Source organism: Canis lupus, chromosome 25, assembly GCF_011100685.1.
Source record: "Canis lupus familiaris isolate Mischka breed German Shepherd chromosome 25, alternate assembly UU_Cfam_GSD_1.0, whole genome shotgun sequence".
Taxonomy (NCBI): Eukaryota; Metazoa; Chordata; class Mammalia; order Carnivora; family Canidae; genus Canis; species Canis lupus.
In genome coordinates, this window is record NC_049246.1 from 46,009,258 (window position 1) to 46,081,346 (window position 72,089).

General features: G+C 48.5%; 4 long non-coding RNA genes across 7 annotated transcripts; 2 read left to right on the forward strand and 2 right to left on the reverse strand.

The window, feature by feature from the left end:
- Positions 1-946: 946 nt before the first annotated feature.
- LOC111092330 lies at positions 947-13,622 on the reverse strand. 4 transcript variants are annotated; one of them, XR_005378856.1, is made up of 3 exons: positions 13,560-13,622; positions 1,666-4,464; positions 947-1,233 (listed from the first exon to the last, which is right to left on the reverse strand). It is a non-coding gene; the product is annotated as an uncharacterized LOC111092330 (long non-coding RNA). The 4 variants fall into 4 exon arrangements; XR_005378858.1 differs by having other exon boundaries at positions 1,666-4,176; positions 13,560-13,620; XR_005378857.1 differs by lacking the exon at positions 13,560-13,622 and having other exon boundaries at positions 1,666-1,853; positions 2,606-7,077.
- Positions 13,623-13,753: 131 nt separating this feature from the next.
- On the forward strand, positions 13,754-16,514 carry LOC111092331. Its single transcript, XR_005378859.1, has 3 exons — positions 13,754-14,058; positions 15,344-15,797; positions 16,250-16,514. It is a non-coding gene; the product is annotated as an uncharacterized LOC111092331 (long non-coding RNA).
- On the reverse strand, positions 15,079-19,232 carry LOC111092332. The gene is made up of 3 exons (XR_005378860.1): positions 18,969-19,232; positions 16,148-16,489; positions 15,079-15,664 (listed from the first exon to the last, which is right to left on the reverse strand). It is a non-coding gene; the product is annotated as an uncharacterized LOC111092332 (long non-coding RNA).
- Positions 19,233-19,625: 393 nt separating this feature from the next.
- Positions 19,626-24,652, forward strand: LOC119865862. Its single transcript, XR_005378285.1, has 3 exons — positions 19,626-19,756; positions 21,093-21,518; positions 22,573-24,652. It is a non-coding gene; the product is annotated as an uncharacterized LOC119865862 (long non-coding RNA).
- Positions 24,653-72,089: the final 47,437 nt, after the last annotated feature.

Below are 72,089 nucleotides of genomic sequence, written 5' to 3' on the forward strand. Positions count from 1 at the left end.
CGAACCCTGCATCAGGTTCTAAGCTCAGTGCAGATCTGCTTCTCTCTCCCTCTCCTTCTCCCTCTGCCCCTCCCCTCCTCATTCGGCTCTATCTCTAAAAATAAATAAATCTTAAAAAAAAGCACAAAACCCATGATTGTTCTGTATGCAAAATTTTTAAGATTTTTATCACCAAGGGGTAATGAACTTGATTTCCTACAATCTTTTGCCCTTTTAACACGTTCTTGCCTCTGTTTACACGTGTGGAGATGAAAATGAAAAATGTATTAAATCCACACAAATCCATGTTATTATGATGAATGCCACACCGTACTTCTATTATCAGCTTGATTTCTGTGTTCTGCTTGGGAATAAACTCACATTCTAAATGCTTTAGTAAATGTAGTTGCAATTTGCCTCAGGTAAAGAAGTGCTATGGCTTTTTTTATTTTTAAACCCAAGGGGGAAATTCTGATTAGCTTCTATTGATTCTATCAATTAAACAAACATATGTGAGCAAATCTTGTGTTATCTTTACCTCGGGACTTGAAAACACGGATAAGCAGTAAACGGGCAAGCAATACACAATATAAAGAGGCACAAAGTCCATTCTCAATCTGCATTTTGTCCCTTAAATATTTATAAACTTTATGAAAATTTGTTGGCCATAATAGGGTGAATTCTGAGTTTTTAAATTTTAGTATAATTTTGAGTATGGGGGGGCACCTGGGTGACTCAGTGGTTGAGCATCTGCCTTTGGCTCAGGGCGTGATCCTGGGGTCCTGGGATCGAGTCCCACACCGGGCTCCCTGCCGGGAGCCTGCTTCTCCCTCTGTCCATGTCTTTGCCTCTTTCTGTGTGTCTCTCATGAATAAATAAAATCTTTAAAAATAACAATAATTTTGAGTATAAGGCAGGTCCAGCTAGCTACTGTTTACTGAGAAGTTACTCTAAGCCAGGCATTATGCCAAGAGCTATAGATGTATTTATTCATTAGTCCTGACCACAATTTGTGGCCACTTTCCAGATGAAGAAACTCCTATCGAGTCATTAACTCATGTGCCCACAGCACTCAGCCCCTAAGTGGCAGCGTGGGGAATGGGAACAGCTCAACCTAATCCCTGAGTCTATGAACCCATCACAGACAGACCACACTGGGTGTCCACTGGGTGTCCTCTGGGTGTCCTCTGGGTGTCTGCTGCCTGCAGGGAGGAAACAGCTTCATCCGCTCCGTCCCACCGTGCACACAATGACCTGCAAGCACAGCGTCGTTCTAGGTGCCCGACCCCCGAGGGACATCCCTCGGCCCGCTGGAGTGTTTTTGCTCCACCAGATAATGTGCTTTGCTGAACCAGGAGCATCAGGCCATGCTGATTCCGTAGAATGTCCCAACCACAACCTTGCCTCCCCGACCCCAACCCCCTTCCTCCCTCAGCTCTTAGCTTAGAGGCTGACTCTCCCTCCGTAGCACTTCTCGTGGACACCTCACTGCTCATCATTTGTTTAGTGAATGGCTTCCCTGCTAGTGTGTGTTTTCAGTGGGGACAGGGATTGTGGCTATTTTATCCCCTCTGTGTCTTTGGGACCCAGGCCAAAGCTTGACCACAGCCGGCGTTAGCTGATGCCTGGAATGGGAGTCAGAGGGGCTGTTACAACCCTGGCATGGAGAGGACACGGTGAACGTACCTGTGGACCCACCAACCCGAGGTTCCTTGGCTCTTCTTTAACTTCCACAGAGTGATCACAGACTGAAAATTCAGGCAGCCCTGCCTCCAGACCCTTTAGTTCATCTTTATTTGGGACTTCTCTCTTTCCCTATCTCCTCTGCCTCTTCTTCTTGGAGGCATTCCAGGGAAGAGTCTGGAGTCAAAGATCTGAAAATGTCAGGAGAGATACCCTGGGGTCTGTGTTGGGCTGGACAGCATCTCCCCAAAACCTGTAGATGTGACATGTCTTGGAAATAGGGTTTTTGCAGACTAATCTATTTAGGGTGAGGTCGTCCTGGATTAGGGTGTATGGGTCGCCATCCAGTGACATCCACTGTCTATTCAGTGTCCTTTTAAGGACAGGGAAATGTGAACACAGAGATGCACCTGGCAGTTGGCCGTGTGAAAATGAAAGCAGAGATTGGAGGGATCTGTCTATAAGCCAAGGAGCCCTGAGGGTTGCCAGGGAGGAAAAGACAAGGAAAGATTCTTCCCAGAGGGAGCATGGCCCAACAAACACCTTGTTTTCAGATTTCTGGTCTCCAGAATTATGAGACAATAGATTTCTACTGTTTGAAGCCACCTACTTTGTGAGCCTTTGTTATGGCTGGACTAACTGTAATAAAATAATACGAAGTCCTGTACGGGCCAAGCCAGCGAGGACTGGAGGTGCAATGGGGATGGAAAAGCTATTAGACTATAAATACATACCGTCCTTCCCGGGGGAACAGACTGCCACAGAAGTGATCGGATTGGGGAGCCAGGAAAATAAAAACTTGAATGATGGCTGGACCCAAACACCTCTTGGTTTATGTTCCAGGCCCATGGAAATATAAGGGACATTCATACATACAGGATATTTTGAAATTGTTGAAAATGTGTTTCCTACCTTTAGTACAAAAAGCAAGTCAAGGACTCACCTTCTGATTTGTGTTTTGTTCGTGCTAAGTGGGGTCTTCTCCAAAGACCCCATCCACGCCCTTGGCTTTGATGATGTGTGCGCTGATGACCAGTGCACGCTGAGCTCAGACTTCTTCCCTGTGTAGGCAACTTCTTATTCCACATTCCAGCCAGGATGTCCACAAGGATCTCTAACTCAACCCCTGCGGGATGGATACCCCCCTTCACCGGTTGGATGCCAAAGCCAGAAACCATAAGAGCGTTGTTGGGTGGTTCCTTTGCCGTATCTTCCACAGCCTACCAACTCCTAAGCAATGCTGCACGTGCCTCTAAATATTTCTGTAATTCTGGTTCCTGCCATTGCTTCTTCCTGAGACTACAGGAACAGCAACAGTCTCCCACCTAGTGTCCCTGTCCACATCCTGCCCTCTGGGACCCTTGACGCAGTCGTCCTGCTGCCCCAAGATACCTGTCTAGACCGCCAGTCGGACTCTCACATGGCCTTGCACAAGCCCTCCACGGGAGGACTGAGCCAGTTTCTCAGTGCAAGCTGGGCGAATCCAGGCTTCTCTGCCCCAGGGCATGGCCACCTGGCATTCGAGCAAAGTCTGCACCTGTACCTCTCCTACCAGCCTTCACTCAGCAGCCCCTTTCACACTTGTTACCAGGGAAGAGTGGGGCCCGGCCTCCTGTTGTCACTCTGTGGCTCCGTCAGAACCAGGCTGACTTTGGTTGGCCAAAGCTGATGAGGATCCGGGCCCCCATCCCCCTGCCTCAGAGGCCATGTCTGCACTTTCCTTTCATGGTGGTAACAGAAGGGACCACCGGCGAGATTGGCTCGGACAGGCTGCCAAGGCCTGATACAGCAGGTGCTTCCCGAAGGCTCTCCTGGGCCCGCTCCCCATGGCCAGGTCTCATTCTGGCGCCCATGTCACCTTTGGGCTGTGCGTCCCCAGAGCCCTCTACATTTCCCTAATTTCTATGAACCACAAAACCCACAGCTCGGCGAGACTTCACTCTGCCACTGGGGCAGCAGGACGTAACTGGGCAGCGTCGCATAGTGACTGTCATCAATTTCTTTATCTGAATAAACGATTAATATTTACATCATCATGCTTTCCAGTTCAGATAGAGAATTTCATTTTACCCCCATAACGAGTCGGTGAGGTATGTAAGAGGGAATTTGTTTTTCAGTTTTGTAGCAAAGTAGAGACAGTGGGTAAAAGAAGTCATACGTTGCTGACACCACACAGCCAGTGAGAAGGAGAGGAGGCCATGAAATCCATTCAAATGCCATGAAACCCCAGCCGCGTCACCCCGCCTTGTCACAGGCCCACAGCAGGGGAGTGGAAAAACCACAGTTAGCTTCTCATCCTTATGGGACTCACCATCTCGTGGCATCATCATTCTGGAATGCAGCTAAAACCAGGAAGCAAAAGACTGTCCGCTGAGGGGGCCACCTCTGGGCACCTGCACGCCTGTCCTGGTGACTCTGGACACCTACCTGGTCTGGCTTCACCGGCGACCAAGGACCAGGGTTGGCCTTCAGGTCTGGGAGGACAGTGCAGGTGGAAGCTCAACGGGAGACCAGCTGTAGGCCAAGGCCACGAGGTGAGCCAACCACAGGAGGAAGAAGGTCAGGAAGTGAGGTAAGAAGGTCTCTGCAGCTTGGAAATGAGTAGAAACCGCCAGAAGTGTACACCCAGGTGATGTGCTGGAGAGACGGATATTGTGCCCAACGGGGTCTCTGGGGTGTATGGGCCTGGGGCACCCGGTGGGGTGTGGTAGGCTGGCTAACAGGGCCCAGGGAGCCTGACCAGAAAGGCAAAAGGGCTGATGAGGCCTAAGGGCCTCTGCTCAGGGAGCAGGAAGCAAAAACCTGGGAAACAACCGAGGTAGAAAGTCAGCTGAGGAATTGTGAAAATGTAGTGGGTGCTCAAGGGAAGTCTCTCGTGTCCCCCGGATGCATCTGGCTCCAAGCAGAGACTCTACAGGGAAGGCTGTTTAGCCTCTGGGTTCTAAGTCTGCTGCATGGAGGCCCGCTGTGGCCAGGACTAGACCTGGGGCCTGGGAGCTGAGCTGGAAGCTCGCCCCCAGCAGTGCCCACAGCCGAGATTCTGGAAGGTTCCGTCCTGGTCATTCACCCCAGCCTCTTCCTACAGCCACCTTCCTCTGTTTAAGCAATTCTTACAGAACCTTCTTCCTAACTTTTGGTTCCCCATCATAAACCTTCATCCAGGGGAGCCTGATTGAGTGTCTGCTTTTGGCTCAGGTCATGATCCTGGAGTCCTGGGATGGAGTCCTGCATTGGTCCTCACCACGGGGAGCCTGTTTCTCCATCTGCCTATGTCTCTGCCTCTCTCTCTCTCTCTGTGTGTCTTTCATGAATAAATAAATTAATTAATTAATTAATTAATAAATTAATAAACCTTCATCTTAGAACAAGCCCCGCTCCTTGGCTCTGCAAATACAAGCAGGAAAATTTGTGAATAATCACATGAGGTCATGGCCCCTGGTGGGCCTGGGCTAATTCAGCAGAGGGTTCCCACAACATCGGTTACCGACCCATGGTGCCTGGCAGGCCGCCGGTGGCCAGGGTACAGGTGCCACAACCTTGCTCTGAAGCTGGATGCTCTGAAGGTGCCTACGGGAGATCCCCCCACCCCTCAGAAATACCCACGGCGTTCCACCGGCCTCAGCTACCTCCCCTCATCCAGACAGCAGAGGTGCTGGAGGTCGGGGGTGGGGTCAGCCTGGGCCTTGGCCTCCCTCTGCAGTCGAGGCACATGTGTCTCACACGCTCTCAGCACTTTGAAACCCCAGGCACAGAGGCGCTGCAGGGCCCTGGGTTACCAGATGTCTCCGCACCACTGGCATCTCTGGGGCCCTCTCGAGTTCAATATCAGTAGAAGAAACAAATACTCAAATTCTGTGGCTTCTGCTTAACAGCTGAGGTGAAATGAAAGCTCAGCATCCAAAGACATGGAGTATTTCAGACAAGCTCTGAGCCTTCAACAGAACAGATGAGAAAATAAAGGGTGACAGAGCCTGAAAGTCCAGGCAGACGACTGGGACATTGCCTAATGTGGAGAGAGCTGCCCAGAAGGACTGTCTCGGGTTGGATGGGAGCCAACTGCAGCAAGATGTCTTGCCAATTTTGTTTTACACCCCAGAAGCCGCGTGACCTTCCCATGAGACTAACCCAGATGTCCATCGATCATTTGTATCCCCCAAACGGTGTCAGGCCTCCTCGCACGTGACCTCACGTGTGACAGCCAGGAATATTTTCAGGGCCATGAGTTAGGGCCATAGATAATTGACAAGAGATGCAAATTAGGCACCAATTTGTAGCATTTAGAAAATTTCCATTTAAATTGCTAATCAAGCCGAATCCGCTTGCAAATGTAGAAATCAACATGTACATAAATTATTTGGGAAACTGCAAAGCTCGATGGAAGGCATGGCATCCACTAATCTGTGTAAATAGAACAGAGAAACAGCGATGTCTTGATCCAGAGAACGCCCCCCAAATCATCCAGCCATGTTATTGTTGAGCTTTATAGGAAGCCTCTGGGCCAGCTCTTCTAAAACGTGTTTCTCAGCCCAAAAATATTCCATGAGATGGTTAATAAGTGCTTTACACACACACAGAGAATGAAATAAATTTGAGAAAAACAGCATCTTGTATCCCCTCCAGAAGAAAAATCAAAATATATATTGGTACATCCCAGATTCTGAGAAGCCCTAGGAACAGAAAGAAGCCTGCTCTCCTTTGGTTGATTTAACACAGCATTTCCAGGAGGCGGATCGGGGAAGGCTCATGTCTGGTCGTACACCTATTCATATCTCGGGATGTACACATTCGGAAGCGCCGCTCTAGCCAACTGTGAGTTTCTGCTGCTGACAACTTAATCGCTTACACTTTTGTGGGGAGGCAACTCCCACACCAGTAAGTAGGGAAACAACTCACAGCTGCCCCCTTTAAGCCAACACCCCATTCCAAATAAGCAACTGTTTTGCCAGCTTCCCATCTGTTCTGTGTGTTTATGTCTAAATGAACCCCCCATCAGATTGAGAAACAGATGATCTGTGTTAAACCCCTCTAATAATTGCAGTGAGGCGACAGCAATTATCATCTTTCTCCTGCTCCACAGTCCACGATGGCTCCCTATTGCCTCCTAAACTACCTCATCCTCCTGGACCTCAAAGCCTCCTGGACCCTGAGCCCGTTGCACCTGTCCTGCCTTTTCTCTCGTACCACCTCTCAGCCCCTGTCTGTGCCTTTGTCTGATGGCTTCTCTCAATACCGTCCCCTTCTTCCCTGCTCCTAGTCCCTGCTCCACCTCCATTTATCTAGAGTAGAGGTCAGCAGGCTTTTCCCAAAAAGGCCAGACAGTAAATGATTTAGCCTTGGAGGACCATATGGTCTTAGTTGCATCTATTCAACTCGACCACTGTAGCATGAAAGCAGCCAGTAACAATATATAACTAGGAGAGCATGGCTGAGTTCCAATAAAACTTTATTTATAACAGACAGGGATCCCTGGGTGGCGCAGCGGTTTGGCGCCTGCCTTTGGCCCAGGGTGTGATCCTGGAGACCCGGGATCGAATCCCACATCAGGCTCCCGGTGCATGGAGCCTGCTTCTCCCTGTGCCTATGTCTCTGCCTCTGTCTCTCTCTGTGACTATCATAAATAAATAAAAATTAAATAAATAAATAAATAAATAAATAAATAAATAAATAAATAAATAAATAAATAAAAGACAGTGGGCCAGATTTAGTCCGTGGGCTGTTGTTTGCCAACCCTTGTCTATATGATTGTGCATTTTTAAAGAGCAATTTCTAGTCTTATTCTGTGACTCTTTCACTCTTCACTTCAGCAAACATCCTTCATTTTAGTTCCTCATTGGTCATAAAGAAGTGTCAGAGATTTAACCTGAAGCACCGACTTGTGTTCCGGGTTTTACATACAACGTGTGATGAAATTCAACAATTCAACCAATATTCCCGCTTCATAGAAGAGCAGCTGGGGCTCTGAGTACCATGTCTCCAGCAAAGCAGTTGGTGGGAAAGACTTAGTTTGGTCTAGACCCCAGTTCTCCAGGACTCTACCATGACCATCTTCGATGCACTGCACTGCACTGGGCTTCCTGCAGGTGCATTCAGAAATACCATCTTGTTGAAACTTGCAACATCCCAGGGATGTAGGGCTTACCCTTACCCTGGTTTTCAGATTGTAAACTGAGGCCCTGAAATAATCAGCGATATATTCTGGTCTCATGGTTGGTCACCTATGAGGCTGGGATCCAAACTCCTATCTTCAGCTGCCAAAGGCTATTTCACTATGTCGCACTATTTTGTTAGTAAATGAGGTCTTTTGTGGTGAAACTCAGAGGTCAGCAGAGCTTACTGAAGCTTGTCAAGACGTTCTGGGAAAGTCAATGTGCAGCCTGACTCCAGATGTAAGGAGAGGTTAGGGGCATTCAGAAGAGATTCATTTACATCCTGACCCCTAATTTAGCAAGACTAAAAGGTAATTTTTGAAAAAACCCAATCTGGGCTTTTGTTCTTTGGGAAACTCTTGAAGAATGCTAATTAATGAACACACCTCCTTCTTTCCAGTTTCTGTATTGATTGAGAACAGACATGAGGAATCAGAATAGGGCATTGATATTATTGGTAAGGTTGCGTCAGAGAACTCTAACATCGCTTTTGTAATCTGGGGTTTGAGACCTCATTTAAGCAAACCAGTTTTTCAGGCACAGGCAGAAAGCTAGAACAAAAGTGAGCAGAGAGCCGATTGAGCCGGACAGAAGCAGGCCCTGTTTGGCCTGTTTACTGCATAGAAACTAAAGCCCACGATGCTCTTGGTTGCATGGGGTGGCTCCGTCCCACGGCTGACATTCCTGAGGGATGTCCAGCTTTCCCCAGAATCATCACTCAGACTAGACAGTGAGCCTTCCTGGGGAAAGAGTGATGGGGGTAGATTGTGTGTGTTCTCCTTCTGACGTAGTAGAGGGAAGGTTTTATCATAGAAATAGAAAGCTAGAGGAATTAGTTTTCCCTTATATTCCTTAGCTTTCACTAGTCATGCTGTGTAACAAACAACCCCTTGCATTGTAGGATTTGTAACTACAAAGATTTTTTTTCCTCATTTATTTACATGCTACATCCATTCCACATATCTTCCTTCTCCTGAAATGCCTAAGGAAGAAGCTTCATGTTGATTTCTTGGCAGAAGGGGGGAAAAAAAAAACAAAGAAAACCAAGAGATCTGGCAAGAAGCATGCATATGTCATGTCCCATTTGCCATTGATCAAGTCACATAACCAAGCCCAACAGCCCTGGGTGGGAATATATAGTATTCCCACAAGAACATAAACACTTGGGAATTGTCCAATCTACCCAACTCTCTCATAGGAACAAAGCTACAACAAAGTGGGAAAAGAGAATGCCTTTCCTCTAAAGAAAGGCAAACTGTGTTGTTCAACTTCACTTAACCAGATCAATGGATCAGTGACCAATTCCCTATATGCCGGGAACAGGCTAGATATAGGCTAAATATTTTTTTGAAGATTTTATTTTTTTTTATTTATTCATGAGAGACACAGAGAGAGGGAGGCAGAGACACAGGCAGAGGGAGAAACAGGCTCCATGCAGGGAGCCCGATGTGGGACTCGATCCCAGGACCCCAGGATCACACTCTGGGCCAAAGGCAGATAGATGCTCAACTGCTGAGCCACCCAGGCATCCCGATATAGGCTAAATTTAAGATGACCTCTAAAATGCCCTTAAATCTGTTTACTTCCAACCATTTAATTTATTTTTAAAAATTTTACCACCACTTTTATTTATTGTTTTATTTAAATTCAATTAATTAACATACAGTGTATTATTAGTTTCAGAGGTAGAGTTAAGTGATTCATCAGTTGCATATAACACAGTACTCACTACATCTCATGCCCTCCTTAATGCCCATCCCCTCATTACCCCGTCACCCCACTCCCCTCCCCTCCAGCATTCCTGTTTGTTTCCTAGACTTAAAAGTCTCTTATGGTTTGTCTCCCTCTATAATTTTGTCTTATTTTATTTTTTCCTCCCCTCTGCTATGATCCTCTATTTTGTTTCTTGAATTCCACATATGAATGAAATCATATAGTTGTCTTTCTCTGATTAACTTATTTCATTTAGCATAACATCTGATTCCATCCATGTCTTTGCAAATGGTAAGATTTCATTGTTTTGATGGTTGAGTAATAATTCCATTTATTTGAATGTCCCCATCATGGTCCATATTACCATAACCTCTCCCTAGTTCCCTACTTTTAAGTCAGCCCCTCTAACCCATTCTCTCTATTTTTTTAAAAGATTTTTAATTTATTTATTCATGACAGACACAGAGAGAGAGAGAGAGAGGCAGAGACACAGGTAGAGGGAGAAGCAGGCTCCATGCAGAGAGCCTGATGTGGGACTTGATCCTGGGTCTCCAAGATCATACTCCAGGCTGAAGGCGGTGCCGAACCACTGGGCCATCAGGGCTACCTATCCCATTCTCAATATTGCAGCCCGAGTAAGTTTTCTAGAGAAGAATCTAATTTTGTCATTCTCTGTGTAAAATACTTTTCTGCCTGCAATGTATACTAAAAAAGTATAGCTAAGTTTTTTGCTCACTTACTAAGTTCCAGACTTCATGTTTCTGAAGTAATATATGTTATTTTATCTAATCTTCCCAGAAATACTATCAAAGACTGCTATTAGTACTAGTGTTTAATGGATGAAGGCCAGAGATGTAATAATAGAGATAGATAATAGAAAGATCAAGTAACTTTCCCCTGCTGAGGCTGAGTTTTGAATCCAACAAGAGCAACCCTGTGGAAGCCAACTTCCAAGATGGCCTGCAATTATCCCCGCCGTATAATAGCCACATCGCTGTGTAGACCCCTCCTACACTCTGTCAGGATTGGTCTGTATCAACCAACAGAATACGGCAGAGGCGATGGCATGTGACTTGCAAGGCTGGGTCATAAAAGACATTGTAGCTTCTGCCTTGGTGTGTCTCTGGGATCACTCTTTCTGTAGATGGGCAGCCGCCATGTCAGGAGGAAACCCAAGTAGCTCTACAGAGAGGACTGCGTGATGAGGAACTGAGGTCTCTTACTAGTGGCCAACAAAGAACTGAGGCCACTGGTGAACCATCTTAGTAGCAAGTCCTTGAGATGGACACAGGCCTGGTCAGCCCTTGACTGAAGCCTCAGGAGAGACTCTGAGCCCAGAACCATCTAGCTAAGCAGCCTCCAGAGTCTTGAGCCATGGGAGCTATGAGATGATAAACATATTTTGACTTAAGCTACAAGATGTTGGGACCATTTGTTACACAGCACTAGACAACTAACGCACTCTGCAAACCTTACACTAAACTTGGCTCTCAAGACCACTAGCCAGCACTCCATGGTCTCCCACTACTGTGGAATATAGCAGGTGGTGATACTTCCTGTGGGAAAAATTCAAGCGAGGAGAGACAAAATGATAAAAATGTTATAACTTTAAATAGAATTATCAGTCAAGAGAAGACTCACAGAAAAGATGACATTTGAGGAAAGACTTGGAGGTGGTGAGGAAGTGAGCCCACTGGCAATCTGGGGGAAGAACGTTCTAGAAAGAAGGAGCAGTGGGTGCAAAGGCCCTGAGGTGAGTTCACACCTGACATGTCCAAGGACACTAGGGAGGGTCATGGAGCAGGGAAGGTGAATGCCGGCATGCGTAGTAGGATGTGCAATCGGACAGGCACCAGATCACGCAGCAGACTTATGCGCGACTTCCAAGGACTCTGGCTTTCTCAGTCTGAGTGAGCTGGAAAGCCATTAGAGACCCTTGATCAGACACCATTCAACTCATACTTGGTGCCTTCCTGCATCCCTAAGAAGAATTGTTTAATGGAACGAAGTAACAGTAGCTAATACTAGTTCACCGATGGCTACGTGCCAGACATTATCTAACAAGCTTTACTTGAATTAAAGGTGTTCACAGGACATCTGTGAGCATTCCTGTTTTACAGGTGGGAAAGCAGAGTCTTAGGGAGGTACAGTGGCCCGCAGGCCATCCACAGCCAGGGAGCAGTGGGGTTGGGGTCTAAACCTAGGAAGTCTGGGTTTTCTGATTAAGCAGATATCATTAATACGTAACTAAAGTCAAACGTGGCTGGTGATCCAGAAGACTGAAGTACTCCTCTTTAAAATAATAGTCTTGCGAGACCAACCCCCGCCGTGAGCTCCTTGACCAGGCCTGCTGTTGGTTCTCTGTGCAGGGTCCCCAGGAGGGGTGGTGCAAGCCCACGGAGAGAGCACAGGCCCGGCCCATGCGGACTTGCATTGACCACCAGCTTCAACACACCCTCGTGGGCCCCCAGTGAGAGAGCCCTGTCCTCAGTTTCCGTGACAGTCAGGCCTGTTGTATGAATCCCGAGGCACACGGTAAATACTAAACTAGTAAGAAGAGCCAGGATTTTCTTTCGGTCATTATTCGGCAGTCAGGGGTAATCTAAAGTCTGCACCCATACGTATCGCCTTTTACATGATTTATTCTGGTATTCTGCAGGGTGAAATATATCCTAAGTGTCCTACGGTTTCTGAGTAAGAGAAACCAGGCTATTGTTTTCTTCTAATAACATCTCAAACATCGTTTGGTTTTTGCTCCGGTCAAGTGACTGCTCTAAACCACGACGACCATCAGAGCAGCTTTTTATAAAGCTAGATCCTTTCTGTCGCAACCATTAGCACTTAATATACTCCCCCCTCAGTGGCCAGAGAGAGATGCAATAACAGAGATTTAAAAAGTGGTTTTGTCACAAAGTAGACCAGCGATATTCACCTCATGGGGTTTTCTCTTGTTCGAATGGACTTAACCGTCACATGTGAGTGTCCGTGACGAATGTCGTCCCATCAGGGCCTGATCCGGTTTTCTATGAACACCCCCACTCTGGTGCTAGGGTCCACCAAGCACCGTGCACCACTACTTTCAAATATCCACCAGCGGTTTCCCAGGTCATAATACGTAGCCTTCAAGTGATGATGTTCATGAATCCAAGACATGTAAGGATTCCCAGGCAGGAAATCCGTGACGGAGGGAAGCAGATGTCAGGGACTATTTAGGGATTCAGTCATGGCATAATATTTTGTGGATTTTTTTCTTCTTAGCAAGAATGGAAGATGTCTCTTTGTTACCTCCTAGTGGAGAAGAATTTCTCACAGAAGCCTAGCTCAAGAAGAGCCTTTGAGGGTCAACCTTCTAAAATAAAATAAGAACACTTGGGTTCTCATGGTGCCCACCTGCAGAATCCTAACACCGCCCTCCCCTGGGACTCCTACAGCTCTATCTAAGCGAGTAAAGGAGAGCGAGAGGGGCAGGGGGATGCTTCCACAGTCAAAGTCTTCCTATCCTTCCTGACTTTGTGCCCTCTTCGTGGGGTCTCTGAGGTAATGATCTGGGCATGATGTCTGACGAAGAAGGATGAGGATGAAGAAAGGAGATTCAGGTACCAGGGCTGAGGATGGACGCTGTGGGTGGGGGTAGTCAGGAGAAACCAGGGCTGGCATAACCATTCATGCTGTGGGACTGCACATCCTCTCAAGTCAACTCAAGGAGGAAATAGTAGATGGGCAAGGTCGACAAGATGCCAACAAGTCAGTTGGCAGGACTTGACAAGTAGGGCCAGGGGGCTCTGGAAATTGGTTTCTACACCCTGAGGAGGAGGACACTGCTTGTGTGGGTGACGTGGAGGTTCTGACAAAGGTATCTCACAGACTCAGTCCTCCCTGGGCCTCTGCTCCCCCTCCCTCCCTCCCTGTTCCCAATGGGTCACCCATGCCACACCTGTGTACTTCCCAGGCTGTAACATACCCCTCTGCCTTTACTTACTGATCCATCTTCAGCCCCGTACAACAATCTGAGTCAAGAGGTCCTTAGTGAGCACTTACCATGTGCCAGGGAATGTTCTAGATGCTGGAGACCCATGGTGAAGTTTCACCTTTAGGGGAGTGCGTGACATGATAAATAAAGGGGCCTGCAGATAATTACATCCTTGCCAGCTGTATTACATCACACATGAGGACCAGGTAGGTCACAGAGAAGAGTGAGGGGGAGGGGCTTGCAGGGGGTGGAAGGAGGGACCACGCCAATGATCGGTGACCAGAGTGTCCCCGACACAGAAGCCCCCCGGGCAGGAAGGCAGCAGAGTGGATAGTGCCCTGAAAGGCGTGTGGCTGAGGGGGGACCATCTCCAGATGAAGGAGGCTGGTGGGGAGGGTCCTGGTGGCCAGGAGGAGGAAGCGTGTGGAACCGGTTTGAGATGTAGGGGAAATCCCTTTCCTCTGCTTTCTGGTCGTCACCTTCCTGGAAGGGGCCGTGTCACTCTTCAAGGCTCCCTTGAGACCCGGCCCGCCTCCTGTGACACCTTACCTGGGGCTCACTCAGGAGGTGAGCTCCCTGACTGGAGGGTTCCATCCTGCTCACTGCCTCCTGCACGGGGTCCCACGGGGTGAGCCGTCCGAGGCACCCACTATCGTGGAGTGGGGTGCTGAATGAGTGAGGGTGTGACAGATGAACGAAGTCTCCATGACACCCAATGATTCAGAAGAATAGGGGTCTCTCCATGTGGCTTTTTGCCAAGGTGATCACAAAGTCCCTGCTGCACGGGGAGGCTCCCCAGCAAGCCCGGCAGCCTCAGATGTGAGGGACTGTCACCCGGCTGGCTGGCGGGCTGCCCTGGTGGGGAACGGGGTCAGCCCCGGGGAGGCCGTGCGTGCACCCGGGCTGCTCTGTCCTCACTGGGCAGGGCCTGCGCTCTGGGCTGCTTTGCCGCCCTGTTTCTGTGTGTGTGTGTGTGTGTGTGTGTGTGTGTGTGTGTGTGTGCAGACTGTAAACTCATTTCAGCTAACAGGTAAGCAGGAATCTACGTGAGAACGGAAATGGACTTGCAATGCATACATATTTTAGAGCTAAATTGATGGATTTTGGGCTAAGAGCTATTGTGCTATCAGTCTCGCACACTATTTATCAGACACACACACGCACACAGAATGATGTGATAATTAGAACTAGGATCAGAACCTGCGCTGTTAAAACCCACTGAATAGGTCTGGGTTTACTGACGTGCGAGATCGTCACGGTTTACTGTTAGGCCAGAAAACTGGTTATAGAAGCAGCTCTTCTAGGCTCTCTAGTGAACCCAAGTGTCTGAGTCTCTGCACAGAAGACATTCTGAAGGGTGATGATTAATTGTATTTTTAAATCATAATAGTTGAATAATAATTTGGGGGTTCTTTTCTGTTTATCTGTGTTTTCTGATTTCTCTACCGTGTATTTCTGCTTTTCTGACCCCCTTCCCTTTAGAGAAGCACAGACGTGGACTCCAGTGAGTTTTTTTTTTTTTTTTTTGGTAAAGATTTTATTTATTTGTTCATGAGAGACACACACACACAGAGGCAGAGACACAGGCAGAGGGAGAAGCCAACTCCACGCAGGGAGCCCGATACGGGACTCGATCCCGAGACCCTAGGATCACGCCCCGGGCCAAAGGCAGATGCTCAACCCCTGAGCCACCCAGGCGTCCTTGGGTGAAGGTTTATGACGGGGAAACAAGAGTTAGGAAGAGGGTTCTACAGTCCACCAGTGTGATTACAGCTGAGGTTTGCAGATTAGGAAAAATGGTCAGCCCCACAGTGACCTGTGCGGTGGCGCATTTTCCCTCCCTTATTGCCAGAGCAAATGACAAATGGCAAAGCAGTAAGCATTCGAGAGACCCTCTGCCTCCCCCCATGTGGCTGCAGTAAGAGGCGCCCGCGTGTGCTCCGCCAACCTCCAGCCATCGGCTCACCCGCTCCGTCCTGGCCTCCTTGCCCGTGGCCCTAACTTCCCAGACCAGGGGGGAAGACGCGTTCCCGGCATTTCTCGGGCCACAACTCGCGCATCAGGGCTGCCTCGTTCCTTTGCTCTGCGAACGCCGAGGGATGGTCCTATGGGCCCGCTGCTCTCCTGGACAGCGAGCAGGCTGGTGAGGAGGACGGTTCCAGATGTCCACGCCCTGTGGGGAGAGAGACCCACACACGCGGCTGTCAGTGGGTTCTCGGTCTTGCAGCGCCCACAAGGAGGGAGCACTGGGGGCACCCCTCACTCCTCCAGAGGGTCCCCGCCTTCCTGGAGGAGGTGTGATCTGGGTAGGTGTCAGGGTGGGAGGTTGGGGGGAGTGGCTGGCTGTGGGGGTCAGACCTGGGGCGGGGACCATCGTGGGCAGGGCTGAGGGGGCCAGGAGGGGAGGCTGGCGTGTAGGGCGTGTGGGGCCTGCAGTGGTGGGGGACGCGGCGGGGAGAGGGGTGCCCACAAGGTGGAAGGTGGAGGAGCAGTGTAAAGGGGGGCTGACGAGATCTCTAGAAAGGTTGGAGAAGAGGCGAAGCTAGCCTGGGGGTCGTGAGCGCAGGTTGCAAAGTGAAGTAAGCATTTGGAGGGGAGTCGTGCACAGTAGGGCCGGGAGGAGAGAGGGGAGGCCGAGCCTGTACAGTGATGTGACCTTGTGGCCTTAGCCTTGGCAAGCCCGTGCGCCTGTCCGGTGATTCGGAGCACACTTCTGATCTTGATCTGCTCCGTTTCTCCTGGATCGTGCAATCCCTAGGATCCCAGAAAAATGCTTTCGGTGGTCCCGTGGCCTCCGCTTGTGGACGAGAAGAACCTGGGGAGATGGGAGAGCTGCCTTCCAGTTGATCACTTAAACGGACTAAAGCCTGGGACGTGGGACGTCCGGGTGGCTCCGTGTCTGCCTTCGGCTCAGGGTGCGATCCTGAGGTCCCGGGTTCGAATCCCACATCGGGCTCCCTGCTTGGAGCTCCCTCTGCCTGTGTCTCTGCCTCTCTCTCTGTGATTAAATAAAATCTCATGATTAAATAAAATCATGATTAAATAAAATCTTTTAAATAAATAAATAAATAAATAAATAAAGCCTGGGACGGCACTTCTGTCTCCCGGCCACGCAGCGGTTTCACCTGTTCCTAATCGAATCTGCTGCTCTCCTACTCGGGGCTTTCTACCAACCCTGCGGCATGTCCGCCTAATGTCCTGTTTTATTCCCCAGTCTCTACACCATAACCTTTGAGGGGTGATCACCGTCTGCTCGACGAGGGTATCCATACACGGCGCTCAGGTTCTCTGGTGCCCTGACGGCGGCAGCCCGGCTTGCGTTGGTGCAGGGTGCAGCTGAGGCTGGGTCGGACGCGGTGTCCACACACGCCAGGGCATGTTTAGAAACCCCTGACCTGCAAGCTGGACCTGGGCCATCGGAGGTTCCCGGGACCACCCCCTCACCGGCCCCCAGTCCCTGCGCTGTGTATTCCACTTGCCTTCCCCACTCCAGAGCTTCTCCAAGGATACAGCCGTCAGACAGTGATGTGCTGTTGGGACCATCTGGATGGTGTACGTGACTGAACCCGGTTAAGGCCTTTAGGTAAAATGTTAAGATCCCGGTGGGCAGGTGCAAGGTCATGCCCAGCGGCCCTGAGTTCGGTCCGCTGGCTGCCGTGGTTTACTTTTGCCTGAAAGGGTCCACCTGGAGGAGGGTTGTGGCTCTGTGGGGGGGACCTGGTTTCTACCCCTCTGGAGCTGAAAATCTGAAGGCCCCGTCCCCTTCTGTAGTCTGTGCCACGGCGTCCGACCCATACCTTTCAGAGCGACGGACACGCATCTGACTCCGTGGTAGCACTGCCTGGGAGATGCCGCGGGCTTTAGCCTGCGTGGCTAGTATGTTTTGCCTCCTCAAAGGAGGTGTGCTGCTCTGACCCCCACTCCCACACGTGGCCTTTCTTTATCAGGTGATAGAAGGGATGGAGGCGGTGTGCCAGGTGGGGGATAAAAGCCCTCCAGACCCCAAAATCCCTACAAAGGCTTGCACCACTTTCGCACGTCGGGGGTTGGATAAACTTGCCCCTTACCAGGTCACAGCTTCTGGGGTCACACGAGTCATGTCCAAACAGACGACTTCCAAAAACTTCACAGCAGTGCCTGGCCCTTGAATTTTCTGTGCGTTCAGACCCATCCTCTCCCGCACAGAGGTTCCCGGGAAGCCTGCAGGGTGTCTTCCAGCAAAGGCAGACCTCAACATGCTGGCCTTCTATCACCCAAGTCACGGGCCCATTTCACTGATGTGGGGAAGAACAGGGACCTAGGCTACCATTCCCACGACACCCGGTGGGGCTGTGCAGGTGACCTTGGGGAGGCACCTGCGAGGTCCGTCGTTGTGCTTCCCACATGCAGGCAAATTGGTCCCCGGACTCAGTAACCAGTATACACTGCCCAGGAGCTCAGTATGCGCTGAACAAGGCACTTGCAGAGTCCAGCCCGGCACGGTGCACTCCTAGGACCATCATGGTCAAGGTATCTAGGATGGTGGCCACGTCGGACACAGCCACGTGGGAGGGGCACCACCTTGCTCAGTTTCTGGGGGCCCACTGTCACCCACCATGAGCCCTCTGGCGTTTTCTTCCCAGCCGTACCAGGCTGTTAAAGCACCATGGGCGGGGTGTACGATGCCCGCTCAGTGCAGTTCCTGGGTAGTCTCTCCTGTCTCCTGCCCCCCGATGGGTTACATTGTGTGATGGTCACCCAGTCTTTGCAGGGACTGCAGCCTTCCTGGCTCCCGGCTGGCATGCCCCCTTTCGGCCCTGGTTTGGTTGTCCCAACCCAGAGGCAGATTGCACCCACACAGGTTTGCAGAGTTTGACTTTGTAGGATGCCCATGTCCTGTATGTCCCTGGTGTTACAGAGATCGGAGACCTCAAGGGACAGAAAAAGAACTCGAGTTTTCTCCTAGGAGTTTTGGGGGTTAATTGCTATTTAAAATTTCCCTTTGTCTTAGGGGTCGTGCAGTGCGGGGCACTTTGTCCGTTTTACCATCTATCCCACAACACCCTCTGCTTCACTCGACTTGTTTGCCACCTCCCAGTGTCCCCACCTCCCAGTGTCCCCAGCAGACTTTCTCACAGGTGCTGGGACCTTAAGCCGAGGCAGCCTGCATGCTCCTAGCTTCACCCAAGGCACAGCCAGTTGTCCGATTCACTCTCCTGCTCTCTCTCCCAGCGGGCCAGCCCCAGAGCCAGCAGAGCAGTGGGCACCGCACATCCTCTCCGACCTCAGCCCTCCCCCCAGTGTCCTGACTCAAGCTTCAGCCTCTAGCTGAGCTGCGGGGCCTGCCGACCTGCCCACCGCAGCAGCCAGCCCAGTGCACAGCCCTCCGTTCCCCAATCTGCCACAGGGCGCTCTGCGCACCGCCTGGAACACATGCACCGAACCAGCCCCAACACTGGGCATCCCCGTGCTCACACGGCAGGTCACCAGCATCTGACCTCCAGGCCCCCGTGTTCCCACACGCAGGGCACGGCCAACTCCAGATTTCCCTGGAAGACATCTCTTTCCCAAGACCCATGTCATCAGTGTCCCGGCTGGTTCATCAATTGTCAGGTCGCATCCTCGGGAACTCCCAAGTGAAATCTGGAACTGCTTCCCCCCCAATAAGGAGGGCAGGGAGAGGCAAGAGAAGCGGGCCACCCCAGTTTGGTGGGTGGCAGGTGTAATAAGTGAGGAGGCTTACACACGGGGCCTGTCTTGGGCTGCTGCAAGGGGAGGTCTCTGCGCCTCCCCTCCAGAATCATAAGTTTGCATAAAGACCTCATAAAGACCTTAGTGGGGTTTGGTCACAAACACCATCCAGGTGGTCCCAACAACCCATCACTGTCTAAAGGCTGCATCCTTGGAGAAGCTTCCGGGAGCAGGGAAAGCAAGTGGGATGCACATCCCAGGGACTGGGGAGCCAGGAGCCTCTGACTGCCTGGGTCCAGCTTGCAGGCCAACTGATGGTCATGTCCTTTATTTTTTTACTATTATTTTATTACTTTTATTTAAAAATTTTTTGAAGATTTTATTTATTTATTTGAGGTGAGGGGAGAGAAAGAAAGAGCACAAGCACAAGGAGGGGCGGAGAGAAGCAGGCTCCCCGTTGAGCAGGGAGCCCTACAGACACCAGGCTCGATCCCAGGACCCTGGGATCACGACCTGAGCCGAAGGCAGATGCTTAACGGACTGAGCCCCCCAGGCGCCCCTGGTTGCGTCCTTCTGTCGACCTCCCCCGGCACAGGTTCGTTACTCTGTTATCTCGTTTAAATCGCACAGTGATGCTATGAGGTAGAGGCCGTTACTACGCCCATTCTCCTAAGAGGACAACTGAGGCCAGAGCAGGTCAGAAGGGTCCCCAGCATCTTGAGCTGCCGAGTGGTAGAACAGGAAGCCCGGTTCCCAGGCCTGTGCCAAGGAGAGCCAACCCACCATGGGGCAGGCCCTCAGGCAGCGGGGTCTCCATCTTTGGGAATTTTCTAGGAGGGGGAGGTCGAGGAGGCATTTGCGGATGCCACCCCAGCACGTACATCCCCGCGCACCCCCAACAAACTCCAGTTCCCACTTGGGCATCCGAATGGTGCTGGGGAAGATGAGCGACGCTGCCATCAGCAGGAACCTGCGCCGCCGGCGCGCAAGACCAGAGCTTGCTGGAAACACCTTCCGTGGGCCTTTCCGCTGCTGCTGCTGCTGCAGGGGGCACTGGTCAGAAGGAAGAGTGGACGGCCCCGGGGAATTCCGTTAAGTGTGGCAGGAAATCTGCAGGTTGCACATAACTTGAGAAGGGACAGCTCAACCTTTTGGAGCAGGAGAGAGAAAGCAATAAAAAAAAAAAAAAACAGACAGATCTGAACTCCTTCAACTGCTAGAGCAAGCAGGGGTGGGGGTGCAGAGGCATGCCTGCTTGCTTGCTCCCCCAGCCCCCGTCTGGCAGCAGACCCCACCCCCTGCTCTATGATAACAGCATCAGGACCCAGAAAAGCCACCTGCCCGTGAACGATCATTAATAGGGAAGCAGCCGCCAGGTTAGCTGGGTCGAGGAGAACCTGGGCCGGGGTTCAGGAGACATGGCTTCGCAGGAAAGGGTCCTGTGAGACCCCGGGCCCCACGGTGCCCCAGGCCTGGGCGTCTCCTGCTGCCTCTAGTGAAGGCTGGGTCGGTCACAGGAGAAAGTGAACAGCGTCTCGTCTGTGTGGTGTCACCTGTTCTAGTTGCTGGGAGACAGCAACCCCATGCAGGGCGTGCTCCTGGGGCCCACAGAGGGCCGCCCTGGGTCCCTAACACCCCAAACAGCTGGCTGCCATCCACCTTCCCACCCCTCCTCAGGCACCCCAGTGTGGACGTGCGACTGGGGGTCTGTGGGTCCCCTCACAGTAAGCCAGACAGTTCTCTCTTGTTCCTTGTAAACCTGACTGATTTGATTGAGATCTGTCTGCCACCTGCTGGGGATGCCATCAGAGGAATCCCTCCATTAGAAGGTGGATCTTGGGGCCTTGATTTCCATTCTAGGACGCTGTTATTTCCTTAGTATGATTCGACGTCATGTGGTTTGTTTTTTTTTTTTTTTTTCCAAAATGCAGGTTTCTGACACCTTGAAAGACATGGTCTTAATGATTCATCCTCACAAACGTGTGTGAGACAAACAGCGACAGAGCGTCTTAACCTACACTTCTGTGCCTTGACATCACTGGTGGGATTGCTATCAAGGGTGCGAGAGGCTGAAATCAGAAACACACCCGCCCGCCCCGGCCTCAGACAGCAGCTCTTAGATGGCCAGTTCAAGGGAAGGTCTTGAAATTGTATATGGGATACAGAGAACTTGCCCTCAGTCTTGGGTTTAAAATGCAGTGAGTGAATCAGAAAAATCCTAATATAGTCCTTGACTGTTATGTTTGAACAAATGATGTAAATTATGGTTCTTCCTTAACAAGATTATGAAGATGAACTGAATCACTTGACAGCTTAAGATGCCCGAGTTCAAAGGCACGTATCATACGCTTGCAAAGGTATGTATAATTGGGAAAGGCAACGAAAAATTTAAATAGGGTTTTAAGGTCTCAGATACATGGCACACTTGCAGTATAACCCACAACTCATTCCTTGTGAAACTCTGTCCTAAAAACCTTCTTGATCTTGACGTTCTCCAGCGTGTTTTCCATTCTTGAGAATCGGCAAGAGTGGAGGGTGCGGACAGTGTCCCTATGCGGGGCAATAGACCGTAGGAGGAGACCCATCTGTTGGGAGTCAGCCCTGAGCGAGACTCTGCGCTCACGGTGAAGGTGCTCAGTTACACCACGAGAGGGAGCACGTGACACGCAACAGAAGCCATCGAGGCTGGGAGGGAAGGGGGAGAGATGGAGACAGAGACAGAGGCAGGACAGAGAGACACAGAGGGACAGAGAGAGACAGGGAGAGAGAGAGAGAGAGCCACACAGAGGGATAGAGCCCTAGAAAGAGAGAAAGAGAGACAGAGGGAGAGATAGAGAGACACAGAGACTCAAGGCGGAGGGGACATTCGCAAGAGCCCCAAAACAAGGTGACAGAAGGACCCCCCTACACACAGACAGGAAAGAGCATCCACTGTGCTCTTCATGGAGACAGATGGGGGCCCAAGCAACTATTGTAAATTCTATTGCCAATCGTCAGGTGGAGGATCTAATCAATTTTTGCAAAAGGTTTCTCTGGAACATAAGCAAAACTATTATTACCATAATACTGTGGCTTCCTAACCTTGGGTTATGTTAACAGAGATCAAGGTATGAAAGCAGGGAAGGGCCACTGTTTCCCTGGGTAGTTTGTCAGGAGTCACTGTTAGGTTTGTTCTTTACTCTGATAATTAAAGAAAGATGGGTATAAACACAAGCCTATCAACCTACGCGTGAAGGCCAATTGGGTTAAGAACAGAATGTCTCCTCTTTTGAATACAAAAGAAAGAAAAAAAATACATTTTTTAAATATGCATGTCTCTCTCTCTCCCTGTCTGGTATGTCTATCATCTATCCATCATCTATCTATGAATCCACCTGTTATCTATCATCTATCTATAAATCTATCTAAAAGATAAAAGCTGCAGAGAACTACAATAAATTCTCAAGGAGAGACGGCAAGGATGAGTGAAAAAGAATTGTTTGAATACCACCATTTAAAAAAATAAGACTTAGCTTGGATTTTTGAGAGAAAAAAAAAAAAAGCAGCAGTTTCTGGCATATCAGAGCTGTGCTTGAAGCAAAAGGTGGGTGGAAGACTGCCAATGCAAGAACGGAAGGAGGGCAAAGACGCATCCGGTAAGAAGGCCAGACCGGAAGTTAGGAAAATCGATGTCAGGCACATCGGCTTCCGTCTGTCCTCCGATGCTAGTCAAGCTCATCCATTCTCAGGGGTTCAGAACCATCACAGGCCAGTGACTCGCACAACTGTGCCCGCCTCGACCTGTGCGGCTCATGGACTTCTTGGCGTCTGCTCAAACTGTCTCATGGAGACCGCAAACTCAGCCCAGCGAAGCAGCACGCTCGATCCCGTCCACTAAACCTCCCTCCCTGAAGTCTTTCCCACTTATTCACTCAACACACACACACACACACACACTCTTTCCCTCACACACACACACACACACACACACACACACACACACACACACAGTTTATCTTTTCCAGACAGAGACTGGGAACCAACCATGTGACGCTCATAGACATTCATACCACCCACATTTTCTTGGGAAAGAGAGATATAAAGAGTGAACAAATTAACAAGATAAGTTCAGGTAGTGATAAAACAAGAGTGTACGGAGGCCCAGGACCAAACCACAAGACTGTGTGTTGCTTCTCTTTTCTGAAATTTCTGATGATTCTGTTGGAATGGGCTCCCCTAAGTGTCACTGGTAGGACGAAGGGTGTGTGAGTTCGGCTGCCGAGGAAGGCTTGTCTGATGAAGCTGTGTTTGGGCTGCTGATGGAGGAGCTGCTCCTTCAAATAGGGAAGACATGAGCTTGCAAAGGAAGGGCACTGACAAGCACAGGCCAGCGTGTGGGAGAGAGCGGGGCATGGACCCAGAGCGGAGGGAGGGCGGTTGGAGATGAGGTCAGAGGGAAAGGTGAGGTCTTGTTGGCCTAAGATCGATGTGTATCAGTCAGCAAAGTCTAGATTAGGCTGCTGTGATAAACAGCCCCCAAATCTCAGTAGTTTACAATAAAGTTTAATTTCTCGTTCACGTCTTCTGTTCACTGAGGACTACTAGGCATTCCACACTTCTGTCCTTGAGGTAGAATCCATGGTGACTGGATTCTGGCCTTGGAAGGAAGCAAAATAATGCATTGTCACTGAAATCTTCAACCCCATAGTGACACGGATCACCTCCCCCACATTTCATTGACAAGTCCTGCGCCTAGCCAGTGTCAGGGGAGGTGATGTGCTTGGCGCAGGCAGGAGCAGACTGCTTGTGAAGAGCCCTAGGAACAGCCGCATGCAGCTAAAGATTCATTCTCAAGCAATAGGAAACTATTGGAGTATCTTAGGCAGTGATAGGCATGATTTGGTTCAGGTTTTTACAAGATACTCAGCATGCGGAGTGGTGGCTACGGGGAAAATATGAGGGCGGTGGAGGCCAGGAGGCAGGGAGGCTGCTGGAAGGTAGAGATGAGTGGAGGCTTAGCCTGGGGTGGGGGTGGCCAGGATGGGCAGCACATGGTATGAAAATGGAACTGGAGATCAGGAACCTGGAACCCACCCTGACCCCCAGCTCTCACCTCCTTCTCTCGCTGATCCACTGACAAAACAGAGTCCGGGTCCATCTGATTTAGCCCCAACCAAGGTAGCTTCAGCCTCTCACCTGCTCTCTCCCCAAGACCCCCATGTGGCCCCCTAAGCCATTCCCCATGGTGTGCCTGAGGTGTCTTAGGATGGACGTGGGGTCCCCTGACCCCCTCTTGCTCACAGCTGCTCCTCGTGCCTCCTGGGACACTCTCCTCTGTGGCCCCTGCTCCTGGGCCCTCCACCTGCAGGTGTTTCCCCTCAGCTATTCACTCAGTTCTCAGCTCTCCCTCACTTGCACAGCTCCTCACCCCTCCCTGCTGAGACGTTCATGCACACACTCCCATGCACACCCATGCACACAGTCACACACATGCACTACCTTCGTACACATGCATACACGCCTGCGACACAGTCACATACACATATTGCACATACACACACGGAACATACTCATACACATGCACATACACACACAACACAGCCACACACTCACACATGCACATACTCTCACATTCACATACAGGTGCACACATTCACACATGCACACACAATCGCACACTCCCACAATGCATACACATGTGCACACATATGTCTATACACATGCATTCACAGCCACACACTCAAACACACATTCAGATACACCTACACATGTATACACAGTCACACACATACACACACACACTTACATTCAACACATTTGCACACATGCATACACAGCCACGTACTCAAACACACATCCACATGTGTACACAGTTGCACACATGCACACAGTCACACACTAACATTCAACACACTCACACATTCACGTACATGCATACGTAGCCGTACGAGCACACACATTTGCGCAGTTCACACACATGCACATACTCTAGCATAAACACACTCACATGCACACACACATGCACACACATACACAGTCTCACACATAAACATGCACACACAGACACACACAACTCACACTCACAGACACACACCTGCCCACCTCTAACTCTTCCTCACCATCTCAGGTTACATGTCTTTGTTTTAGAGAAGGCTTCTCTAACCACCTCTTTGCCACAGTTTTTTTTTAAGATTTTATTTATTTATTCATGAGACACACAGAGAGAGGCAGAGACACAGGCAGAGGGAGAAGAAGGCTCCCCAAGGAGCAGGGAGCCCAATGCCGAACTCGATCCCAGGACCCTGGGGGTCACAACCTGAGCTGAAGGCAGATGCACAACCACTGAGCCACCCAGTCATCCCATCTTTGCCACAGTTTAAATCAGACCTCCAACCATGTGCTGTTGGAGCAACCTAGACTTTTCCTTCAAGGAGTTATTGTAATTTATGACTCTGTATTCAGTTTGCTGAGCTGACTGAGTGGCTGACGTGTCAGCTCTGGGAGAGGACAGCATGTGTGTGTTTTGCTCGCAACCGAATCGTCAGGGCTGAGCAAGGCGCCAGGTGCAGAGCTGGCCTTCGGTATTTGTGGAGTAAATGAGTGAAATGAGTATCCAGAGCAACGGTGATTGTCCCAGTGCCTCCAAAAGAAGAAGGGAAGTAATCCTAGGACCATCAGGAAATGGAAAAAAAAATGAAACCATTTAGACAGCTCTCGTGAAAAGTTTTTACTGACAGGAAAATGCCAATAAGAAGATGTGAAGAAAAATGGGATCCCTGGGTGGCGCAGCGCTTTGGCGCCTGCCTTTGGCCCAGGGCGCGATCCTGGAGACTCGGGATCGAATCCCACGTCGGGCTCCCGGTGCATGGAGCCTGCTTCTCCCTCTGCCTATGTCTCTGCCTCTCTCCCTCTCTCTCTCTCTCTCTCTCTCTCTCTGTGATGACTATCATAAATAAATAAAATTTAAAAAAAAGATGTGAAGAAAAATAAAATAAAATTCAAACGTGTCTATGCATACCTGAGATATTTGTTAAACCAGGAACCCCATGACATCTGAGTTCACAGGACAAATGGCATTCTTTTTTCTTTTTAAGATTTTTTTAAACTTTCTTTTTCTAAAAGATTTTATTTATTTATTCATGAGAGACAGAGAGAGAGAGAGAGAGGCAGAGACACAGGCAGAGGGAGAAGCAGGCTCCATGCAGGGAGCCTGACGTGGGACTCGATCCTCGAACTCCAGGATCACGCCCCAGGCCAAAGGCAGGCGCTCAACCCCTGAGCCACCCAGGGATCCCTGGCATTCTATTTTTAAACAAACTATACAGAGTGTACCTAATAGGTGACATAAACACAATTTTATGTAAAATAAATTATAAGCAAATAGGATCCTGATATTATATTCTATCCTCCCCTTTAGTCGAAGCAGTAGGAAACAGTCTATTGGATGCTAAAAATCCTTACCAACCAATTCTACCCCTTTCTGCTGTGTTTACTTTGTGTCTCAGCCTCAGATGAAGCAGAAAACGTAAAGCGGCTCAGATCAGACTCATGCAGTGGCCAGGCCTGAGGGAAAATTGGCGTCATCCTCAGTCAGCAGTTATGGCTCATCACCCTAACAGGGCAGAGGGTGGCCTCAGGCACCCAGCTCTGCAGCTCAGCCAGACACGGGGGGCAGGCGGCCTTCACCCGGGCCCCACCCTGAGTTCACACGAACGAGAAGGGGGCCTGGGGAGGACGCAGAGCTGCTGTGGGCGTGTGCGCACTGTCACGTATATTAATAGAGTTGATGTGAAACTGCACTGAAAAAGGAACAACAAAGTGACTCAGTTGCAAAATTCTTGCATCAGCTGGTGAGGAGTTGGCCTCGGTCAGCATCGGATGTCACTGGAAATGTCTCAGATTGATCACGGGCCCCAGCGAAAATGTATACACTCGCCCACCATGGTGGGTAGGCCTAGAGGCCACCGAGAGTGGAACCCCAGCTCCGACTGCAGTGAGGGCGCCCGACACCAACACATGGAGGGATGAGTCCTTGGGGAGTTCGGCCTGCAGGATGCCTGGAGGTTGGGACAGAAAGTGAATTCCTACCAACAACCTCAGTGAGCTTTCTGGGGGTCTCTAGACCCCACCTCCCTTTGCTAAGACTCTCCATCTGAACACACATCTCTCAACAGAACTTTCAGAAGCAGAGGGGACTTCTCTCTGCAGTGCCCCCAACCTGGAGCATGGCCAGCCCTGGTAGGAAGGCTTCTGGAGGCCTCTGAGCCAGGCGGAATATTCTGCTGACGCCTGTGAGTGGAGCAGTTCTTCCCCACACCGAGGAAAATCCTTTTACTGGAATGAATTCTATTCTTTGGACTACCCAGAATGTTCAAACCTCTCTTTTCAAAGAAAAGTGTGCTAATTGGAATGCCTGGGTGGCTCAGTGGTTGAGCGCCTGCCTTCCACTCAGGTTGTGATCTCGGGATCTGGGATCAAGTCCCACATAGGGCTCCCTGCGAGAAGCCTGCATCTCCCTTCCTCTGCTTATGTCTCTGCCTCTCGCTCTGTGTCTCTCGTGAATAGATAAATAAGTCTTAAAAAAAAAAAAAAAAACTGTCCTAATATTTGGGCAGCCCCAGAGCCCACAGGCATTAGTTAGAGCATACGGTGTCCCCAGCCCCAGAGTTCTGATTTCCAGATGCATCAGGGAGTCTCTGGCTGAACCCAGAATTCACCCACCTGCACCACCCTGGTCCAGTCACCAGCATGACCAAAGTTTAAAGATTTCCCCCCTTTAAGATTAGAATGAGAGTTCCTACCTCCTACAGTTGGTTTAAAGCTCCACAGGGAGTGGCAATCAATGGGTAGGACAGTACCTGGCACCTGGTGAAGGCCCCACGTGTGTATTACTCGGGACGTTCACGGCCCACTTTGTGTAACACTCCTCATGTGCATCGGTGTCAAATAGTGGCTGTGTGCTCTGATCTGACTCACAGTGGAGGCCAGACATTCCCTTCACGTTCTAAGTTGTGATTCAGGGAATGAAGGGAATGGCCCCCCAGGCTGGACTGGAGCCTTCAGGGGCCACGGTCACATGGGCAGTTACCTCAGCTTGGGAGCTGGCATCAAGTGGAATTGGCAGGCGCTTTGGCCACAGGTGCTACCTGTTACCTGAACCCCGGAAGCTCCTCCCATTTCTCCCAGCCCCAGGGTGCACAGGCCTCATTATAGAGTGTGTAAGGCGTCACCTAGAATTGGATGGACTTGCATTCTAATCCTCCTCCCTCCTGATGCCCAGTCTAAGTTGCCGAGAGACCTTGATGTGAGCACCCGACCCAATCCCCTGGCTGCTTAGCCCTCAAACACCCTTCTCTGGATGCATTAATCAGGTGCATTATGGGTGCACCCAGAAGACTGTGCTGCTGGGCCACAGATTTCTAGAAGGACTGCAGTGCCACTAGGGATTTTGTCCGGAGCCTTACTGCACCCGGATAGCAGTCTCCAGCACTCCCGTGGGCCAGCCAGATTAAGGCCAATTAAATGAGATAAACAGAAAGCTAGGAGGAAAAAAAAAAAAAAACTTGGTGAATGAATTAGAGATCTGTAAGATAGAATTTAGAAAATCAGTGGAACCAGTGGAAAGTAGCCCAGAGAGAGGAGATAGAGACATGAGAGACACAAAGAAGCTATTGAGAAGTTCCTTATGTATCATACAGAAGGGGGAAGAGGCAAAGTCGAATCGGACCATGGCTAGTTATTTCCAGACCAGAAGGAAATTATGAGCTCCCCAGACCCAAAGAACAACACACTGAGGACCAAGTGAGATAAAGATACGAACAAAAGTCCATGTTTTAGGTGCATCACAGCAAAACTATAGATCAGAGATGACACATTTTTCCAAAGCACTACAGAGAAAAGACACGTTATTTTATTTTATTTTTTAAATTTTAGTTTGAGTAGGCTCCATGCCCAACGTAGCGCTTGAACTCAGGGCCCCAAGACCAAGAGTTGCATGCTCCACTGACTGAGCCAGCCAGGCACCCCAAGGAAAGATGTTGTATACTAAGGAATGGCCGTCAGAGAGACTCGAAGATAACTCCCAGAAGACAAGGGAGCTGAGTGTTGAGGGAAAATCATTAGCAACCTAGGCTTCCATGCCCAACTGAAGCACCTTTTAAGAGTTATGATTATAGATAAATATTCCTGGACAAGCACGTTATCTGGTCAAGATGGCACCATGAGCAAGCAGATAGCAAGTGACAGTCACGTGATACATGAGAGCAGAATTTGAAAGGAAGTTAAAAAGTTATTGTTCTTGATATTTATGGTGGCGTTGAATTCAACAGTACGTCACAGTCCCTTGCCCTGTTTGGGAAAGTTTGACTCTATTTAGCCTTTGAATTTAGGGAAATAATGGCACTGGGGCATTTTTTTCCCCAATGTGATTCTTCTAATGACACGAACCTCTCAATGGCAAATCCAAACTGCCTTTTCTCTGTGTTGTCTCCTCCTGGAAATGCTTTGCATGGATGTGGCTTTTTTCTTTTTCCTTTCAGCCGTGCCAAGATCTACCCTATAATCACTTTCATTTTGCATATGGCAATAAACATTCAATTAAAGACCCCGGCTCCCAAGATCAGAATCTACTAGCTAACTCACAAAGCTGACATAATTGCCAACCCTGAAAGCTGGTTTAGAAGACCGGCAGATTACAGTTGTTAAATTATCCACAGGAGGGCTCTCCTGATGTTCCAAACACACAAAAAAAGAGAAGCTTGGCTAAAAATATGCGGAAATAATTTGAGGAAAAACGGACTGAACCTTGACAATTTAAACAACATTTCCATCACTTATAAGCCCCATTTCCATCAATTATAAGATTCAGAGGGTACCTTATAGGATACAAATCCAATGCCACACACATTTATAACTATCCCATGAAAGACACGTTGGTATCAAAGAACAAGTGTTTTTCAATAAACCAGTAGTCTGAAAGCAATTGGAATAATTTCAATAATAATTTCAATACAAAGATCAGGACCAACAACCTGGTTTTCTGAATATTTCATTGTCTAGTCCTGCTTTTCCTTAAACAGTCCGATAACTGAAGAAATGACACCTGGGAAGATAATTGGTCAAGTGCCTTTCATTTCTTTTTCTCTCTCCCTTTCCTGCTTCCCCACTTCTGCTAACAAGGCTATTAGTAACAAAAACTGCAATTGAATTACAAGAGGCTGATCAAGCACAGCCTCACCTATCTTGAGTTCTGAAGCTTCAGAAAAATAAACACCAGAAAGATAAGGATTCAATACAACATCCTATTTATGATCTGGAAGCTGGGCTGGAGAGTGCAATTTGGATTCAATGTGTGGCGATGGTATTTTATCCCTGTGCCCCAGATGGAACTTTCCTACTCAGCTGATTGTGGAGCACTTGGGGTCTGCAGACATCTGCCCCATATTTATAGTGAAGGATGGAGGACTTTCCTCCACGAGTGAGTGCAAACCAGTGCCCAGAGTAGGCAGAATGAACTTTCCTCACTCCAGTTCCAACACCTGCAGGCAGAAGGCTGGAGAGGGGGCATCCGGTTGGCTCACTGTGTCTCTGCCTCTTTCTCTGTGTCTCTCATGAATAAATAAATAAAATATTTTTTAAAAAGGAAGCTGGAGAGAGGAGGCCACCTGTCTAGTGCTTCCTAGGTTGAGGAGTGTTATTAAAAGTCGCCATTTTTAAGTCAAACAAGAAATAAGAGTGTTCTGTCTTTATTGTCTATAGATTGGCCAGATAGCTCTACCTATATTATCTTGATGCTTTAGGTCTGGCAAATAATTTTTATTTGAATCAAATTATTTTTCCTTGTCCTAACTTATTGGACCTCTGCCCAATAACTGAACACTGTCGACAACAAAACACATGTCCTCACTTTCTCCCGAACACCTAGCACAGTAGACTAGTTATTATTTTTCCTTTGTTTTCCTTTCTATTTCTCTGTCCTCACATTTCAATTTTGTTATGTATAGTGAAAGGACTCAAGATGGTGAGCACAGAAGTCAGAGGATATGGTCAATCTACTCAACCAGAGAACAGAACAATGACAGTGCTGGAGGGAAATGCATACTGGGGAAAGGCGACCTAAATAATTTTGACAGCTGGTTGAAAATGTGGAGATCCAGAATATCCAAGGTCGAGATGAGTTGGGTGTTTTGGTATTCAGGCATGGCTAAAACCAGATATATTTGATTCAGACTTATTTTCCCCTACCCCAGCTCTTACCCATACCCTTCTGTCCTTCCTTATAGTAGGGGAAAAGTATGGGAGTAGGGGCACCATGATCCCATAAAGTGGGCAAAGAGAGACTGCCTTTTGACAGCAAAGAGAAGTAGAGCACCTACAATCCCATGATATCACTCCCATAGATAACTCACTAATTTCAGAGGAAAATGTGCCTGCACAAGGGAAAGACCACACAAACACCATCTTTATCAAATGATCAAACTCGGCCACCAGATTCATATGCCTCTAGATGACTCACTGGGAAGGGGTCAACATCACCCATGGAACATTGCCAGCAATGGGTATCCCAAATCTGATCATGATAAAACAGTCAAACAAATCCAGATGTGGAGTAGTCCACACACAGGCTGACTTGGACTCTTCCAATGAGTCAATAGTATGAAAAGCAAAAGATGGGTGGCTGTTCTAGATTTAAAGAATAGACAAGAATAACAGCCAAATGCAACAGTTGACTTTTTAAAGATTTTATTTATTTATTCACGAGAGACACAGAGAGAAGCAGAGACATAGGCAGAGGGAGAAGCAGGCTCCCTGTGGGAATCCCTGTGGGGATTCGATCCTAGGACCTCAGGATCACAACCTGAGTTGATGCCAGATGCTCAACCACTGAGCCACCCAGGTGCCCCACAACAGTTAATTTTTTAAAAATGTTATAAAGTACATTGGGGGAATTGAGTATGGACTGGCTCTTAGATGCTTTTCTGGAATTATTGTTGGAATTCTTAGGGGTGGTCATTGAATTAGATCAAGTAGATTGCCCTTATTCTCAAAAGATGCAGGCTGAAGTATTTAGGGATGAGGGACATGATGTCTACAACTTGCTTTTAAATGACTCATCAATAAATATATTTGTGTGTTTGTATATATGTGTACACACATTAATCCAAATGTGACAAAAAATTGACAGTTGAAGAATCTAGGATATAGTATTCATTGTTTTATATTTTCAACTTCCTTATAGGTTTTAACTCTTTCAAAAGGAAGAGTTGGAGCAAGAAAGAGTGACTCAGACTGGAAACCTTGCCAGTGGGGTGAGATGTGTGGGGTCTTGCCTTGTACACTAATGCAAGCGCAGCAGTCAGCTCAGAGCACAGCCATTAAGGACTATGATGTGTGTTGGGCACGGTGCGACCGTAAAGGTGTCATTTATGTTGGCAATTGTGTTAGTGGTGCTCCTACTCTATACTCCGAAGAACCATTCACAGTGGCCTACACCTAGAGACAGTGTGTTCTGGATCAGACTGACACTCAAGCTGTCCTGATTTTATAAGCAGAACTGGGAGCTGGAATAACCCAAGTCAGTGTTTTCTAAGATATAGTTTATGGATGATTCATAGTTATTCTTTTGGACTGTATGTTCTTGGAGGGCAGGACTTGTTTGTTTTGTCCTCTATTGTTTCCCCTGTGAAAGCTGGATGTTTGGCACATAATAAGAAATCAATAATTACTTTTTGAGATAATGAGCTAAGTGCTATCAAATAGGTTTGAGAAATGTTACCTTAAACAAACTTCCTAGTCCAGGACTCCTTATGGACTTTGATACACAAATGTAAGGAGTGAATCTGTGAGAAGAGGAATACAGGAGACAATGTTCTCTAACCTAGCTCAACACCTCAGTCACTGAGTGCTCGCAGGCATGTTGTTAATCTACTGGGTCCATCATGGAAATGTATTTCTTGTTGATCATGGTCAAGAAAACTTAAAATTCCCATTTGTGGAAAGAAAGTCCATGAGTTTTTGTTGCTGAATTTCTAGAGCTTCCTTCTCTCTTGCTCTTCGGACACCTGGCTACTTGACCCCTACTTCATTCTGTAAGCTCTCTAGTATCCTTTCACTGTACCCCCTGTCTTGCTTCAATTAATCTTACTTTGTTGCAACTGTGTTGATTACACTTCTCCATGTAAGTGATTCCATGCTTCTATCTGGTCCTCCATTTGTCAGGAATCTTTTAAATGCTGGGCAGAAACTACTCAAACCAGCTTGGGTACAAAAAGACAATTTACTGGTTTTGTAATTAAAAAGTCTGTCATTTCCTGAAGCTAAATCATCACATTTCTGGTTCTTGTTTCATCTCTCTGACATCTATCTTCGCATGGAAGGGTTAATGGCTGCTGGAAGCCCTCAACTCACACCCTATCAGTTTACTGGTCCCACCTGATTAATAGAAAAGATTTATATCTTAGATCTGGCAAAAAGTTCTCTAGGAAGAATCTCATTAGTCAAGTGTGGGTGAGATGCCTGTTTATCAACGAATCACTGTAACCAGAGCAATGGGGATACTCTGCTTGGTTAGATCTGAGTCTTGTCCCATCTCTGTGACTGGATGGGATGATATCTAGCCCACTCAAACCACAGGAAATGAATTTCCCACAGGAAAGAGCTTTTCTTTACCAGAGGAAAGGGAAACGGATGTTTAGCAAGCAAAACAGAGATCCATGGGCACTAATGGTGGGCCAAATACTATTGAAACCCAGGCAATGTCTTCTAATGAGAAACTCTCAGGCTTATAAATTGGAGAAGGTAATGGGAACTGATCATAACTGCTTGGGTGGAAATCTTATTCTCCCAGAGAAAGGTCTATATAGTTCATGACGAGATTCATACTTTCCCAGATATAAAATCTTGGGTAACTGCCAAATGGTTAAAATAAACATTCTGCTAAGCCACCACCCACTATATACTTTGATTTGTCAAATGCAAATTTCGTAATTTTCTAGTGATAAAATCTTGGGTAACTGCCAAATGGCTAAATAAACCTTCTCCCAAGCCAACCCCCACCATACACTTTGATTTGTTGAATGCAAATCTTTACCCCATTTTCTCCCCAAACCAAGAGAAATCAATCTGAAAGAATAGATTGATACAGTTCTTTTTCTCAAAGGGCTCACAGCCTGATAGAGGAAACAGAAGACCAGACAAGTGCAGAACCTTGATAAGGGCAGTGTGAGAAGGGAAGGAGTCCAACAACGAGCACCCTTATCAAACTAGGAAGCCAGAGAAGACTCCTATGAGCAGGTGAGCCTAGTGTGTAGGGAAATGACACTCTGCTCTCTGTTGTCCTGTCTACCTGAGGGATCACTCTCTGTAAGACATCTCCATATGTCAAGGAGGGTTAAGAGAGATATTCGGACAGTGAAGAAATCAAGTTTGTGCCATATAGGGAACAACTGTAGGAAGTAGGGATGATATTCTTTTTTATTTTATTATTTTATTTTATTTTATTTTATTTTATTTTATTTTATTTTATTATAAATGTATTTTTTATTGGTGTTCAATTTGCCAACATATAGAATAACACCCAGTGCTTGGGGATGATATTCTTGAACATTTATTTGAAGGGATGCCTTGTGGAAAGGTATCTGACTTGTGTGTTGTCTCTAGAAGTATTATAATCAATTAGTTCCTAAGACCCACAGGGAGTCAAAAGTTGCTTCTAGAGAAGGAAGCACTTTCTAACCAAAGGCCAACCTGGAAAGGAGTGAGATATTTGGGGAGAAGTGAGTTTGCCACTACTGAATATGTTTAAGGACAGGTTAGATGGCTACTTGTCAGAGATGTAGTAATAATTAAAGCATTGGGCTGGGGAGATGTTAGATGGATGCAATCTTTAAGAGCCTTGAGATGGAAAGATTGCCATCAGCACTCAGTAACCTGTTGCTATAACTACATAAACATGTTCTTAAATATACTGTCCATTTAGGGTTTTCATAGCAAAATATTGGAGGAGGATTTACCTTACAAATAAAGGACATTCAAAGGCTTCTATGTTTTAAGCTTTCCTAGAATTTTCCCGCATTGGCAATTTATGCCAAGTCACCCCAATATAATTTTCTGGGTTGGCAGCCATGTTTGTGACCTCTAATTCTGCAGAAAGTTAACACGACTCAGAGTGTTTGTAAATGACCTGTAATGTGATGTGAGTCAGGAACCCAGGCTAATGTTTTGCAACTGTCTTGTCATGACCCACTAGTGAACCACACGTCATTCACTGGGGCCTCTTCTCCCTTTTTTTCTTCTCTGTATAATTTTCGATGGGAAGCTGCATGTATAGACAGATGTCCTAGAAAATGTATTAGCCTATGAAGAAAGCAACTTGGTCCCTCTCATCTATTCCTTGGGACAAGTCACTTCACTTCTATTTTTCCTTCCTCAAAGTGAGAATCAAATAAGATAAATTTGGAAATCTTTGAATCTCTAAACATCAATACTTTTGAGTATTTGATTCTGTACTCTCTTGGCCTCCCCTATACATACACACACACACACATACACACACAACACACAGCTCTCTCAAATGTAAGCCTGTGTTTAGTTTGCAAATAGGGAACTGATTCAAGGAGGAGAGTAGAGATGAGAGATGAAACTATACAAGGAGATACACTCAAAGACACTATAAGTAAGTCAGGATGAAATCCTAAAATATGTCAAAGTGATCCACAGAAAGACAAGAAAAGAGAAACAAAATGAGAACCAGAAAAAACAAACAGAAAAGAAATAATAAAATAATAGACTCAAATGCTAGTATACCAGTAATTATCTTAAATGCAAATGACATGAATACACCAAAGAACAGAGATTGGTAGAGTGGCTACAAAAACATGACTCTATTATAGCTAGAAGAAATTCACTTCAGGGATCCCTGGGTGGCGCAGCGGTTTAGCGCCTGCCTTTGGCCCAGGGCGCGATCCTGGAGACCCAGGATCGAATCCCACGTCAGGCTCCCGGTGCATGGAGCCTGCTTCTCCCTCTGCCTGTGTCTCTGCCTCTCTCTCTCTCTCTCTCTCTGTGTGACTATCATAAAATAAAAATTAAAAAATTAAAAAAAAAAAAAGAAATTCACTTCAAAAACAATGATTTAGGTAGGTTGAAACTGAAAGGGTGGCAAAGATATATCGTGGAAAGATTAATCAAAAGAAAAGAGTAGCCATATTAATACAATGGGAAGTAAAATAGTAATACAATAGAAAGTAGTCATATTAATATAATAGAAAGTAGAACACAGAAAATTACTAGGGACACAGAGAGAAGACATAATGATAAAAGATCAATCCACTGGGAAAACGTAATGATCCCAATGTGCATGCCAAACAACAGAACCTAAAAATAGATAAAGCAAAAATTGGTGCTATAAGGAGAAATAGTTGGAGACGTCAACCCCCTCTCTCAGCAACCCTTGACAGACTACTAGGCAGAAAATTGGCAAGAATACAGAAAATCTGAGCACCACAATCAAACAACAGAATCTAATTGACTTAAGTCAATAAGTACAAAATACACTTTTTATTCAAGTGCCCATGGAACAAAAGATAGACCATATTCTAGACCATAAAACAATTCTTAACAAGAATTGAAATCATAGAATGTAGTTTTTGATTATAGTAGATTCAAACTAGGAATCAATAATAGAGAGTCAACAGGGAGATCTAGAACCACTGGAAATGAACATACTTCTTTAATGAAAACAAAATCACGACATATCAAAATTAGAGGGATGCAGCTAAAGCAGTGCTGAGAGGGAGATTTATAGCACTAAGTGCTTATGTTAGAAACGAGGAAATGTCTCTAATTCATAGTCTAGCTCTCTACTTTGAGAAATTAGAAAAGCAAAGTAAACCCAAAGCAGGTAGAAGAATGGAGATAATAAAGACGTATGGAAAGAACTGAAAATAGCAAAATAATAGAGAAAATCAATAAAAAATAAAGTTGGTTCTATAAAAAAAAACAATAAAATTGAAAACCTCTAACAAGACAGAAAAATAAAGAGAAAGATGGGGGCACCTGGGTGGCTCAGTCAGTTAAGCATCCAACTCTTGGTTTCAGCTTGGATCATGATCTCAGGGTCAGGAGATGGAGCCCTGCTTTGGGCTAATAATGGAGTTCAGCTAGGTGACAGGATACAAGATCAACAACAAAAAATAATCACATCTCAATATACTCACAGTGAACACATGGAAAAAAAGAAATTTAAGACTAGATAAAGTTTGTATAGAATCTCTCTGGATTATTTTCTAAACTGCATAATCTGCAATGACCTCAATAAAATTCCAATAAAAAAGACACATTTTTCTATCTGGCCACTCTGACTGAAGACCTACTAGATATTGAGGCACCAGCAGAAAGTGACCAGTTAGAAAATACAGATTTTTGAGGGGTTAGCTTGAAACAATTTCATCACAGGTAGTATCCTCAACTCCCACACCAAACTGGTTCTCTTGACAAGTCCTCCATCCCTCCTGCTGGCCAAGGTATTTCCCCCACTATGACCCCTCCCTAAACTTGCAATGGTAGGGAAAAATCTTTCCCAAGATTTTTTTTTTCCCCTTCAGAGGGAAAGAGACAGTCTTTGAAGGACAAGTGAGCATCAGGTAGTAAATTATAGCTCATTACTACAACTGGAAACCATTGTAAGTCATGTTGTGCTTCCTCTAGCCTACAGCAGGCACCCAGAGGTGCTGACTTATATGCACACAGAGGAAACAAGCCCTAAGACCGGATGAGCCCTGGTCCTTGTCACACACAACAGGGAGAGGCCCCTGACGCTAACCAAACTCTAGTAACTGGCTCTTCCCAACTCTTCTGTTGTCTCATAACCTCAGCGTCACCTGGGAACTTGTTGGGAATGCGGATCTCAAGCCTCCTCGGGACCCACTGAACCATTTGAATAAAATCCCACCTGATATTCTGAGAAGCACTGGCTTCCCACTAGCCGTTTGCTGATGCCTCCTGGGTTATAATAGCTCTCACCTATTTCCAGGTGGAGGTGATACGAGTTGACTATATTTAAGATAATCTGGAGATAGTCCCTCAAGACAATCAAGGATAATACATAACCAAAACATCGTTATAAAAAAATCTATTTTAATTTTTCCCGAATGGTTCTTTATGACAGGGTCAGAATTTGAGAGTGATCTGGTGACCAGGCAGCCAGCAGCCCCCTGGGCTACGTACTGAAAGCAACTTGTTTGGGCAAATGTCTTTTTCCCTTGGCTCTTTGAGAGCCCTGAGCTCAGTTGAAGACCGTCCATTCTGAAAAAAAAAAAAAAAAAAAAAAAAAAAAAAAAAAAAAAGAAGAAGACCGTCCATTCTGGAGAGAAGCTGGGTCTTGGGACAAGGGAATGAAGACATTACCAAGCCGAGCCTAGTAGGCCGAAATTTGTGTATTAATTCTGCCTAATTTCTAGACATTTCTAGTGTTCTGTAATTTCCTGCTTCTGATATAATTAACACGTGACCTTGTTTTTCCATCCTCTCCAAATTCCACTCTCCACCTCCTTATAAGTATGATTCATCCCCATCCTTTTATTAAACCTCTGGAGAGAGGCGTCAATTTTTTTTTAAAGGTATTCTGGGCAGTGTTCTTAGAAGCTTTCCGTTTTTTTTTAATCTGACCTCTATCACACTGTTTAAAATCAGCTCATGACGTTTCCCAAGATTGTAGTTGGTGCTCAGAGATTTGATAATGAAGAAACATAAAGAGCTGATGCTTTCTCCCCAACGGTAAGTTTAGTTGCCCCAAAAGAAAATGCGCTGGTCCTGTGTGAAAATCCACTTTGCAAAGGAGTTACGTAACTTCTAATTATCATCTTTCTCCTAGTTAAGAAAAGAGCTGGATAAAAAGGGAGTTACCAGCCATTGAGCAGTGGATATTGAACCTAGAGAGGCTAAAAATACTGCAGAGCTGGATATTATATTCAGTTTGCCCTTTCAGTGAGCTCAGAACCCAAAATAAAGAGAGATCGAGGTAGTAGCGGTGGGAGGTCCCCGGTTCCAAGGTTACTCAGTTCCAGGATCCAGAGCCACCTCTGCCTGAAGCCATATTGTTCTATCCGGGGGGCGAGGAAAACAGAACTTCTTCCTATGCAGTCTTCCCACCGAATCCACCCCACCCCGAGCACCTTGACATCACCGCCGGGAGCAAGGAGCATATTTAGAGCTGAGTTTCATAGGTTTGGGGATCAAGTCGAATTAGACGCCTCTGACCACATGATGGGTTTATACCCGAGGGGAGCTTGGAAGCTAGCTCAGCGGATCCTCGAGCAATGGAACACCCCTACCAAGTACAGAGATTATTTACACGTGCCTGGCATGAGCTGCTTCACCTGCTTCAGATATAGACACGTCAGTTGTGTGGTTTTTCCAAATTGGTGCAGGGCGCCACGCCCCCTAATTAGCTAGAAATCGAGCCTTTTACCAGTGAATTCACAAGACCAAGTCCCACACAAATTATCCCAATTTCCCCCATCCTGGGGATGCCATTCTGTTCCAAAAGTCTTACTTCCCTTGTCAGGCCAAAGAAAACTTCCAGTTAGATCTTTAGCGCTGTCGCTTCTGTCCAGGCCAGGAGGGGACTCTGGTGAGCACTGGTGCCGCAGCGCCTGGGGGACGCTCACCTGGGCTGACCCGACTCCAGCTAGCCCCGCTGGGGTAACCCAGGCTCATCTTCCACGTTCATGGCTCTTGCTTCCCCTTCATACTCCCTGGCAGGGCTTCCCAACCACACCCCTTACGCCATGTCAAAGAAGCTCTGCTCTGCCAATCCTCAGGCCAGAGATGTGCAGACCTTAGGGCCCTGAGAAGCATAAGAGAGGCTTAGTTACTTAAAAAGTGCAGACTCCCACGGTGTCCTCCAACATTTTCTGATCTAGGGCATCAGGGATAAAGACCAAACACACATTTCCAGCCACGCCATGAGGACTACGGGTGCAGATTCTCTGCAGACCACACGTTGTAGAGCCCTGGTAGTCAGCCTAGCAATCATCCCAGACTTCCTCCTCTCCCGGGACATCCTCCTGGTGGGCTTTTTCTGCCAGTGAACCTGCCAGTGGACTGAGCTACCCCAGTACAACTCCAACAGATTTTCCCTACCAAGTATCCTCTTGGAAATAAAGGTCTGAGGTTTTCACCTTCCCCACTTCTTAAGCCAGAGCTCTTCTTCCCTAACACACACACACACACACACACACACACACACACACACACACAAACTGTTCTTATAGAAATGTTCCCTCCCCAACCTTCCACGAAAGCTTTGCCAAATAAGAGGCACTCTGGATCCCTCTGGCAAAGGGACATTGACATAACCAAGAACACTGTCCTGATACTTCACAGAGCAAAGGAGACCTGCCCCAAAGCGACTCTCTCTCTCTTTGTGAAGAGAAAGTCCTAGAAGCTTCTCTCCTTCCACAACAACAGAAGAGTAAGTGTAGACCCCACTTCAGGCTCATAGAGATGTGAGTCCGTCCTTAACTCCCTCTCCAGCCACAGGCCACCCACAGCCCTGTAATCAGGGAGTGGCCGCATCTATCTTGCTTATTTCTTATCCTGAGCATGACTCAGCAGTGTTGGGAGCAGAGGATGGGGAAGGATATATATGTTCAATTTAACTGGAACTTACCTGGACAATCACACAAGTGGAACCAGGTATGAACAGCTGTGTGCTGTCCATCTCCTAGTCCCGGGACCTTCTACTGAATGATGCAACATCCTGGCCTCTGGGGTTGGAGCCCTGAATTATGAACAGAGGGGATGAGTGCCACCTCTGGGACATATATTTAATTTCTGCTGTGAGACTCTCCAGGACTAGCTTCCCCTCTGGCACAAGCAACTGCAGCATACAGCGGGGTGACTTAGCCTGAATCCCTGAGTCCCTAGAACAAGCAGAGCCTCTAGAGCCGATGTGGCCTGCCAATGCACAACATTGTTTTCCTGCATGTGCAGACTGCTTGTTAGAGCAGCACAGCTGAGCCAGTCCTAACTGATGAGACGCCTGCGGAGCTGGAGACCAGGGCAGGGCATAGGATCAGGAACCCAATCCACAGAAGGGAGAGTGGAGGCAGGCATTAGGATTTGGGCAACAGTGACCAGTCTAACCAGTGTATGTGACAGGGACCCGGTGGGCCATCTGCATAGCAGCCAGGGGGCCGTGTCCCGCCCCAGGTGGGGATGCATGGCTGGCTGCAGGTGTGCTGTGTAGGGAGGCACAAAAACACCTGTTCCCCCAATCTCTCCAGCCAACTGGCTCTGCTTCTGAGCCACCGTCCAGGCCCATCTCAGCTCTGTAAACCTGCCTATTTCTCCCCTGCAGCCTCCACCCCCAGACAACCCTTCAAGGACCTTTCTTCTGGAGAATCACATGACAGGTGGTTCCTGAGGTCGAGTTCTATGGGGATGGAAGATACTCAAGAATCCAGGGGCTTAGTTTTGATGCCTCCTTTCTGCTTCTACCTGTCCCATTAACTCGAGGCACAAATAATCCACTCCAGGCACGAACACATGGCCTTTGAAGGCGAGCAGCATCGAGCATCGTTACACCTTCCCAGCCTTCTGGTCTTCTTCCTCTCCCCCTTTATCCTGTCCTACCTGCCTCCAGGCAACCAGGGCTCTTCATTTCCCTTCCTTTTCACTCCCTCTAGACCCTGCTAGCTCCTCAGACTGGCTCCATGACTTCCCCAAGCCATCCCTCCTGAGGGGCAAAACCCTGGCCCCTCATGTCTAATCCAGCCCCTGTAGGCCCCACACTGTAAAGCACCTGGAACTCAGAAGATGCTTACAGATGACCTGCAAAGCCTCAGCCTCCTGGAGGAGCCACGACTTTGTCCCCTGTGGGTGATGGACCCTGGGCCCAGGCAGGCCTGTGCATCCTTGGGGCTCTGTCCCCTACTGGCCATGGCACACGCAGCGTGCACACTTGAGAAACTTGCCCTCTATTTTAGCTCTGCAGCTCAGGAAGTGGAGCTCTGAGTGTGGACCGTGCCCTCTCAATAATTTACTATGCCCATGCTTGGAGCAATCTCATTGGAAGCTAACAGAAAGAGAAGTTTCTCTTCCCTCCTTTGAAAAGACTGTCAGGACATCCACGGCTAGGCCTGCCGCTAACGATGTGCCCAAATGCATTCCTCTTCCCCGCTGGAAGAAGCTTCCTGACTTTGTCTGTAAACTCTCTTAAACGGGCTAGGGTCAAGGAATGCCCAGAAATGCCAAGACTCATGATGGTTGCAGGTGCTAGTCGAAGCAAGTGATAAGTCTCTCTCCCTAAAAAACATAGTTGATTCCTTTGTGTCCTCTAGTAACTCTTAAAATCCTACTTAACCATCCCTTTTCATTATGAATACCCTCCTTAGAGTCGAAGAAATTATAGCTCATTATCTTGCCTAATTTGCATGCTTCCCAATTACATACCTAGTGATAGAAAACATAAGAATACAAATGTTTGGTGGCAAACAATGATTTAAGTCTGGAATAAACAGCTTTCTTTATTCGCATCACCCGTGTAATCCTCTATCTCATTGCCAGACACAAACCAAAGAGGAAATCCATTTTGGACAATGGAGTTATAGGTCTTTGGGGGGCTCTTTTATCCTCTAAAGCTGCACACCAGGGAGAAGGCATTTAGACAAAGACAAAACCCACACAATACAAATGCCTCCTGGCTGTTCATTGGAATTTCAGGTCTCTGTTGCAGAGAGGTTTTTCTTGCTTGCAGCTTCCCTTTCTCTAGCTTTGCAGCCCTGAAAATTCTGGAATCAAGAGTGAGGGGATGTTTTGCTGATTTGGGCTGGGACTCCTCCTCCTAAGTGGAGGAGTAAAGGAGTCAGAGGGATGATCACCCCTGAGCCACAAAACAAAGGAAACCACCTGCACTGTATCCCCACCTGCGGGATGCGCCATGTGGAACTCATGAAGGGTACTCTGATGACCCGCCACCACCTCACTCCCAAGGAAAGCCCCAGGCCCACATCTCCATTCACATCCTGGGCCCCACAACCCAGCACTGCACTCACGTCTATAGCCAGCTCCCACTTCCCCTCTCCTTCTTCAATCTGTCTCACCAGTCTCCAGCTCTGGAACGTTCCACATGTCTGGCTTCCCAGCTTGAGATGAAACAACCCACCCCAAGGCCACCCATGCCAGCAGCCATGTCTATTCTCCTGCCTCAGCTGGGTCCTCCGTGTTTCTTGGCAGACTTTTTCCTTCTCTTCCTTCATCCGTGTGCTCTCCACCCAGATAGTCCAGATAGTTACCACGTCGACCGCACACAGGTGTACTCGCCTCCCAGGGCTGTCAGACAAGTGGCCACAAACCAGGTGGCTTAAAACAACGGAAACTCATTGTCTTCCAGCCCTGGAGCCACAAGTCCAAAATGCAGGTGTCAGCAGGGTAGTTCTTTCTGGAGACTCTGAGGGAGAACCTGTCCCGAGCCTGTCTCCTAGGTCCTGGGGTGGCCAGCCATCCCTCATGCTCCTTGGCTTGTGGACGCATCACTCCAATCTCTGCCTGTCTTCACACAGACTTCTTTCCTTTATCTTCCCTGTGCACCAGCCCACATGTCTCTCTTCCTACAGAGACACACTCCTTGGGTTGGGGCTCGTCCTAACCCAGTGTGATCTCATCTCTGACTTGATCACATCTACAAAGACCCTGTTTCCAAATAAGGTGCCATTAATTGGGACCAGGAGTTAGGGCTTAGACACATCCCTTTGGTGCGGGTGTACAATCCTACCCACTACAATGGATGCCCAGTATTTAGAAGAACTTAATAAATTTTAGCATTCTCTTAAAGAATTCATTATCTAACCTCGATGCTCCCAGTAGGTTATTTGTATTTCCTTCCTTAGAGGAAAAAAAAATCATTAAATACAAATTCTCAATGTCCCCCTCCTCATCCACATCACTACCCTCTCCTTTCCTGTTTCCCAGGGGCCCCCTCGTGTCTCCAAGTCTAGCTGTCCATCTTTGTCTCTCCTTTATCCCTAATTTCCTGAATCTACTGAAAACTGATCTGACATCTCCTTGATGAAAAATCCACCCAGGGGACCCATTACCTCAATGAACTGTCATTCCTCTAGGAATTGCCAAAATCCATGTCCTTAGTAAACCAGACTCCTAGCCCCACATGGAGATCATCTTTGCTGGCATTCTCAAGGCATTCAGAAGTTCCCCGTACTTATCTTGCCACGACACGCCTAAAATTGCTGTAGAGATTCACCACCATTTTCCCAGCACCTGGTGATGGTGCCAAAAGAATCACTCCATCCAGGAGAAGCACTCTGATGTTGGGAGGCCAGGTCCAAGGACACAAAAGGGATCCCATAGGACCAGCCACGGGGGTCCCTGCCTGCATGCAGGACAAAAGTAAAATGTGAGCCTGCAGGAGGTGAAAGTAGAGTTTATTGAAGAGAGAAAGAGAGTGTAGGTACGGAGTGTCCAGGAGACTCAGAAAGGAAAGGAAAGAGTCTCATCTTTTCTTGGGATCTGAAGGTCTTTGCTGAGGATTGTGACCTGGTGTAGGTATCTTCTCAGGTATCCAGGAATCTGTTAGAACAAAAGACGAGGGCTCAGGTGTTATTACTTGGAACAGGTGGCCTTGGCATTGAGATGTCTAGCACTGTTGGTCTGAACTATGCATACAATGGCTTCCTCTGGCCATTCTCACCTGACCCTTCCTTAGATATTTCCTATTCTAGAGAAATCAATATCTCCTTGTCCTCTACAAGGAGAACTCACGCTGTTGCATTACAAGGCATGTGTAAAGTGGGGGTGCAGCTCCTAGCAAGAATAAAAGCAGAAAAGGAGCAAAAGACTGATTTTTTTATGGAGTCCTTCAGCTTCCTGCTCACTACTTCCAAAGAATCTTCAGAGTTACTGTCAGCTTCGTGGTTTTCTGACCATTTCTCTGGGAGCCATTCCCCAACACAGTGTTGGGTCTTCTAAGCTTCTGATTGATCCAACTCACATTTCACAAGCCTTTAGGGCAGTTAATGGCAATCTGTATAAAATCATCAAATGGGGAACACCTGGGTGGCTCAGTGGTTGAGCATCTGCCTTTGGCCCAGGGCGTGATCCTAGGATGCTGGAGCAAGTCCCACATCGAGCTCCTTGTGGGGAGCCTGCTTCTCCATCTGCCTATGTCTCTGCCTCTCTCTCTCTCTCTCTCTCTCTCTCTCTGTGTCTCTCATGAATAAATAAAATATTTTTTTTAATTGTCAAATGGTTTCTTTTGGATCCTAAAGACCTTGAAAGCATCCCATGAAGGTGGAAAGGACTAGGTATGCACATGTGATTGATGGAGGGCTTTGGATGGACTGTGGTGTAGGCCCCATGGCAGATGCCAGGGGTAACGGGAACTGCAAGTGAGTAACTGTCATTTTGTTTCTCCTAAAAGATGAATAAGACAGGTTTTTGCAAACTCTAGCTCAATGAGCTTGACACTGATCTCAGATATAACTCTAGGATGTACTAGGAAGAGGTAGTTAAGGAATCCCAACAAAGAACACAAGGAAAGTTTCCTCAGCCACGCTCATTTCCTTCTGTGATGGGCTCAGTAAAGTTTCAAGAGGTAGATGAAGTGGCTCAAGATTTATCCCGGTGGCTCCCATGGTGTCATCATTCCAAGTGATGTCATCATTCCAAGTGCCTGGCAGTCTCCAATTGAGCTCCTTCAATCCTGGGAGCTCATTACTTCCTGAGATGGGTCATTCCATCTTTTAGCTGCTCAGATTGCAAGGAAATGTCTTTTTTTTCCTTCTATTAAGCCAAAATTGGGTGCCCTGAGGCTTCTCCCTACTGCTATTAATTAAGAAGTTAATAAGTCTGTCATGTAGAGCCATCAGCACTGCCCATTAACCTGACACCAGATCAGCAGCGTTGGCAGCTACATCTCTCGGCAGATCCTTCCCGAGCTTCCTCTCTGCCAAAACACTAACGGTGTTTACATGTAGCAGCAGCTAAGTCACGGAAGCCATACCTTTAACGGACTGTTGGGTGATTTTGGGATCCTTCGATGCAGGATCTGACATTATCTGTGTTAGATTTTCTCATATTCTGTTCAGCTTCAAGCTCTAGTCCAGCAGTTTTTGATTAAGAATGGGTTCCAGAATCATCTGCAGAGCTTTCTCAAAATATAAACGTCCAGTCCTCTCTTCACATTAAATGGGCCATGTAATACCACACAGAATGCCCATAGGGAGGAAATCGTTTCTCCATTTGTAGGACCCAAGAGCCCAGAACCCACACAGAAGCCTGAACAGAAGCCTGCACCACACCTCCCATCCCCAATACACAGAAGGTCCTGGGTTAGTGGGAGAGGTGGGTCCAAGAGATAGACTTCTATTTCTGTTACTATAATCTTCTTGCATCCTCGAGCTGATGCATTGCAGAAAAGCATGAGTTATTAAAATTAAAAACCAGATGACAAATTAGGGAATAATATATGCAGTAACTGTAAGAAACAAAGAGGTAATATTCTCATCCACTCTGAGCTCATAAATGTCAGTTGGAAGAGCGGTGGAAACCCCAGAGGTAAGCATGCTAACAATGCAAATAGATAACTTACAAAAAGGGAAGTAGAAACCACGAACAAATGTGGAAAGGAAGTCACAACATTCTGGGTAATCAAAGAGAGGCAAAATTAAAATTAAACAATATCTGATTGTTTTTTGTTGTTGTTGTTGTTGTTGAATGCCTCGCAAAGCACTAGGAAGCAAGCCCTGACACGTGGCCTCAGCAAATGACTAGCAGTCATTTCCACTTTGTGCAAACTATCATCGAGAAGAAAAATCGAAGTTCCAGAACCTATGTACGCCCCACATGTTAATTTTAATAATGTGTAAAATGGGATAAATGGAAATCATCTAAATATCCAAACACTAAAGGAATGGTGACGCACATCATGTTTCTCTCCTGGAGAAAGCTCACTGTATTCCCACCTCCCAAATCTCTACTGTTCTCGACCTCCGCACACAGGGATGACCTGTCCCCCTGAGTCTGGCACTTGTTTGCAGCAGGGAAGCTTTTTACTTCTCTTTCATCCTCACTACCAGCTCAGGGCATGGCTAGATAGTTACAAACATTTATTAAATGAATAAGAATAAAATACATATGGAACATCCTCTAACTGTTAAAATAATGTTTAAGTGTGTCATACAATCACAAAATGCTTATGTGAGAATGTCAAGGAGAAAGTGTCAGGGTATTTTTGTAGCCAGAATCACAAAGGAGCTCACGTTGATCAAGTGTGCTCTGTGTTAAGTGCAATATATACATAATTATATAGATTATACATTATCATATATATTATGTGTTATTATATAATATATATATTTAATCCTTATAATTATCTTTTGAGTTTCCATCTTTTAAAAAAATGTTAAGGTAGGGCAGCCCAGGTGGCTCAGTGGTTTAGCGCCGCCTTCAGCCCAGGGCCTGATCCTGGAGACCCGGGATCGAGTCCCACGTTGGGCTCCCGGCATGGAGCCTGCTTCCCCCTCTGCCTGTGTCTCTGCCTCTCTCTCTCTCTGTGTTTCTCATGAATGAATAAATAAATCTAATCTTTAAAAAATAAAAATAAAAATAAAAAAATGTTAAGGTAGATAGCATCTTATTTTTATTTTATTTATTATTTATTTATTTGATAGAGACAGAGAGAGAGAGCCTAAATAGAGGGAGCAGCAGAAGGAGAGGGAGAAGCAGCCTCCCCACTGAGCAAGGAGCCCGATGCAGGGCTGAATCCCAGAACCCCTGGGATCATGACTCAAGCCGAAGGCAGACACTTAACCGACTAAGCCACCCAGGCACCCTGGTAGATAGTATTTAACAATTTCTTTTTTGTTGTTTTTTTCTTTTTCTTTTCTTTTTTTTCTTTTTTCTTTCTTTTTTTTTTTTTTTTTTGAGAGAAAAAAATGTTTGTAGGGCAAGGAGAGGCTGAGGGAGAGGGAGAGAGAGCATCTTCACCAGGCTCCTCCCTAAGCCTGATACCAGCCTCAATCCCACCAGGCTGAGATCATGACCTGAGCTGCAATCAAGAGTCAGAGGCCTAACTGACCGAGCCAGCAGGTGCCCCGAGGTAGATAGCATTTTTATTCCCACTCTGCTGATTAAGAGCCAAGTCTTGGTGAAGTAAGAAACACAGTCAAGGTGACACCATCAGGGGCATAGCTGGGGCATATACCCAGGCCGTGTGACCCTGGCAGCAGACCCCGGGAACTCGGTGCTATCCTGTCTCTAGAATATGGGCAAAACAACAATCCCAAAAACCTGCACTGAAGGAGTATTGTACAAAACTCACCAAGCTATCAACCGTGATTGTCTCTGCTCAGTAGGACTGTGAGGGGTTAATTTAATTAATTTAATATATATATATATATACATATATACATACATTTTCAACATTGACCTTCCATGACATTCACATTGGGAAAAATCATAAATATTTAAAAAGAAGAAGAGGAAAGAAGAAGGAAGAAGAAGAAGAAGAAGAAGAAGAAGAAGAAGAAGAAGAAGAAGAAGAAGAAGAGGAGAGTAGCTCGTCGAAGGATAGCTACTCTTCCCTTTCCCCCTCCTCCTCCCTCGCCTTTTCCTCTCCTCCTCCCCTCCTCCCTCCCCTCCTCCTCCTCATCCTCCCCTCCTCCCTCCTCCTCCTCCTCCCTCCTCCTTCTCCTCCTCCTCCCTTCTCCTCCTTCTCCTCCTCTTCCTTCTTCTTCTTCTTCTCCTTCTCCTTCCCCTCCTCTTCCTCTCCTCCTCTCCTCCTCCTCCTCCTCCTCCCTCCTCCTCCTCCTCCTCCCCTCCTCCCCCTCCCCTCCCCCCAAAGAAGAAGAAGGAAGAAGAAGGACAGTTATGTGGACTTGCATTCACCGTAAAATGAAAACCTGGCTTAGAACCCACCTGAGGGCCATGTTGGCTGAACTCTTAAGAAGGCCTTGCCACCTGCCCTGTCACCTGCCAGAGCTGGATTACCTGGCAGGCAAATGGCCCCTGCATTGGGGGCGCCAGGGGAACCAAGAGAGGTTCTCCGCTTGCGTGAACTTACCCAGGAGCAGGCAAGTCTAGAAAGAAGCTACTTGAACGTCAGAACGCACCTAAGTGCGGCTGGGCTGTGTGGCATTGTCTTCGACGACAGTGGCACTCGGGGACTCGTCCTTCCAGTACCCGGGATTCCTACTTGTCTTTACACGGCAGGTGACAGGTGAGCACTCCACAAGGTGAGTTCATAGGTGGGCTTCGAGGCCCGTTGGGAGTTCCAGTGTGTTCAGACAAGGACAAGGTAAGATCACAGAGGAGAAGGGACGGCGGGAGGTTTCCTGTCAAGTGTTCGAGATGTTCTGGGCAAGGTCCAGATGCAGCTGCCCAGGCTCCGGGCGGCCGAGGAGCTACTGAACAGGACGTAAGCAGCCCTGTCGGTATTTCTATGCAATTTGCCATTAATTTCAAGCTGATGTCAATGAGCTAGGACACTGTGACAGGCTAATGGCTTCCTGCCCCCTGCCGATGGCAGCTGGAATGTTTATTTTTCTAGCCGGAGACATTGATCCCATGGCTGGGGGTCAATTACCAAGACCGCCAAGTGAATTATGAGTAATTTAAACCAATCCTGCAACAACAACAACAACAAAAAAAGCCAAAAACATAGTTGGGTTTTTAAAAACTGTGATAAATGTTCACTGAATCTTTGTTGAAGGCTGCGAATTCTCGGTAGGACAGCAAGAATGGACGCTGTGTGTTTCAGGCAAACCGAGAGAAAAATGAACATTTTTCTAGAGCCCAAAACACGCTTCAGTGAGGCACTGGGATTCAGTCACGGGGAGACACACTTTCACTGACTTTGTTGTTTTGAATTATAGGGATACAGAGAAGAAGCCTTAGAGAACCCACTTCTCGGGCACCTTGGGGGGCTCAGTTGGTTAAGCGTCTGCCTTCGGCTCAGGTCATGATCTGAGGGTCCTGGGATCGAGCCCCGCATTGTGCTCTCTGCTCAGCAAGGAGCCTGCTTCTCCCTCTCCTTCTGCTGCCCCCCTGCTTGTGCTCTACCTCTCTCTCTCTCTCTCTCTCTCTCTCAAATAAATGAATAAATAAAATCAAAAAAAAAAAAAAAAAAAGGAAGAAGAGCCAGTTCTCAAATATGTAGGCCTTTCCTAATGAGATCCCTAGCCAGTGGTAGATGTGATGGAAGAAGAATTTGAACAATCATTAATCTCTTCCGCAGCTCATCTAAAAATGTAACACGAGGGCAGCCCGGGTGGCTCAGAATTTGGGGGCCGCCTTCGGCCCAGGGCGTGATCCTGGAGACCCGGGATCGAGTCCCACGTTGCACTCCCTGCATGGAGCCTGCTTCTCCCTCTGCTTGTGTCTCTGCTTCTCTCCCTCTCTCTGTGTCTCATGAATAAATAAATAAAATATTTTTTAAAAATAAAAATGTTTAAATAAAAAATTTAAAAAAAATAAAATAAAAATGTAACACGAATAGCATCCCACTCCCCTTTCTCACCAAGATGACTGTTTCAAACCTCTCCCAGCCAACGTCTACACCCTTTTCCTCGTGACCGTATGACCACACTCCCGCCCCTGCCCCCTTCAAGCGCTACGGAGCTGCACAGAATCACAGGACACTCTTTCTGCTGAACATCCAGAATGCTAGTAAATGCTCCCGACCCATCATTTACAACCCACAGAACTCGAGCAAAGCGTCCTTTTGTTTGGCCCCACAACCGAATTTCCTGGCCTGTGATCTCTCCCGGTCTTTGGCTAGCATGTGATTCCAGCAACCTGACTCATACTTTTAAGTCACAAATATTTCTACGCCCAGAGCCAATTTCCTCTCATCGCTTCTTCTGTCCCACTGCTATCTTTTTGAAGACATTTTTAAAGTTCTTGCAAAAAGTCTTTTTATTCCCCACCCCCTCGCCCCTTCTCTTTCAAAAGCTGCGGCCAGAACCTCTGTACAACCGAAGGACTGTGTTTGTTGGATATCAACCCTAATCAGCTTAGAGATAGCAGCATCTCTAGGCAGGAGCTGAAAGAGATACACCTGCACCCCCCCCCCCGTCCATCGCAGCGTTGCTCACACTCTCCAGGGGGGCACGGACACAACCTGAGTGTCCATCAATAGATGAACGGATAAAAAAGACACGCATGTGCACACATACACACACTGGAACGTTGTTCATCCACGAGAAAGAAGGAAATCCTGCTGTTTGCAGCAACATGGATGGACCCGGAGGGCATTAGGCCGCGGAGTGTGGCCGGGGCCGGGGGCAGGGGGGGTGACAGATAGAGCTTAGACCGTCTTGGATGCATCTGTGCCTCACTACAGAGAGGCTGAGTGTCCTTGATGGGGCCCGGTAGGTAAACAGGTGGACCTTGGGAGCAGAGTCAGCGCCGTCCAGCCAAACCAGCAGCGAGCGGCCCACGTGTAGTGGAACACAGGCGGGTGTGACACACTGCCACAAAGGGGAACCGTGGGGCACCTCCTGAAAACGACTGATTTTGGAATCTGGGCTTGAGGGCTCAGGGCAGTGGGACTTTGGTCCAGATTGGATGCTCCCAGGAAGCAGCGCAATTCCAAGGGTGGGGGTCTGGGTGCAGAAGGAGGGGGGAAGGAAGCCAGGCTCCGGCTGGCAAGGAGACCGTGGCCTGCCATACCAGCCATCGCGGGGATGCTTGGCCATTTTTGTGGTCTAGACAATGGCCACGTCTTGTCTGTGCTTAGACGCGGTTATGGAGTGGGCGCGTCCGCTGGTGGCAGAGTGACTCTGGTACCACGCTGGTGCCTGGTGCAAGCGCGTGCGCAGGAGACCGGGCCCTGCTGCGACCCCCGGGCCAGCTCCTGGCAGCAGCCCTGCCAGCCGGGTGCTCCGGGGGGGGGGGGGGGACGCGCCTGCGGGCCGAGGGCCAGGACCCGGAGAAGGCAGCAGCCGGGCCGGGCCTTACAGGTGTCTAGCGTCTGGGGAAGTCCCGAGCCCAGGTCACAGCCAGGCCGCTTTGAAGCAATGGCCCGGGGCTCGGAGAGGTCGGTGCTGACCTCAGGAACGCCCGGGCGCGAGGTGAAATTTAGCTTCAGTGATTCCTACAGAATATCCTACAGTCTCCGGACATGTCAAGGCCAGTGGGCAGGAGAAATGAGGAAAGGGCCCACGGAGCTTTCTGGAAAGCATTTCTTGCTGACTTTAATTGTTGGATTTCCAGGAACATTCCTAGAAGGGATTCGGGGCACAGAGGCCCCCGAACAAAGCCGGGCAATCTTACCCAGCGAAGGCTGGAACCCTCGTTCTCAGAGAGGGAAAGGCGGCTCGTAAGACACCAGCTCTAGGGGGCAGGCCCCGGGCACCCAGGGACCCCATCAAAGCGACGCGGTCCACTCGGGATGAACGTCGTCAGAGGACGGAGTGGGAGCAAATCAAGGAAAATCTCCCGCGGGGAAGGCTCGCCAGGGAGCCGCGCTTACGCAGTGAAACCTTCCAGCTGTTTGCTCGGCCTGTGGCCCAACCGACCGTGTCCTACAAACTGTACCCGCAGGGTCAAGCGGCGGTGGTGACGCAGCCCCCTCGGAGGCTCCGGGCGCCTGGGGTCCTGGAGGCGACATTGGCTCCCGAGTGTCAACCGCTCTGGCAGGTCCAGGTCTGGAGACCCCACGACGATGAGGGGGAGGGGCCGCTGGACACTCCGGGGGGACCCCAAGGCTAGGCCAGCTACCCACGCGACCCCGAGGGCCACGACCCCCACACGGCCCACGCCACTTCCCGGGAGGCTCGTGTGGGACAGGGACCCACGTTTGGCTCCACGCGGCCAGGGGTGAGTGTGTGGGTGTACTTGTGCATGCACGTGTGTGTGGGACACGGGGACGGAGGACGGCCGCCCGGCACGGCGGGGGAGTGACCAAGGGGAGGCAGCGTCCATGGGTGCCCCACCCCCCGGGCCTGGGATGGCAGGAGGACGGGCCCAGGCCACTCGGACCTGCAGCTGGACTCGCACCCGCGGCCTGGTCCCGGGGTGGGGGGGTGGCCAGAACCGGGCTCGGGCGGCGGGGACGGCGGGGACGCGGAGACCAGGGATGGCATCCGGAGGGGCCCTAGTGGGCCAGGTGAGGAGGCGGGAACAGGACAGGAGGCGACGTCCCTGTCCCCGGCCCGCCCCGGGAGCGGATCTCGGCTGCCCAACCTCCTGCCATACATGGGCTCCATGCACACGGACACGCCGTGCACAGATACACACACACGCCACAGACACGCCACGCACAGATACACACATGCCACGGACACACACACGGACACGCCACACACAGATACACACACACGCCATGGACACGCACACGGACACGCCGTGCACAGATACACATGTCACGGACACACCGTGCACAGATACACACACGTCACGGACACGCCGTGCACAGATACACACACACGTCACGGACATGCACACAGACACGCCGTGCACAGATACACACACACGTCACGGACACGCCGCACACAGATACACACGCCACGGACACGCACATGGACACGCTGCGCACAGATATACACACATGCCATGGACACGCACACGGACACGCCGCGCACAGATACACACACACGCCACGGACACGCACACCAACATGCCATGCACAGATATACACACACCACAGACACGCATAGGTACACCCACAGATACACACACACACACCACACACACATACATGCCATGCACAACAAATACACACACACACCATGAACCACCCCCATGCACAGATACACACACATACACCATGGACACGCACATGCACACTCCACACACAGATACACACACCACACCATGCACAATGCACATGCACACAGACACACTACACACAGATATACACACACAGCACGCACCACACACCATGCACAGATACACACACACACCAAACATGTACACGCCACGCACAGACACATAGACGCCACACACCATGCACATATACACACCATGCACAGATACACATACACCACACCCAGCTACACACACATATACCACACACATACACACCACATACAGATACACACACATACACATCACACACGTACACACCACACACAGATATACACATACCACACACAAGTATATACCATGCAGAGGTACACACACATAAACCACACATGTGTACATGCAGACATACACACATATACACACATATACATACACACATGCACACATACATCACATCACACATACACAGGCATACACAGACACACACATATGCACACTGACACAACTTGCACAGGCGCACACACATACATCACACACACCACACAAAACCTACACACACAGCACAATACACACACACACCACACACACCACACACAGATATACACATACATATCACACACACACATACATCCACACACACCCTCCATAGACACACACAGAGACATCACACACACATACCCCTCACAAAACATACACACACCACAGTACACAAACCCAGTGTACACACCACACACAGATACACACACACATCACACAGACATACACATATACATCCACACACCTTCCATAGATGCACACACATACATTCACACTCACACATCACACATAGACACACACATGTATACACACACCCCACATACACACACAGACATCACACACACACCACACAAAATCTATACACACACCACAATACACACTCCAACACACACACACACATAGACACACACAGAGACACCCCCCACGTATACACCACATACTCTCCTCCACACACCACACATACACCATACACACACCAGACCCACAATACACACACCCAACATACACACACTACACAAAACAGACACACCAAGCCACACAAACCTTACATACACCCTCATCACACACACACACCACAAACATCCACCATACGCACAGCACACACATACCCCACATGCAAAACCTACAGACCAGACCACTCCACACTCCTGCACACACGCTCAATATACACTTACACCACACACATACACACAATATACACACAGACCACATGCACATTTGCTCAACTTTTTGTGGGTCTCTCTGAATTTCTTTTTTTTTAAAGATTTTATTTATTTATTCATGAGACATACAGAGAGAGGCAGCCCCGTTCGTCTTGGGGGAATAATTTGTAATTGAGAGAGGGAAAGGCTTCCTGTTTTTCTCCTTAGAGCAGCCAACCTAGGACATGCCCTACTTTTTAAGTGCTCACGTGGTCCCCTCCATGTCCCAAGCTGTGGGCCTGTTGTCGGCAGCTCAAGAGCTGGGGTCTTCCGATACAGGCCGCGCCCTGCTCCTGGTTGCACCTGCCGAGACCGTGGTTTGCCTTCCGGACCTGTGCACCGGGAGGCATGGCCAGACCCTAGGGCCACGCTCATAGACACGTTACCTTTTCTGCCAGCTGGACGGACGCCCCATTCCCCCCGACACTGGAAATAGTGGCCGTGGTCCACCGGCAACACACCCTAAAAAAGCAGCCAATAAGATAAATAATAAATAATAAATAATAAATAATTAATAATTAATAAAGGGGGGATGTTCATGAATGTGCACCTGAGATTGTTCTCCCTAACGGATCCCGAGGGTCCACCTGCTTCCCCACTTCCATCAGTGTTAGGAGAGGACACCCTTCTAGAACGCATGCTGTCTGGCTGAGGAAGGCTTCTCCTGGGTCTCCCCGCGTTCAGGATCCTCAAACTCTTTACAGGCTGCTCGTTCGGAAGAGAGGCCGGTTAGTTAAGCAAGACCCCGGAGGTGGAGACCACAAAGCCTCCCGCAGTCCGCTCCTCAGGAACAGGCCAAGAGCAGATTTCATTCCCCGTGGAGCCCCGGGTGTGGGAGAGATGCCGGATTCACCGACCAGAGTAGCCGTAGGCCGAGGGGGGCCTGGAGGTCAGAGGAGACCCAGCTCAGAGTTTGGAGAAGGAGCAGAAAAGGAGTACGTGAGAGCTGTTAGATCAGCGGGTTTCGACCCAGAATATCTCCTACTGGGATCTTTCATGTCATGATAAAGTAATGGGGAAATGGCTAGTTCCAAAGAGGTGAGGGCTGCAGATTCAGATGAAAAATATTTTACATAGGTCTAAACCTTTCCGTTTTCTTTTTTTTTTTTTTTAATTTTTATTTATTTATGATAGTCACAGAGAGAGAGGCAGAGACACAGGCAGAGGGAGAAGCAGGCTCCATGCACCGGGAGCCCGACATGGGATTCGATCCCGGGTCTCCAGGATCGCGCCCTGGGCCAAAGGCAGGCGCTAAACCTCTGCGCCACCCAGGGATCCCCCTTTCCGTTTTCTTAAAAGCGTCTTGTGTCGCACTGAGCTCCCGTGTAAGATGCCCAAGTCCCTCGCAGGCCCTGCGGTGCTACATTTCCTACTTTATGTGTTTGATGACCTCCATCCACATAGACGTTTCCAGGAAGACAGGGTTCTGAGTCAGCCTCCCTGCCCCTCCCCCAAGAAAAGAAACTGTAGCCCTCTGTCCCTTAGGGTCTGCTGTCGGTGTCTCATTCTGTGCGGGCAGGTACCAGTTGTCAGCTCGTGTCTTAGTTTGGGATCCCCCAAGGGCCGACCAGGTCACCCAGACCTGAGTTCAGGTTACTCAGGGGGGTGCCCGGCTGGCTCAGTCAGTAGAGTGTGTGACTCTTGATCTCGGAGTTGTGAGTTCGAGCCCCACATTGGGCGTAGGAATTACTTAAAAGAAAGGTTACCTGGGGGTGAGGGAGTCATGCTGGGAGCCTGAGGGAGAGAGAGGGGAAGAGGAGACCAAGGAGGAAGGAAGCACAGTAAAGGTATCCCTCCACGGGGGCTGTGGGACGAGCCAGGCATCATCCTGTGGAACGTCCTTCAGGGTTGTTTCTCCTACGGAAACGAAAGCTGGATATTTATCCCCAGCTGTCTAGGGCTTATCATAAGGGCTCTAGATGCCCGGAACTTCTGGGCTTCCTGAGCTTGGACCCAGCCAGCGACACTACAGCACACAGCATCACAGGCAGGGGAGCAATAGGGCTCAGGTGGGAGGCTGTGGGCAGGTAGGTCCTGTCTCCTGAAGCTCGGGGACACTCAGCCGTGCGCCTAGTGGTAGATGCCAGGCAGGCCATCAGCGGCTAATTACCATGAGTTCCCACAGGCACTTGGTTACCGTGTTTATCCAGAATTCATACATTAAGAGTCCTAGAGAGCTGGTCTCTTGGGAGGATTGGGAAAATAAAACAGAGCTATTTTCGTTCACCCTTCCTCTTACTTTTTAAATAGATTTTATTTATTTATTCATGAGAGACACGCAGAGAGAAGCAGAGACACGGGCAGAGGGAGAAGCAGGCTCCCTGCAGGGAGCTCGATGCAGGACTCGATCCCAGGACCTTAGGATCACAACCTGAGCCAAAGGCAGATGCTGAGCCACTCAGAGGCCTCTCACCCTTCCTCTTAAAACTAACTTGCTCCCACGCTAGGAAGTTTTGGGGGGAAGGCCTTCACCCTGACCCTGCAGTAGGTCCTCCCCATCACGGGGACAAAAGGATGCGCTCAGAGGGAGAGGCGGCTTGAACATCATGCCGGGCCCCAGAGCACGACACCCAGATGCCTGGCTTCCAGAGAGGAACAGGTAGGCTTGGAATTAATATGAAAACAGAGGAAATCCAAAGAAAAGAAAGTCATTTCAGCTCACAAACTTCAAAATAGGCTTTCTCAAGGCTGGAGCTCTCCCCACAGCCAGGCACGAAGGGGAAGAAAGGATGAGCAGTGCCAGGCCACGGAGGTCAGGGAAGGAGAGTCCCCCCACACTTTCCTGCCGGGGGTCCTGGGAAGGCACAGGTGGGAGCGGTTTATGCTTGGACGCAGGTCCGACTTCTCTTTCCCAGACTTGACTGAGCAGAGAATGTGCGAGATGAGGTTAGGGAGGCTGCAAGGGCAGAAGGGTGCTGGCCCTGCTGCAGGGCCCACCAGGGTGGACTGAACGAGATGCCGCCAGCATCTTGGGACTGGGACCAGGCAAAGACTCGGAGGTGCCAAAACAGCTCTTCATGAGCCAAGGGGAGGCCCATGGACAAAACGGGGTCCTGACAAGCAGACAGGACGTGAGCACATTAGCTCCAGGGGTCCCCAGAGCACCCGGGAGGTGAAGCAACGACGGCCGCATCCTTGGGGGACTCCAGACCCACGCTTTGGGTGGCTGCTGATAACCTTTCCCCACCACCAGGGGGCGCCCCCAAACCTTAGCCAGGAGCCAGTAGAGGCGGGGCTCCAGAAATTAGGAAAACAGGGCAATTATCCCCAAAGAGGGGCGGTGGGGCCCCTCCCAGGGCCATTCTGTAAGAGCTGCAGGTAAACTAGGTTGAAAGCTGGATTAGACTATATGTTGCCAAATTGAATTTAAATGAAAAAAATGAAAATAAAAAACTAAAATTAATAATTAGGAACCAAAAAAGAAAATTAAAAAAAAAGAAAGATGGATTAGACATTTAGTTCAGTTAAATCTAATTTTTCCCAGCTAAAGTCTCTGACCTGAGTGTCATCAGAAAGCGGGGACATTTCTGCGATGGGCTGTTCTAATAAATGTGTGTGGACGCGGGACACGCTATAGTGAGGCCACCGCAGTCCATGGTAGCGAGACAGTGGTCACTCCTGTTAGGCAGGGGCGGAGGGTGTTGGTCATTTTTGTGGTTTGGACAATGTTCTTTCTGTCTGTGTTCAAACAGGATGGTGGAGCTGGTCTTGCTCCGTAAGAGTCGTCCCAATGGGGCCACTTGTTCCCCCATGAAGAACCCCGAGGCCTAGCTGCATGGGCCCGGCCAGCTCCCTGGCATCAGCTGCTTTCTCTTTCTAATCAAAAGGTGTAGGGACGCCTGGAGGGCTCCGGTGGGGGAGCATCTGCCTTTGGCTCAAGTCATGATCCTAGGGTCCTAGGATCGAGTCCCGCATCAGGTTCCCCGCCTGGAGCCCGCTCTCCCTCTGCCTGTGTCTCTGCCTCTCTCTCTGTGTCTCTCATGAATAAATAAATAAAATCTTTAAAAAAAAAAAAAGCTGTAGTAAAGGCACAGAAATAAGCTTAGCTTGACACAGACAAGCAAATCAATGTAGTACCCTAGAGAGCTCACAAGCCAAATTTACTACCTAAGAAAATGCAATCTCTTAGCAAGAGGGAATTATGAATCAAGCAGACGTGGAATCATCATTCGTCAAGTGGCTAAGTAATAAGTTGTGAAAAGAGCAAGTTAGGTACAGACCTCACAACATATTGCAGAATAAATTCCAGCTAGGTTAAAGAAACACATGCTTAAAAAGTCTACACGCCAACAGTTTCGAAATGCTCATTAAATATATTTCTCAAACCCGTGGCTGTCACCGGATTTTCACGTTCGAACACGAACGTTAATTTCAAAGACAGTGATAAATATAGTGGAATCCATCAGAATTCAAGTGACATGTGTCAAAGCACACCAGACGTAGAACTGAGAGTCAGACATCTGATTTCACCAAGTATTTCAAACACATATGAAAAATGGAGATATCTTTAATATTTAAATTTCTCATATATATATGAGTAGAAAGACACTCAAACTTTAATAAATGGACAGACGCAAGGTCAGATTGGCACAGATTATGATACAAGAGTCACTAATAAACGTTTGGACAAATGCTTTAGCTTCTTTAATAATCAAGTGGTTAAACAATAATGAGGGACAATTATAAACAATCATACCAATGGCAATAAAGTATAATTCTATGTGTCCTCAGCCATGAGCAATTTTTAGAGATTGAAAATGCCAAACGATCACGAGCCTTTGTTAAAATGAACACTGTCTGACACCGTCGGTCAGGTCCTAAATTGTTCTGACGTTCCTTCAACCTAATTCTGCATTAGAGGTGCCCGTGCCCTTGGAATTTCTAATTCTATTCCTAGAAATCTAACTAGAGAAATGATTTCAAAACTCGAAGATTTGTGCACCAAACAGTCATGACCGTATTATTTACAATAAAGAAAAAAACTGGAAGTAACTCAGAGAGTTAGGGTAGCACGGATTATGACTTTATATAAAACATAGTGCTTTGAATCATATTTTACAGAAAGTTCATAATGCCCTGGGGAAATCTCTCTCTTTAATATTTATTCACAAAAAAAAAAGAGGCACCATTGCATACTTGTGGTTGACCTTTAAGTTATGAAGAGTTTTTAGAAGAGCGTTATTTTTTGTATGAGCACAATATGAGCAAATTATAGTTTCTTATCTAATAGGGAGAAGACAAACTGCTGATTCAAAGAAGGTTAAGATTTTTGAGTTTTGTTTTTTTTTCCAGCATCTGAGGCAAATGACGGAGCCCTTCCCATCTTAAGCAACAAGACTCTACCTCCAGATCGAATCACATATTCAGAGCAGTTTAAAAATAATTACCACTGAGTCACTGTGAAAAGCAGCTCATATTTTTTTTTCTTTTCCACTCTGACATGTGTGGGAATCTTGTTTTTTTTTTTTTTTTTTTTTTTTTCCCCCTCAGGAGAAGCAATTTGGTCTTTATTATTCCGACATACAGTGGGCGTCTGTCGTGAATGAAAATGTCAGTATATTTTAATAACAGAATATACCTTTTGGTATCGGCAAAGAAATTAATTATTCATTGCACCCAGCTGCAATAAGATGTGGCTCGCACCCTGGGTAACGTGCGTGGGGCCTCAGCCCTTACATTATTAATATTCCCTATTGACGGGCGTACAATGCAGAAAGCAATTTCCCAGAAAATTGCGGAGTGTTTCGCCTTGTTCATTTGGAAGGATTTGCAAAATGGTCGCTCAACTGGATTATTATGGTAATGTTACAACTTTATGTGGTGTTTTAGAAATGATCATGTAAAATTTGGTGACACAGTGAATCATCAAAGCAGGTATTTTAAAATTACCACCGACGGGACGCCTGGGTGGCTCAGTGGGTGAGCGTCTGCCTTCGGATCAGGGTGTGACCCCGGGGTCCTGGGATCGAGTCCCTGCATCACGTTCCCTACATGGAGCCTGCTTCTCCCTCTGCCTCTCTCTCTCTGTGTCTCTCATGAATAAATACATTTAAAAAAGTCTTTTAAAAAAAATTTACCACTGACTCCCACGAACCAAAGATGGACAATTCTGAGGGCCACGGGTGTTCCTGGGTGTTCTAAGGGCTACAGATGTGGGTTGTGTTCTTTTTATTTCGGGTCCTACAGGACGCGTCCACTGTGGTGCTACTGGGGCAGCCCCACGTACCCTGTGCTGCCATCATCTCCACCCCCTACCACCCCGGCTCATCAGACCAGAAAAGGGCCCCTCCCCACAATGGGTCCACTAAGGTCTCTGTCCAAGGAATTTGGAATCTGTGGCTTGGCTCGCAGTGGCAAGCCCCAATGACACCTCAAGACACCCTGGAGACAAATTCATTTAGATCCTCAGTGGGTCACACACAGGTTGACTCTATGGCCCAACAACTCAACTCTCAGGTCTAAAAGCCCAGAAGAACCAAAACACAAACCCAAGCAAGTACATGCTCATAGCAGCATTATTCACCGTGGCCAGAGAGTGGAAACGGCTCAAGTTTTCACCTTGGTGCAGGCCCACCAAGGAGTCTTACTCAGCCGTAAAAACGAAGGAAGGACATAGATGAAGCTCAAAACGCTACACGAAGGAAAGAAGCCAGTCGCAAAGAGCACGTATTCTGTGATTCTGTTTATACAGAGTTTCCATTCTAGGTAAATCCAGAGACAGAAAACAGATGGGTGATTGCCAGGGGCCGAGGATGGGAGGGTAGGGAGAGTGCTTAATGGGTGTCTCAGTCTGTTGGGGGCCGCTATAAAAAAAATCACCATTCACCGGGGGGCTTATAGACAGTAGAAATCTATTTCTCGTAGTTCTGGAGGCAGGAAAGTCAAGAGCAAGGTGCTGGCAGGTGAGGACCCTCTTTCTCATAGAAGGCTGTATTGTGTGTGTGTGTGTGTGTGTGTGTGTGTGTGTGTGTGGTGTCCTCAGATGGTGCAAGGGGCTCTGTGGGGTCTCTTCTACGAGGGCACCAATTCCACTCATGAGGACCGCACCCTATGACCGAATCCCCTCCCAGAGGCCCCACCTCTGGAGACCATCACACTGGGCGTTAGATTTTGACATGAATTGGACGGGGGCACGGGGCACACATTTTTAGTCTATAGCGATGACTGTGGGGTTTTCTTTTGAGGTGATGAAAATGTAGAAAGGGGGTGGTGTTGCACACATGGTGAACGTAGCAAATGCCAGTGAACCGGGCACTTTAAAGTGGTTAATTTTAAGTAATATGAATCTCACCTCGATGGCAAGCGATTCATACAGAGTTGGGGGGAGAGCTGGCACCGACACTGCTAGCTAAGGCGGGTGCTAGACGAAGGCATGAAGGAGCACAAATCGGGAGGCTGGCAGAGGAAGTCGGCTGGAGGGAGGACAGCGGGACAGGCTCGCAGAGCAGGACAGAGGCACCAGCAGCGGCTGGTGACACCCAAGCCCCGGACACTCGGGTTCTCCAGGAGTCCTCAGCGGACCCGGAGCACAGAGTCTGCCTCTCACAAACCAAGAGTTTTGGGCTAAGATAGCCTCTTTCCAACAAAGTCATAGACAGACGTGTCCTGGTCAACAGGCCAGGCCGGGATCAAACCCCGGGGACTCATTGGCTCATCCTACAACCACGGGGGACTTACTGGCTGTTAGGATCTGGAGGGAGGCAGTGCACAGCTCAGCCCTGCTGCTGCTGCTGGAAGTGTCTCCACGACTTTCTACCATTGACATGACGTGGCCATGATTGAACAGCTGGAGCTGGATCAAGACCAGAGGCCTCCCGGTAGGAACGGGAGGGCCTCACTAGCAGAGTTGCTTAGGGACATCCACAGGAGACACCCCGAGGGCGAGCCTTATACTTGGGCACCAAACTGACCAGAGCGCGTACTCCAGCCCCCTGACTTCCCCGGGGCTCAGGTAGTTCCGCAGGCCGATCCGATCTGCTGGAGGACCACGGAGCAGCTCTGATGGAGTTTGTCCTCACTAAATCATTGCACCCAGTACCTTCCCTCCCGACAGCGTCTGCATACTTGACACTGTGCTCAGGAGGTGTCTTACGCTGTGTTGGTCAAGCCCGGCCGCCCACATTGTTGAGAGCCACCTCTTCACGGTGTATGACGCAAGGTCTATCGAGCACCAACACGTGGAATTCTGGTTCCTCTTCTCTAAACACCTTGGAGCTCAGCCACCTGTTCACATGGCGTCCTCTTTTCTTTCCGAGACCCTAGGAAGGTGACCCCACTGCTTTATTGCAGATCCTGCTCCACATGTCCCTGCAGGCCATGGCCCCACAGGAAGGTCAGAGAAGCTAGTCAAAGACGCTTTCTTCTCACGCACAGAAACGTCCTTCTGTAGAACATCCGGTCTACTGAGATCTGCTCTTCCAAGGTCAAAATGAAAGCGACCATTAAAACCCACTGGAGAAAATTGAACACCAATAAAAAATAAATTTATAAAAAAAAAAAAAACACTGGAGACCTTCCTGTCTTTTCAAAAGTTCGGCGGGTCTGGGATTATTGTCTAAACGGCCTCTTGCCCCACCCCGTCTCAGATATTAACCCCCTGGGGAATCTGACAGATTTACTTCTGAAATGATAATTTAAAAAACCACAACGGTGTTTCACGAATGGTGGTTGTAACTTCGGCTGACATTGTGAATGATCCGTGCATCCTTCCATGGCTTCTATTCATTTATCAAACTAATGTTATAAAGCCACTTGCGAAGCTCCCCCAAATTTTGTAGGTCATCATGAAATCGGAAAATCGGTCCTGTTAAAAACAGTGATCTTGTTACACTTTTATAAATAAGAATCAGACCACGTCAGCTCACCCCACTGATGGCTCTCCCTTCCTTACAGACTGATTGTGTTCCCTCCACCCCCCCCCCCCCGCCCAAATGCAAATACATAAGCCCCAGTGTGATGGTATTTGAAGGTGGGGCCTTTGGGAAGCGATGGGGTTGAGGGGAGGTCCTGAGGGTAGAGCCCTGGTGATGGGATTAGTGTCCTAGATGGGATTAGAGATGAGAGAGCTTGCTTCCTCCCTCCGCTCTCCACCAGCTGCAACTACAAGAAGACAGGCATCTGCAAAACAGGAAGAGAGCCTTTATCAGAAACCAGACCCTGCTGGCACCCGAATCCTGGACTTTAAGGCTCCAGGACTGTGAGAAAGACATTCCTGTTGTTTAGCCACCCCCCGCCCGCCCACCCCCGGTCCGTGGTGTTCTGTTTCAGCGGAATGAGCTGAGGAAGGCACCTGCCACCCAGACTCAGGTCTCCCGCAGCCACGGCCGTGAGGCCCCAGGGGGCCGGGCGCACCTGGCTTCTGGACCCTGGGCTCCTTCACCCGACTCCGGGCCTGCCAGCCTGTGTCAGCGGGTACAGCTGGCTCTCCCCCCGCCCGCTCCCCCTCTCCTCCCAGAGCTCTCACGTGGCCAGAAGGCCACGCCGGGCGTGATCTGGCTCCGGATTCCCCATCACTGAGAACCTGGTTCTTTCCCAACTGGCAGGGAACACGAGTTGTAACCATTCGCGTGCTCACTGGTTTAGCCTAGGTCTCCCTTGGCACCTGCTGTGCATGTCCCCTGCTCATGTCGCTCTCCCTCTGTGCGCAGAGTCCAGCCGAGCAGGCTCTCCGCAGCTGTGTACTGAGGGCCGCGCGGCGTGGGCATTGCAATAGGGACAGCCAGGGACGATACCAGACACCCCGCCAGGCGGTCCCCTCTACGGTGTAAGGCCAGAGACTTCAGGGATTATGCAGAGCCACCAAGTACTTGAGGCAGGTGCACTCTGGAAGGGCTACGGCCCCTGCCCCGGCCACGCCGATGGAGGAGCATCTCCTATGGCTCTTGCTTGGAGGCGATGCCCCCTTACAATGAGACCATTCAGGATCGAGGAAGAGCTCCTCATGGGAGACCTGCTCGGGGTCCTCCTGTGTCGCAGTCACTGTGGGAGGAGAACTGAGGGGAGGGGCTTAGTCATGACACCCCTGTCTCTGCTGTGAGTCCACGGGGTGCCTCCCAGATTCCCTCCCGTCCTCTGACATCAGGCTGGGCGTTTTACGCTGGATGCACCCAGGACCCAGAACTGGAAACACGGCCTGCTTGAAGGTCTCTCTCCTTCCGTCGAGTCCGAGCAGCATTACCTCGGGGCCTCCCTCTCTCCTCCCCCTCCATGTCCAAATCACCTGCCAGTGCAGATGATTGGTACCGGCCTCAGCCCTACACCAGCCTGGCAGCTTCCTCTGTCCCCCACTGTGCACGAACAGCCCCAGCAGGTAGTGGGTTAGCATCACTCTGGCCCAGAACTGTGAGCTAAGCTCCGAATGCACGGAGTCAGCCAGGTACCAGGTCACCTGGACACCGGCGTCCCTCGGGCCACACACCTTTGCTCCTGCCCAAACCTGCCCCTCACCGTGTTTTCTCACCTTGCTGATGAGAAGCTGGGTGCAACCCTTGCCCCCTCCCTCTGCTTTGCCCACCTCCCCGTGCCCTGCCCGAGTGATGAGCACAGAGATTAGCCTCCTGAGTATTTCTGGAATGCTGTCCCATCCTCTGCAACCCCCTCTGCTGCAACCTCCTCACAGTTTCCCTCCTGGCCCAGTACCCGCAGAGCCATATCTCTAAACCCCCAATTTAAGTCCCTCTTGAAATCATCCAATAATTTAATACAAGTCCAACTCCCTGGTCTGGCATATTCGCGGCCCTCCTCATCCTGGCCTGGTTCTTCTTCCCTGGGTTTTCTCTGGGGAAATGTTGCCTCAGACTCCTCACGCCCTAGAAGCAGTGGAGGACAGCTTGCCCTCCTCAGAGTCATCAGCTCGATGCCTCTGGGCCTTTGCACATGCTGCTCTCCAGAGTTTCATCCCTTCCTTGTTGACCTGGTCAACACTCACTCTTTTTACAAGAGGTTACAAGGACCAGTGCTCATGCAAGTGTTCGCCAGTGTTCGCCATGTGCTCAGGGGTACCCCACGGATGCCTGTGTCACACCGGCCTTGTGAGGCTGCCTCTTTGTGAGGAGAAGAGAGACAAGGGACTTGCAATTTGCTGAGTGCTGCCAAAGGGAGCATCAGGGGAACCACGATGACCAACATCCCAGTTGGCCCAGATCCTACTCATCTTGGCCATAAAAGTCTCATGTCCCAGGAAGCGGTTGGCCACCTTTATCCCTGCAGGGACTCAGAGACGGAAGCCCCAGAAGATAAGTGTTCAGTGCACGTGATGGCAGGAGGAGGGGAGAGGTTTCAGGAGATGGAACTGCCTGCGTGGAGGGAAGGAGGGTGCACCTGCGCGGACCTGTCCAAGGAGCAGAAGGAACCCCGGTCTGGCTGGGCTGCACCAAGAGTTTCTGGAATGACCCCTCTGCCCTCAGCCACCCCAGCAAGTGCCAAGAAACAACCCTTCTCTCCCCTGAGGCCCTGCGAACCATTTGCCCCCATCGAACACAGCGCACACACCTTTCATGCTAGTTTTCAATGTATTACATCATCGCCTCTCTTTCCCAATTTTCCTGGGGTGACTTCGGGCCCAGGTCTGGCTGGTAGCAGGCGCGGAGTGAACGTTTCCGGAGTAGCTGGTGCTTTGATGGTGCTTGCTGGTTCCCGGAGCTCCTTTGCAGCGCCCACTAAATTAAAACCATATCAAAACAGAGCTATTTTTACATGACGAGCAGGGAAACATTAATTCCAGCCATGTCAGCCCCCAAGGCTCGCTGAGGGACCAGGAGGATGACAGGGCAGGAGATACCGAGGGCCAGGAGACAATGCAAGAAAAAGGAAATTTATTAGTGCACGTGTAGGGGAAGATTCTAGATCAAGCTGTGTTGCCATGAGGCCTTGTTCTTTCCTTTACTGTCACGGGACTCACAGCCCCGTGAAGAAAGAGATGGCCTTGATCCCATTCACCACTGTGCCCTGAATTCAGTTCCCAGCACTTAGTGGGTTTGCACAGGGTTACCCTCCGATGCCATTTCGCCAAAGCCTCGCTACTCCAGTGTGGCTCTGACTGCATAGACGGTGCCTCCTGGATCCCACCCCAGACCCGCTCAATCAGAATCCACAGCCTTTCTGTGCGATGCATATTAACATCTGAGAAGAACTGTTTTAATGGATTTCATCAAGCCCGTGACCTACTTTGGCTGTAAAAATGAATTAAAACGGAGACCTCCTTGCCCACCTGGAAAATGCTTCTTTATCGCTGAACACCCAGCTCAGACACTCTTCTTCCGAGAAACTTCCCAGACATCATCCCTTTTGCCACCCGGGATGATCACTCCATCTGCCAACTTGCTCCGTGTTATGTTCTCCCTTCTGTTGAGGCCTTTATCACACTGCATGCAACATAATCTGGTTTATGTGCCCGTTTCGACCACCACATGGGTCAACCAGACTGAAGTCCTTGAGATCAGAAAAGTAATCTTGTTTATCTTTCCATCCCAAGTGTGTTCACAGTGAGCTGATGAGTGATCGGTCTGGTGTGTGCTGGCCTGTGGGCTCTCCCTTTGAGTCTTCCATTCTAGAACCCAACCCTCATCCAGGCAAGTCTCTCCTTCCTTCCTTCCTTCCTTCCTTCCTTCCTTCCTTCCTTCCTTCCTTCCTTCCTTCCTTCCTTCTTTTCTTCCACCCTCCCTTCCAGTGGAAATGTGGGAACCTAAGTTTTGTTTCCCCGTCATAAACCTTCACCCAGGGGCGCCTGGCTGAGCATCTGCCTTTGGCCCAGGGCATGATCCTGGAGTCCCGGGATCAAGTCCCGCATCAGGCTCCCTGCATGGAGCCTGCTTCTCCCTCTGCTTGTGTCTCTGCCTCTCTCTCTGTGTCTCTCACGAATAAATAAAGAAAATCTTTTTTTTTTTTTAAAAAAAAAGAACAAAAAAAACCAAATACCCCAAAATATCCCTTCTTCTTGTTGGCTCAGCCCTGAGTCAGGGCACATGGTAGATAAGCTGAGTGTGGCCTGGATATCAGCCCCCATTAGGCTCCTTGGCAAGGTGCCTTTGCACAGTGCGCAAACTTTGCAACTGTACCTGGCATCCCCATTCTTGTCTTACAGATTCTGATTTGGGAAGGTGGGTGAAGCTTGGGATAGATACGTTTAGCAAGTTCCCCAGGCAAGTGTAATGCCCAAGTACATCTGAGAACCACTGCTTTATTATACATCTATAGAGCAATCATGTTTGCGGTGCATCTTTGCACTTATTTACTGATATTTTATTGTAAGTCTTCAGTAGTTCCTACATGAGGAAGGTGACAGGTGTGACTTTTGGTTGAAAACACAATTTGGAAATTCATTTCTGCATTGCACAAACACCTCTTGAGTGATTGTTGTGGTTGTAGAGCACCAATGCGGGTCTCACTGGGGCTGACTCTGATGTGAACTGCCCAGGCGTCAGCATCCATCCTCCAGGTGGGGCCCACGTCCCCCCTGGGCAGGAGCCTTCTCAGCCCCAGCCAGCCAACTCCTGCAATGCCCTGCTTTGCACCTGGCTGTCCCAGTGCTCACCTAGCAATCGGTGAAATGTGGGCGTGTGAGCAGAAATCATCCCTAGACAAACAAGTGCAGCATGTGCTTCTCTGCCTTTTTTACATGTTGTCCTTGAAAGAATGTTCCGTGAACAGCTGTAGCTTGCTCTGGAAGTGGGAAAGCCTGCAGCGGAGCCCTTGCCCCTGAGCCCCCAACCTGCTGTGACGAGCGTCGGCTGCTGTGTGGACGACAATCCCAGCAGGACTCCAGTGGTAGTCAGCGGAAGTGTGGACTTAGGGGGGCCTCAGTCAGCAGACAGGGAGGGCATAATTAAAATGGCAGGGGTGAGGCTGGGGCTAGTTTTGCTGCCCATATGTTGCTAGAAGCTCTGCTCTTCCAAGGCAGAGACGGATGCTGTGCATCTTCTCACACCTAGAAATGGGGTGATTTGTGAACTCCAGGCTGCCTCCCCGACGGGTGGAGAAAGGGCCCATCAAGTCTCATCCCTGAATAAGCTTATTATCCATATTAAATTTCATCTAGAAAGGTAGTCTGGAAGTCACCGTGATAAATGTTTTCAATTCTTTTTCTGTCCTAAGGGCCTCATATCACTTTCCTGTGAAAGATGCTTCAAACACTCTTTGGAAAGGAATCGTTACTTGGTAAATAGTGTTTTGGTGCCAGTTTAAATCTCCTTTGCCCCAAAACATGAAGCAATAGTCACTGAAATCAACAAAGTTAAAATATACTAAATGCAAGTGAGCCATGTACACAGTTGGACAAAACTGAGCCTCCTAGAGCCCACTCCTTTAGCCGCGGAGCTACAGACACAGCCAGCTGGCGTCACTCCTGTCTTCTCGTTTCGGGGATGTGTCCACAGATGTTGGGGCTGGACAGCGGCACATCCTGCATTCCTAGGGGCATGGACCCCACCACCACCACCACCACAGGGCACAGTCTCTTGACTCTACTAATCAGGCTTTCCTATTCAGAGTTAAACTGGAAGGATATTTTTTTTAAGATTTTTATTTATTTATTTATTCATGAGAGACACACAGAGAAAGAGGCAGAGGGAGAAGCAGACTCCATGCAGGAAGCCCGATGTGGGACTCAATCCCAGGACCCCAGGATCATGCTCTGAACCAAAGACAGACAGACACTCAACCACTGAGCCGCCCAGGCGTCCCTAGAAGGTTATTTTTAAAAATATGAGTCTATCTCAATAAGTTAAACATAGAATTACAATATGACCACCTCTCCATTCCTAGGTGTAGATCCAACAGAAATGAAAACATACGTCCATAGAAAACGGGTACATGCATTTTCATAGCAATACCATTCACAATCGCCAAAAGGCAGAAACAACCCAAATGTCCACCAACTGAGGAGTGGATGTACAAAATGTGGTCTGTCCCTACGACGGGATATTCCTCGGCTGTAAAAAAGGAATGACACACGCTACAGCACGGGTGAGCCTTGAAAATATGGTGCTCAGTGAAAGAAAGAAGTGAGTCACAGAAGATCTCATACTGTAGGTAGGATTCCATTTTTTGAAATGTCCAAACTAGGTCGATCCATAGAGCCACAAAGTAGGTTAGTGGCCACTAAGGGCTGGGGGATGAGGGTTGGGAAAGACTGTTAACGGGGAAGGTGTTTCCTTTTGGGGTGACAAACATATTTTGGGGCTAGGTAGTGGTGTTGGTGTACAACATTGTGAATATACTAAATGACACATAACTGTACACTTTAAATTGGTTAAATGGTAGATTTTTGGTCGAGTGAATTTCACTACCAACAAAACAAACCAAACAGAACTCCATTCTCTTCTCTAAACACGTGATCATGACATGCCCTCCTGCAAATCCTTGGTCATAGATCGCATTATTGCAATTACTTGTTGGATCATCTGTCCTTCCCAATAGGCTGGAGATGCCATATGAGTAGAGACCAAGCTTGTCTTAGTTTTTTTTTTTTTTTTTTAATTTATGATAGGCACACAGTGAGAGAGAGAGAGGCAGAGACACAGGCAGAGGGAGAAGCAGGCTCCATGCACCGGGAGCCTGACGTGGGATTCGATCCCGGTTCTCCAGGATCGCGACCTGGGCCAAAGGCAGGTGCTAAACCGCTGCGCCACCCAGGGATCCCGCCTGTCTTAGTTCTGAATGATGACTGGACGGCCTCCCTGCCTGCACAGTGGTGCACACACGCTGCCAGCCCATGTGGTTGACCTCTCCCTTCTGTGCTTCCTGCTAGACACCCAACCCTCTTCTGTCTTTGCAGCCTTCTTCCAGAAAGATGTGACTAAATTTCAGTTACTGAATTATAATACCATTCCCAGAATTTACATTAAGGTTGACATCACCTCAATTAGAATGTTAGATGCAGGGAAATATCAGAAAGGGAGACAGAGCATGAAAGATTCCTAACTCTGGGAAATGAACTAGGGGTGGTGGAAGGGGAGGTGGAAGGGGGGTGGGGGTGACTGGGTGATGGGCACTGAGGTGGACACTTGACGGGACGAGCACTGGGTGTTATTCTATATTTTGGCAAATTGAACACCAATAAAAAATAAATTTAAATAACAAAAGGAATGTTAGATCCAGAAATACCAGATGTTGATGAGGATGTGAAGAAAAGGCAACCCTCTCACACTGCTGGTGGGAATGCAAGCTGGTGCAGCCACTCTGGAGAACAGTGTGGAGGTTCCTCAAGAAGTTAAAAAAAGAGCTACCCAATGACCCAGCAATTGCACTACTAGGTATTTATCCAAAGGATACAAACATAGTGATTCGAAGGGACCCATGCACCCTAATGTTTATAGCAGCAATGTCCACAGGAGCCAAACTATGGAAAGAGCCCAGATGTCCATTGACAGATGAGTGGATAAAGAAGATGTGGCATATATACAATGGAATATTACTCAGCCATCAGAAAGAATGAAATCTTCCCGCTTGCAATGGTGTGGATGGAGCTAGGGGATATTATGCCAAGCAAAATAAGTCAGTCAGAGAAAGACAATTATCATATGATCTCTTTCTTATGTGCAGTTTAAGAAACAAAACAGATGAACATAGAAGAAGGGAAGGAAAAATAAAATAAGACGAAAGCGGAGAGGGAGGCAAACCATAAGAGCCTCTTAACTCTAGGAAACAAACTGAGGGTTGTTGGAGGGGAGGGGGGTGGGGTTGGGGTAACTGGGAGATGGACATGAAGGAGGGCATGTGATCTGATGGACTCATTAAATTCTACCTCTGAAACTAATAATACTTAATTAAATTGAATTTAAATTTAAGATTTAAAGAAAAAAGAATGTTGGATACAAAAGTATTTTAACAACGTATAACAAAATTCTCTTCAGTTCTTCTGCATTGAGCCAAAACTGAAAGAAAGAAGAAAGAAAGAAAGAAAGAAAGAAAGAAAGAAAGAAAGAAAGAAAGAAAGAAAGAAAGAAAGAA